The sequence below is a fragment of the Triticum urartu genome, chromosome 1A (assembly GCF_056163025.1).
Source record: "Triticum urartu cultivar PI428250 chromosome 1A, HENAU_Tu73, whole genome shotgun sequence".
NCBI lineage: Eukaryota > Viridiplantae > Streptophyta > Magnoliopsida > Poales > Poaceae > Triticum > Triticum urartu.
In genome coordinates this window covers 591,899,783-591,971,871 of record NC_141873.1, presented here as the reverse complement: position 1 = coordinate 591,971,871, position 72,089 = coordinate 591,899,783, and the positions used below count along the sequence as shown (strand labels likewise).

The window sequence follows — 72,089 nt, the reverse complement described above, 5'->3', positions numbered from 1 at the left end:
CTCGGTAGAATGCGGCAGCGTCGGATACACTGCGGGGAAGGTCTGCGAATGCCCCTGGAGAACTCCGGATTCGGGTAAGTAACAAGTAGTTTACTTTTATATTTCTGCTTTGCATAAAGAATGCCTTACCCGCTGCTATCTTTTTCACCTCCTCCAACTCTTGGAGGGCCTTTTGGGCTTCGGCCTTGGCAGACTTGGCAGTCTCAAGGGCCGCCGCGAGCTCGGACGCTTGGGTCTTTGACTCAAGCTCCAAACTCTCATGTTTTTTGATGAGAGCCTGAAGCTCTTGCTGCACCTCGCCGACCTGAGCCCCAAGTTTCTCTCGCTCGGTGCGCTCCGCGGCCGTTTTCTTTTCGGCCACGGACAGCGCCTGCTTGAGGGTCGCCACCTCAGTCGTGGCCCCTATAATAAGCAGTGCAATCCTGTTATTTTTTGCAATCACGCCTCTCTATAGGCACTTTTTATGTAAGGTATTTCTTACCTTCTTTCTCCTCGAGTTGCCGCTTGGCAAGGCCGAGCTCTTGCTCGGTCCGCTTGAGTCCCTGTTTCAGGGCACCCACCTCCGCAGTCAGTGCGGCAGTGGCTAGCAGTGAAGCCTGCATACGCATATTGACTCTTTGTTGTTACACTCCTGCGAAATTTAATAGATCCTCTATTCGGCTTTTCTTTCCGAATGCCAAACAGAGCATCAGGGGCTACTGTCTATGCGGTAATATTTTTTACATATTTTTTACTTACCTCGAAGCCTGTTAGGAGGCTAGCGCAAGCTTCACTCAGTCCGCTCTTGGCGGACTGAACCTTCTGGATCACCGCACTCATAATAGTACGGTGCTCCTCGTCGATGGAGGCGCCGTCAAGCACCTCGAGCAGATTGTCCGGCACCTCCGGTTGGACGGAGGCCGCCGGCTCAGAAGGCTTGCTCCTCTTGGAAGGAGTTCGCCTATCGCGGTCCGGAACTGTTGAAGATTCCGGCACGGTGTCCGGCACAAAGCCGGACTTGGAGCCCTGGGGGGTCTTGTCCCCTTTACTCCTGGGGTCCGGGAGGTCGCCTTGCGGCTCCTCCAGGACCACCTCCTCCTGCCCCGGAGCTCGTTGCGACGCCACTTCGGCGTCGCCCGCAGTGCGGGGGGAGACTGCAGGCGGAACTGAGTTCACGTCCGATGAATCCAGGGAGCCGCTCGACGACTCGTTGAGTTTGGCCCGGGGCGGGCTGCATAATTATGTTCGACATTAGGGAAATCTGTGCGACAAAGGAACGTCATGAGTTACTCTGATATCCGAATACTTACGATCTCGCGAAACGCTTGGCCCTATCAGGCCACTCCTCTTCGTCCTCTTTGCCATCGGGGGAGTAGTTCGGCGGAGGGGTCTTCCTCTTCCTGGACCCTTCGGCCTCCTCCGTTGGGGCGGCCTTCCTTCTCTTTCCTCCCCCCGCTGGAGGGGGAGAGTTTTCTTTTTCCTCCTCCTCCTTCTCACGGGAGGAGAGCGTCTCGGATCGTCAGATGACGAGTCTGACACCACCACATTACGGGCACTCTTTCGAGTCCCCGTGGCCTTCTTCTTCTTGGCCTTCTTCTCCGGCACCACATAAGGCGCCGGAACCAGCAGCTTCACTAGGAGAGCAGGGGCTGGGTCTTCGGGCAAGGGAGCCGGACAGTTAATCGATCCGGACTTCACCCGCCAAGCCTGTCAAAGGTAAGGGAGTTTAGATCCCGCATAGAGTCAAACTATGAAAAAACTTAACATCCTCTAAAAGGTGAAAATAGCTTACCTCGCTAGCGTGACGCTGCGAGCTGTATCCGCGGTCCTCGGAAGCGGGTGTGGGAGCCTCGGCGCCTTTGGTTAGCACCTTCCAGATGTCTTCATACGTCGTGTCGAAGAGCCTGTTAAGTGTTTGGTGCTGCGCCGGGTCGAATTCCCACAGATTAAAGTCCCGTTGTTGACACGGGAGGATCCGCGGACGAGCATAACCTGGACTACATTGACTAGCTTGATCGGCTTGCTCCCCAGGGACTGGATGCATGTTTGCAGTCCGGTCACCTCTTTTTCGTCGCCCCATGACAGGCCCGTCTCTTTCCAGGACCTAAGCCGCGTGGGGGGTCCGGATCGGAACTCGGGGGTTGCGATCCATTTTGGATTGCGCGGCTCGGTGATGTAAAACCACCATGATTGCCACCCCTTCAGGGTCTCCACGAAGGAGCCCTCGAGCCATAGGACGTTGGCCATCTTGCCCGCCATGGCGCCTCCACACTCCGCCTGGCTGCCGCGCACCACCTTGGGCTTGACGTTGAAGGTCTTGAGCCAGAGGCCGAAATGGGGGCGAATGCGGAGGAAAGCCTCGCACACGACGATAAACGCCGAGATGTTGAGGACGAAGTTCGGGGCCAGATCATGGAAATCCAGGCCATAGTAAAACATGAGCCCCCGGACAAATGGGTGGAGTGGAAAACCCAGTCCGCGGAGGAAGTAGGGAAGGAATACTACCCTCTCATGGGGCCTTGGTGTGGGGAGAAGCTGCCCCTCCTCGGGAAGCTGGTGCGCGATGTCCTTGGACAAGTATCCGGCCTTCCTGAGCTTTTTGACATGGCCCTCCGTGATGGAGGAGACCATCCACTTGCCTCCCACTCCGGACATTGCTGGAGAAGGTTGAGGTGGGAAGTGCGGGCCTGGGCGCTGGAGCTCGAGTGCGCAGGAGATGGATAGGCAAAGGAGGAAGAAGGCGTAGGTAAAAAGGTGGATCCTTATCCCCTTATATGGGCGGATGCGGTTGTGCGTCCCCACCAGCCTGGTAAAACTCACTTATCTCCCAAGCGCCATGATAAATGGCGCGGTTGGGTTACCCACGTCCGTATTTATGAGAATCCCGTAAAAGGGGTACACGATCTCTGCTTTGACAAGACATGCCAGGGAAACCGCCTCGCAAAACACGCTGAGGTGGAAAAGTAAAAACGATTCGAGTAAAGGACTTGGCCGTAGTGTGATGACACACTGCGGAATACGTCGGCAGATTTGATTTGTGTCAATATTATTCTCTCTATGGCAATATGTGGAAACTTATTTTGCAGAGCCGGACACTACTCTTGGTGTTTACAATCTTCTACGAAGGACTTGGAGGAGGAACCCGCCTTGCAATGTGAAGACAATTTGCGCGCCGGACTCGTCGTCATTGAAGCCTGGTCCAGGGGCTACTGAGGGAGTCCTGGATTAGGGGGTGTTCGGGTAGCCGGACTATACCTTCAGCCGGACTCCTGGACTATGAAGATACAAGATTCAAGACTTCGTCCCGTGTCCGGATGGGACTTTCCTTGGCGTGGAAGGCAAGCTTGGCGATGCGGATATTCAAGATCTCCTACCCTTGTAACCGACTCTGTGTAACCCTAACCCTATCCGGTGTCTATATAAACCGGAGGGTTGTAGTCCGTAGGGAATCAACTCCATACACAACAATCATACCATAGGCTAGCTTCTAGGGTTTAGCCTCCTTGATCTCGTGGTAGATATACTCTTGTACTACCCATATCTTCAATATTAATCAAGCAGGAGTAGGGTATTACCTCCATCGAGAGGGCCCGAACCTGGGTAAAAAACATCATGTCCCTTGTCTCCTGTTACCATCCGGCCTTGACGCATAGTTCAGGACCCCCTACCCGAGATCCGTCGGTTTTGACACTGACAGAAGGGGTAAAGTGGAGAGGTTGCAGCAGCGGCTAAGCATGTATGGTGGCTAACTTACATTGCAAGAGCGAGAAGAGAAGCAAAGCAAGCGGTCATCAACTAGTAATGATCAAGAAGTGATCCTGAACTCCTGCTTACGTCAAACATAACCCAAAAACCGTGTTCTCCTCTCGAACAACCCCAAAAAGAGACCATCACGGTTACGCACACTGTTGGTGTATTTTAGACGAGTTTACTTCAAGTTTACTACATGTTGCTGTAATATTTTTGGGATGATGCCTCTCAGGATACGATTCTCCTCCTCAAGCTTATTGACTTGCTGCTTGAGGTCCATTATTTCCTTACGAAGCTTCCCTGTAACTGCTAAGGCTCCTTGCACCCAAGGGTGTTTCATAGCTGCGGGAGAACAAGTGACAATCCTCTTCATATTTTCATAAGAAAGAAATCTAACATTGGAAGGGATAACCGAGTTTGGAATAGCTGAGCTCTGTAGTTCCCCCATCGTGAACCCAGCTCGGAAGCGAGAGGTGACTTCTTGATCCTCCATGGCATCCACCCTCATCAAGTCAGCCTCCATCTCTTCCCCCGTTGCTGGCCCAAAGTGGTCAGTGTTGCTGTTTGCCCTTGGTTTCGATGTCGGATTAGATACCCGGCTCTCCCCGACTGACTCTTGAGAAGACATCTTGCTCTAATCTGCAGCAGCAACAGCTCGAAACGAAAGCAGAGGATAATTGCGTGATACGGTGGTCAAAACCTTCGGTAGAATATATAATGAATTTTTACCGACCAAAATACGTATCGCGCAAGAAAATGGAGTCCGAAAAGCACACGAGGTGCTCACAAGGTAGGGGGCGCGCCCAGGGGGGGTAGGGCGCGCCCTCCACCCTAATGGGGCCCTCGTGTCCTCCCCGGACTTCTACTTATTTTTCTATTTTTCTAAATATTCCAAAACGGAGAAATATTTCCTTCAAAATTGTTTTGGTGTCGATTTACTTACCATACCACATACCTATTCCTTTTCGGAGTCTGAAACGTTCTAGAAAGTGTCTCTTATGTATTCCTCCGGGGTTAAGGTTTCAATAATATTGGTTTCAACATTTATGGGATTACCTGAGATATAATGTTTGATTCTTTGACCGTTTACCACCTTCGGATTTGTGCCTTCAAAGTTGTTGATTTTTATGGCACCAAAACGATAGACATCCTCGATAACGTAGGGGCCTTCCCATTTAGAGAGAAGTTTTCCTGCAAAAAAAACTAAACGAGAGTTGTATAGCAATACATAATCACCTACGTTAAACTCACGCTTTTGTATTCTTTTGTCATGCCATCTTTTAACTTTTTCTTTAAACAACTTGGCATTTTCATAAGCTTGATTTCTCCATTCATCGAGTGAGCTAATATCAAATAACCTCTTCTCACCGGCAAGTTTGAAATCATAGTTGAGCTCTTTAATAGCCCAATATGCCTTATGTTCTAGTTCGAGAGGTAAGTGACATGCTTTTCCATAAACCATTTTATACGGACACATACCCATCGGATTTTTATATGCAGTTCTATAGGCCCATAATGCATCATCAAGTTTCTTAGACCAATTCTTTCTATACCTATTGACAGTCTTTTGCAAAATTAATTTGAGTTCTCTATTACTCAATTTTACTTGACCACTAGACTGTGGGTGATAAGGAGATGCAATTCTATGATTAACCTCATATTTAGCAAGCATTTTACGGAAAGCAGCATGAATAAAGTGTGAACCACCATCAGTCATTAAATATAGGGACTCCAAACCTTGGAAAAATAACTTCTTAAACATTTTAATAGGAGTGTTATGATCAGCACTACTAGTTGGAATAGCTTCTACCCACTTAGTAACGTAATCAACAGCAACTAGAATATGTGTATATCCACTGGAGGCAGGAAAAAGGTTCCATATAATCAAAGCCCCAAACATCAAATGGTTCAATAACATGTGAATAATTCATAGGCATTTCTTGACGTCTACTAATATTACCAATTCTTTGGCATTCATCACAATACAAGACAAACTTACGAGCATCGTTGAAGAGAGTAGGCCAATAAAAACCGGATTCCAATACCTTATGTGCAGTTCTATCTCCAGCATGGCGTCCTCCATAAGCTTTGGAATGACATTTGCATAGGATCTGTTCCTGTTCATGCTCAGGTACACAACATCCAATAACACCATCTACTCCTTCTTTATAAAGATGTGGGTCATCCCAAAAGTAATGCCTCAAATCATAGAAGAACTTTTTCTTTTGTTGGTATGTGAAACTTTGATGTTCTTGGGACATGGCATCTTTTAAATAGCATCAACCTTGGCTTTATCAACTTCAATACCTCTTTCAGAAACTTTATGCCCCAAGACAATACCTTCATTAACCATAAAGTGGCACTTTTCCCAATTCAAGACAAGATTAGTTTCTTCAGATCTCTGCAAAACTCGATCAAGATTGCTCAAGCAATCATCAAAAGAAGACCCATAGACGGAAAAGTTGTCCATGAAAACCTCACAAATCTTTTCACAAAAGTTAGAGAATGTAGCCATCATGCATCTTTGAAAGGTAGCAGGTGCATTACATAAACCAAAAGGCATACGTCTATAAGCAAAAGTACCAAAAGGGCATGTAAAAGTAGTCTTTGATTGATCTTTAGCCGACACATGTATTTGAGAGAAACCAGAATAACCATCTAGAAAGCAATAGTGTGTATGTTTGCATAATCTTTCTAGCATTTGATCGATAAAAGGTAAGGGGTAATGATCTTTCTTAGTAGCCTTATTTAATTTGCGGAAATCAATTACCATCCTATAACCTGTAATAATTCTTTGCGGGATCAATTCATCTTTATCATTAGGAACAACAGTAGTACCTCCCTTCTTAGGGACACAATGGACAGGACTTACCCACTGACTATCAGCAACGGGATAAATTATACCTTCCTCCAAAAGCTTTAGCATTTCTTTTCTTACCACTTCTTTCATTTTAGGATTCAGACGTCTTTGAGGATCACGAACTGGTTTGGCGTCTGCTTCCAAATTTATTTTATGTTGACATAGAGTGGGACTAATGCCCTTAAGATCATCAAGAGTATATCCAATAGCAGCACGGTGCTTCTTCAGAGTTTTCAATAATCTTTCTTCTTCATGCTCTGAAAGGTTAGCACTAATAATAACAGGATATATCTTCTCTTCATCAAGATAAGCATATTTAAGATTATCAGGCAACGGTTTATGCTCAAACACGGGGTCACCCTTGGGTGGAGGAGGATCCCCTAAGATTTCAACAGGCAAATTGTGTTTCAGAATAGGTTCATGTTTAAAGAATACTTCATCTATTTCCCTTCTTTCATTCATAAACATATCATTTTCATGGTCTAGCAAATATTGTTCTAAAGGATCACTAGGAGGTACGGCAATAGAAGCAAGACCAATAATTTCATCCTTACTAGGAAATTCTTCTTCACGGTGTTGTTTACTAAATTTAGGGAAATTAAACTCATGGATCATATCATCCAAGCCAATAGTAACAACATTCTTTTCGCAGTCTATCTTAGCATTAACAGTGTTTAAGAAGGGTCTACCAAATATAATGGGTCAAAAGCTATCTTGTGGGGAACTGAGAACAAGAAAATCAACAAGATATTTAGTTTTCCCACACAAGACTTCAACATCTCTAACAATTCCCATTGCTGATATAGTATCTCTATTGGCAAGTTTAATTGTGAAATCAATATCTTCTAACTCGGCAGGTGCAATTTCATGCTTGATTTCTTTATACAAGTCATAATGTATAACACTAGCACTAGCACCCATATCACATAAGCCATGATAACAATGATCTCCTATTTTAACAGAAATAACAGGCACGCCTACCACAGGTCTATATTTATCTTTAGCACAATGTTTAGCAATTCTAGCAGTTTCACCGCAAAACTGAATAACATGCCCATCAATATTATCAGACAAGAGATCTTTAACAATAGCAATATTAGGTTCAACTTTAACTTGCTCGGGAGGTGTATAAGTTCTAATATTGCTCTTACAAACCACAGTTGAAGCTTTAGCATGATCCTTTATTCTAACAGGGAAAGGTGGTTTCTTAACATAAGAAGTAGGAAAAATAGGATCATTATAAGTGATAGTCTTTTCTTCAACTTTAATAGGTGCAGCTACTTTTACTTCTATGGGAGGATGATATTTAAACCACTTCTCCTTAGGGAGATCAACATAAGTAGCAAAAGATTCATAGAAAGAAGCTACTATCTCCGAGTCAAGTCCATATTTAGTGCTAAACTTACGGAAAATATCGGTGTCCATAAAAGATTTAACACAATCAAACTTAGGTTTCATACCTGACTCCTTACCTTCGTCGAGATCCCAATCTTGAGAGTTGCATTTAATTATATCCAATAAATCCCATTTAAATTCAATAGTCTTCATCATAAAAGAGCCAGCACAAGAAGTATCGAGCATGGTACGATTGTTTTGAGAAAGCCGAGCATAAAAGTTTTGAATAATTGTAACTCTTGGGAGCTCATGATTGGGGCATGAATATAACATTGATTTAAGCCTCCCCCAAGCTTGAGCGATGCTTTCTCCTTCGCGAGGCCAAAAATTATATATATAATTGCGATCACGATGAACAAGATGCATAGGATAATACTTTTGATGAAATTCCAATTTCAATCTTCTATAGTTCCATGATCTCGTATCAACACATAGCCTATACCATGTCAATGCGTCTCCCTTCAAAGATAAAGGGAATACTTTCTTCTTAGCAACATCATTGGGTATACCTGCAAGCTTAAATAATCCACAAAATTCATCCACATATATTAAGTGCTCATCAGGATGCTTTGTTCCATCTCCTGTAAAAGGATTAGCTAGCAGTTTTTCTATCATACCCGAAGGTAATTCAAAGGGAACATTTTAATTTTCAGTAGGTTCAGTAGGTTGAGGAGCAACTCTTTGCTCTAATGGTCGGGGTGAAGATACCCCGAACAAGCCCCTCAAAGGATTACTTTCCATAGTAACAAGTGATAGTAAATTTCGGCACACTATATAAATTTTTCCTTACCAAATTCCACCTACCAAAGGCGCTTCACTCCCCGGCAACGGCGCCAGAAAAGAGTCTTGATGACCCACAAGTATAGAGGATCTATCGTAGTCCTTTCGATAAGTAAGTGTGTCGGACTCAACGAGGAGCAGAAGGAAATGATAAGCGGTTTTCAGCAAGGTATCCTCTGCAAGTACTGAAACAAGTGGTAACAGATAGCTTTGTGATAGGATAATTTGTAACGAGAAACAAGTAACAAAAGTAAATAAAGTGCAGCAAGGTGGCCCAATCCTTTTTGTAACAAAGGACAAGCCGGAACAAACTCTTATATAAGGAAAAGCGCTCCCGAGGACACATGGGAATTATCGTCAAGCTAGTTTTCATCACGTTCATATGATTCGCGTTCGGTACTTTGATGATTTGTTATGTGGGTGGACCGGTGCTTGGATGCTGTTCTTACTTGAACAAGCATCCCACTTATGATTAACCTCTATTGCAAGCATCCGCAACTACAACAAAAGTATTAAGGTAAACCTAACCATAGCATGAAACATATGGATCCAAATCAGCCCCTTACAAAGCAACGCATAAACTAGGGTTTAAGCTTCTGTCACTCTGGCAATCCATCATCTACTTATTACTTCCCAATGCCTTCCTCTAGGCCCAAATAATGGTGAAGTGTTATGTAGTCAATGTTCACATAACACCACTAGAGGCTAGACAACATACATCTCATCAAAATATCGAACGAATACCAAATTCACATGACTACTAATAGCAAGACTTCTCCCTTGTCCTCAGGAACAAACGTAACTACTCACAAAGCATATTCCTGTTCATAATCAGAGGAGTAATAATATGCATATAGGATCTGAACATATGGTCTTCCACCAAGTAAATCAACTAGCATCAACTACAAGGAGTAATCAACACTACTAGCAACCTACTAGTACCAATCTCGGACTTGGAGACAAGAATTGGACACAAGAGATGAACTAGGGTTTGGAGATGAGATGGTGCTGGTGAAGATGTTGATGGAGATTGCCCTCTCCCGATGAGAGGAGCGTTGGTGATGACGATGGCGATGATTTCCCCCTCCCGGAGGGAAGTGTCCCAGGTAGAACAGCTCTGCCGGAGCCCTAGATTGGCTCCGCCTCGTGGCGGCGGAGTTTCATCCCGAAAGGTTGCCTCTAAATTTTTTCTCGACGAAAGACCTCATATAGCAGAAGATGGGCATCGTAGGGCCAACAGGGGGCCCACGAGGTAGGGTGGCGCGCCACCCTACCTCGTGGATAGGGTGTGGGCCCCCTGGTCTTCATCTTTGGCGAGGATTATTTATTATTTATTGTAAGATATTCCGTGGAGTTTCAGGACTTTTGGAGTTGTGCAGAATAGGTCTCTAATATTTGCTGGTTTTCCAGCCCAGAATTCCAGCTGCCGGCATTCTCCCTCCTTATGTAAAACTTGTAAAATAAGAGAGAATAGCCATAAGTATTGTGACATAATGTGAAATAACATCCCATAATGCAATAAATATCGATATAAAAGGATGATGCAAAATGGACGTATCACCCGGCCGGGCTACGGCTTCCTACTCGCTTGTGGGGTGTGTGGGAGTGTTGGATGGTGCACGAGGAGGCTGGGGGCGGCTCCCTTTATAGGCGAGCAGAGAGGAGGTTCGGGTTCCGCCGCTGGACACCTGTCCACGACACCCGACGATGAGCGGCATCAGTGAGAGGGGGAGAAGGCGACGCAACTCATGCGGCAACTGTTGGAGAACGGGGACAAGCACAGGAACGAGGGGAAGGCGACGAGCACAGTGCGCACTGCACTGTTGAGTTGGCCAGACCATGCCTGTGCTCGTTGCGATGAGCTCCGGCATCGGCGAGTGCCAGGGAGGAGTTAAGGGAGTTGAGACAAAGATGGTGGCAAAGTTTGGCGCGCTACGGCAGTCGGGGAAGCGGGCACGCGCGAAACAGAGCGCTCGGCGGCACTCAGAGCGCGTCGTCCCGCATGCCAACACCCCTGGACGAACACGGTCACCGCGTGGACTATGATATCAGGCCGAGCTAAGCCTAAACTTCAAGTTTGTCGTGTTGTTCGTGGTAGATTGAGAGATTACCACGCTTTGGTTTGGATCCAGGTGCAGTAGAGAAGTTTTTACATGCCAGGTAAGTTTCTGGTCAGTAACTTTGAGAGGTTACTGAGGTCAAATGGCTGGGAGTTAGAGATTGTGCTTTGGAGGTTAGCCAAGATTTACTAAGGTGAAAATGCACAAGAAAACCCAGGCACAATGGAGCAAGTAAAATGGTAGTTGCTGTAGAAACCACCATTTCTGTCCAAAACAGAAAATATTTTCTGTAGCAAAAATATTCCAAAAAGTGGTGACGTATTTTTGTTTAGGAAGGTGCCCTAGGTTTCAAAGAATATTTGTGAATTTTCTAAGATTTTTCTAGGCCATAAAAATTGGGGTTGCTTTGGAGCATAAAGAGCTAGCTAGGGTTTTCGGAGGGAAATGAATATTTTTCATTTAAGAAAATATTTCAAAGATTATTTTGGGGTGGATCAGAAGGGGAATGATGATTAGGGAGGGAAATGAAGCACTTGGGTGAAAGCCAAGGTTACCCAAGTGTTTAAGTCCATATGAAAAGATTCAAAAACCCAAATTTCAAAATGACTTCAAAATAAAATCAAGCAAATGAGAGAGGGCAAAAACGAGGCTGTCACAAACCTCCCCCATTTAGAATGAATCTCGTACTCGAGATTCAGTTCCATGGGAAAACCACTCTGGATAATGTGACTATAGAAATTCTTCCCGCTCCCAAGTTGATTCTGACTCGGTGTGGTGCTCCCACTGAACTTTGTAAAATTTCCTTACTTTACTGCGAGTGACCCTTTCCATCTGATCCAAAATTCTGAACGGTCTCTCTTCATAAGTTAAATCATTTGCCAACTCTACCTCAGCCATAGCAGTCCTTTTCTCAGGCGGGGATATGCATCGTCTCAATTGTGAAACATGAAACACGTTGTGCACGTCTGCCTACTCAGCTGGTAGTTCCAATTGATATGCAACAATACCCACTCGAGACATAACCGGGAAAGGACCAATAAATCTGGGGGCCAAATTTCTGAAATCTTTTGACTCCTTTCATAGGAGTAACTCAGAGGTATACGTGTTCTCCGGGTTCAAAACTGATCTGTCGGTGCTTTGCATCATGATAACTTTTCTGTCGAGATTTGGCCAATTGCAATATGTCTCTGATTTCCTTAACTTGTTTCTCAGCTTCCATCATGAGATCTATTCCGAAGATATGGCTATCTCAAGTTTGAGACAAATTTAAAGGAGTGCGTCACTTACGGCCATAAAGAGCTTCATACGGTGACATTTTTAGACTGGTCTGGAAACTGTTGTTATAGGAAAACTCGGCATATGGCAAACAATCTTCCCATTTAGGTGCTTGGGCTAAAGCACAGGCTCGCAACATATCTTCGAGTATTTGATTTACTCGTTCTGTCTGCCCATCCGTCTAAGGATGATAAGCAGTATTATATTTCAGTGGTGTCCCCAAGGCTTGATGGAGGAGTGACCAAAAAGCAGAGGTAAACAGGGAACCTCGGTCGGAAGTGATAGTTCACGGCACTCCATGCAGACTGACTATTCTAGATACATACAGCTGTGCAAGTTGATCTGCTCTGTATCTGGTGTTGATCGGAATGAAGTGAGCAACCTTGGTTAGGGTTTCCACTATGACCCAGATTGCATCATTGCCTCGCTGAGTCTTAGGCAATTCTGTAATGAAATCCATACAAATGTCATCCCATTTCCATTGGGAAACTGGCAGCAGTTGGAGGAGTCCGGCTGGCTTCTGATGCTCTGCCTTTACCTTGTTACATATGTCGCACAGGCCACAAAATAGGCAATGTCTTTCTTCATTCCATCCCACCAGAATATTTGTCTAAGGTCCTCATACATCTTCGTACATCTCGGGTGAATGGAATATGAGTATTCGCGTGCTTCTGACAGGATTTTCCTCCTTAAGTCCGGTTGATTGGGTACACAAATCCGTCCATGGAATCGGAGGGTACCGAATTTGTCCTTGGAGAAATCAGGGGCCTACTCTGCCATCTGGCCCTTGTTACGTCTTTGCAGCTCGGCATCAGGTGGCTGGGCCTTGCGTATCTCAATCTCAAGTGTGGGGGTAACTTCCAAAATATTAGCGAGGCCAACATCCACTATGACCAAGTTGAGCTGAGCGATCTCCTCTTGGAGTTCGGGAGGCAAGGATTTCGACATGACATTCAAGCTGACGGGCTTTCGACTGAGTGCATCGGCAACCACGTTGGCCTTACCCGGGTGGTAATTTATTCCAAGGTCATAATCCTTGACCAACTCTAGCCATCTTCATTGACGAATGTGTAAATCTGACTGAGTAAAGATGTATTTGAGACTTTTGTGGTCGGTAAAAATTTGGCACCTTTTTCCAATGAGGTAGTGTCTCTAAATTTTTAGCGCATGAACCACCGCAGCCAATTCCAAATCATGAGTAGGAAAATTTCCCTCGTGGGGTCGTAGCTGTCATGATGCATATGCTACTACCTTGCTGTCTTGCATAAGTACGCAACCAATGCCTTGCCTGGAGGCGTCACAGTACACATCAAAACTGCGATAAATGTCTGGAAGAGTCAATACAGGTGCGGTCGTCAGATGTATCTTCAGGTCATTAAATATTTTCTCGCAATCCTCTGTCCATTCAAACTTCTTACCCTTTTCGAGCAGCTCCGTCATGGGTTTAGTAATCTTCGAAAACTCTTCAATGAAACGACGCTAATATCCAGCTAATCCGAGAAAACTCCGGATCTGCGTTACGGTCGTGGGCGGCACCCAATTGAGCACATCCTTTACTTTGCTCGGGTCCACGGCTATACCTTCGGCGGATAGTACATGTCCGAGAAACCCAACTTGCTTGAGCCAAAATTCGCATTTACTGAATTTGGCGTATAGCTGATGGTCGCGGAGTCGTTGCAGCACGACTCGGAGGTGATCCTTATGCTCTTATTCACCCTTGGAGTAAATGAGGATCTCATCGATGAAGACTACCATGAATTTGTCGAGGAAGTCCATGAATACTTTGTTCATCATATGCATGAAGAAAGCAGGGGCATTGGTGAGACCAAAGGACATCACGGTATATTCATAGAGACCGTACCGAGTAGTGAATGCGGTCTTAGGAATATCCTCCTTTTTAATCTTGAGCTGATGATATCCGGTTCGTAAATCGATCTTAGAGAATACTTTAGCCCCACTGGGCTGATCAAACAAATCATCAATCCTTGGAAGTGGATATTTATTTTTCATGGCGACCTCATTCAGCTGGAGGTAATCTACGCACATGCGGAGACTGCCATCCTTTTTGTCCACGAAAATAGCAGGTGATCCCCATGGTGAAGAGCTGGGATGAATATATGCTTTCTGGAGCAGTTCATCAAGCTGTTTCTTTAGCTCCACTAATTCTGATGAGGGCATCCGGTAGTACCTCTTGTATAACGGTGCAGTTCCGGACACAAGCTCTATTGCAAATTCCGGTTCCCGATCTGGTGGCATGCCTCGCAGTTCTTCTGGAAATACATCAGGGTACTCACTGACCACAGGGATTAATTCCAACTCAGCCATAGCGGTGCAAACCAAGTCTTGCTTGGGTATATTCTTGCGATCATAGAATTTGGTAGTCTACCCATTCAGACTGGTCAGAGTGACTTTTGCGCAGTTTATGCAAACTTGATATTGGGTCAACCAATTCATACCCAATATAATATCCAACTTTTCAGACTCAATGATTATTAGAGAGGTTGGGAAGTAGACTTTGTTTATATTGATTTCCAGATCACGGGGTTTGTACCAGCATATTGTTTCCCAAAAGCGTACAAGGAAATTTATTTTGGGCAGTAAAACTTCGAGAAATAAAAGAATGGGAAGCCCCAGAGTAAAATAAAATTACGGCAGGTATGTCATTAACAGAAAACATACCAATGACGACTTCTGGCTTCTCTTGGGCTTCATCGGCGGAGATATGATGCACGTGCCCAATGAAGTTTTGCTGGGTCGGGCAGGACTCCATAAAGTTGACTTGTGGTCTGATTAGGGCATTCGCCTTGTTGTTCTTGGGGCACTGTCTGGCATATTGTCCGTTATGCCCACAACTAAAGCAAGAATTATTGTGCTGACGCTCCTCATGCATTGGGTTGGTCACGACATTCTTGACTTGAGTGGTGGTCTTGTTAACATTCTGTTGCCAATTTGGCTTGTATTCCACCTGAGTCTGCTGCCAGGTACGAGCCTTTTGCACTGGTTGCCCATCCTTCTTTGGCTCAAACTTACGCTTGTTGTCATTGTTAACAGGCCTATTATCTGATATAAGCTTGTGCTCCCGTTCAACAATAAAAGCCTTATTCACCAGAGTTTGGAAATCTGGGAAATCAAGCATACTGAGAGTACACCGGAGTTGCGGATTTAAGCCTCAAAGAAATCTATCAATCTTCCTTTCTTTGGTGGCCACGTCATAAAGAGAGTAACGGGCCAGATGATTGAATTTTTGCAAATATTCACCCACAGACTGATTTCCTTGGACGAGTGCGAGAAATTCACGCTGCTTAGTCTTCATAACTCCAGTAGGGATATGATATTTCCGGAACTGATCCTTAAACTTTTCCCAGGTGATTTCTTCATCAACCGGCTACATGGCTTTTGCATTTTCCCACCATATGGCAGCTGCGCCTTCAAGGTAATGAGTTGCAAATGGAACTTTATCATTTTCTTCAGTACGAGCAATCTCAAGCTTTTTCTCAATGGTGCGCAACCAATCGTCTGCATCCAATGGGTCAACAATCTGACTGAAACCGGGTGGCTTGGTCCTTTGAAAATCTGACAGCTTTGAGTGACGACCATTCTGATTTCCATTCTGTCCAACCATAGCTTGCACACTTCTTAGTATTTCAATCAGATCATTGTTCCTTCTTTTCTCAAACATACGCATAATTTGTTCGGTGGAGGGCGGATTTGGCGGTGGAGGTGGTGGCGGAACGTACGGCTCGGGAGAATGTCCTGCCTGTCGTGCGGAACGACGAACAGGAGTTCCCTCACGAACGTTGCTACTGCTGCCTCCCCGCGTCATCCTATTGTGGATTTTTCCCAAGACAACACACATCCAAGAGTAAACTTGGGGAAAAGCCATCAACAAATCCCGGAAGAAAACAAAAGAGCGAACAAAATAAACAACATGCCAGGTTCAACTACTCTCATATATGCAACGAAACATCATGACTCGTACGACTACATTACATCATCCGGACAACTGCGAATTTTCAAAGATACTACTGCTCTGCTGGTGCTGCGGTGTCCTCCCTTGAAGCAGTCTCGGATCCTGAACTGACGTGGTTAACGGAAACCTCTGTCAGGACCCCGATCCTAAGTCACACCGATCTAGCATGTAACACATCATATCACTTTGCGGCCTCACGCACGGTATTCCCACGGGTGCCACCTTACCTGGCCCGGGACCATTTGCGCCTTTTGGCTCACGTATATGATAGTGTCGCTAGCATCCATATGACAAAGAACCCAGGCCGACATGGCTAGTCGTGAACCCAAAGCAGCACTAACCCATGGGGACAGGCATAGATGAATCCACTTCGAGCATGTTGATCAACAACCTGTGAATCCGGGCTGTAGCACTAGGCTAACAGGACTCCGGTAACCCGGGTTGTAGCAGGCTAGGCAGGACTCCGGATGTCACTGCGTGACATTTCCCCGAAGGGACAGACACAGGAACAAAGTGAAACACATGCCGTCCAGTCAAGTGTCCTGAGCAGTAGTGCTGGGCTAGCAGGACTCCGGTGAACCGGGCTGTAGCGGACTACTATGGCTCATGGAGGCACTAGACTACATTTCCCCATAAGAGAGGCTGCCAAGGATAAACAACTAGATTGTCGGATCCCACACATACCAAGCATTTCAATCATCCACACAATATGCTCAATATGTGCAAATACAACATGGCATCACAACAAGATTCTACGACTTAGAGTATTTATTCATTAGGCTCCGAGGAGCGAGATATTACAAACATGGGTCTCATGACCCAACATTCAGAGCATACAAGTCAAAGCACATGCGGAAGCTTAACATGTGTCGGTACAGACATCTATAAAGGAAAAGGCTGAGAAGCCTAACTATCTACCAGATCCTGCCGAGGGCACAAGATCGTAGCTGAGGTATCAAGCTAAACGTCGAAGTCCACACGGAACTACTAGCGAGACTGACATCTCTCTGCAAAACATAAAATAGGCAAACATGAGTACAAATATACCCAGCAAGACTTACATCAGAACTAGCTACATATGCATCAGTATCAACAAAGGGGGTGGTGGAGTTTGACTGCAGCAAGCCAGCTTTGACTCAGTGGCTATCCTAAACTATGACTGCAAGTAACTCTTTTGAGGTGGCACACACGAGTCCACATATTCACCATATCAATACACCACTATGGATCCGCTCCCGTCTCCCTACGAGAAGGCCATCCATAGCACTCACGCTTATCTTGCGAGTTTTAGAGTATCCACTTTCACTTGTCTATGAACTGTATAAGGGGTCCAAGTTTCCATATCCGAGGAATCCGGCTATTCAAATAGATAATGATAACCCTGCAGGGGTGTACTTCTTCACACACGCTCTCGCCACTTACCACCATGTACACGTCATGTACCTCGGCAACCTTCAAGCGGAAGCCTGGCGAGGGAGTCGGCCACGACCTGACTAACCATACAAGTCTCTAGTCCAGGTTTATCGCCTATTCGGGTTCCATCCGCAAGGAGATCCCACCGGGGTGTCGCTCACGGCCCCAAACGATGTGTACAGGGTTCCAAGCCCACCAAATGGGCGGCGCTTGGTCTACCCGGCCACGGTGCCTAGTCTGTCCCAAGCCCACCTGTACCGGGTGCCACTTGGTAGACTACTAACACTACCTACAAACACCAGAAACTAGTTGCAACTCTCGGACAGAGATCAGGTTGATTAATAAGTCGAGAGGGGCACTTAAGCATTCCAATGCGTGGTAGTAACTGTTCATGGATCACAAACACATAACTCAGTTCCTGAGGACGGCTGCAATGAGACAACCCACCATGTACTCCTACATGGCCTCTCACCGCTACCTTTACCAAATCATGTTCACACACTTAGCTCTCAACAGTAGGACATGTTCACCACATTCCAATCCATCCCCGATGAATCAGACCTGAATCAACTCTAAGCAGTAGCAGGCATGACAAACAACCATGAATGAGTAGGCACATCAGGGCTCAAACAACTCCTACTCACGCTAGTGGGTTTCATCTATTTACTGTGGCAATGACAGGTCATGCAAAGGGAAAGGGGTTCACTACCGCAGCATGTAACAGTTTAATCGTTGTTGTCCTAATGCAGTAAAAGAGAGCAGGAGCGAGAGAGTGGGATTGTATCGGAATGAACAATGGGTTTTTGCTTGCCTGGCACTTCTGAAGATAGTATAGTTCTTCATCGGTGTCATCGAACTCATCGTCGAAACGACGTTTATCGAGAGGGGACAAATACCGGCAACAGAGAAAGAAACACAATCAATGTAATGCTCAATATGATGCATGATCATGACATGTCAATATGCTGTGTTTTGAGCTAATGCAACTAGCAACATGTTAAATGGAGTTGGTTTGAACCCTAGGTTCAAATTCAAACTCCATATGTGAAGGTTTAAATGCCAATTATGTGATTTGGCCTAAACAGCAGCCATAAGTTGTTCTAACATGCATGAAAATGGTACAGATGGATGGATTGGATTTTTCTGATCATTTTTCATATATAAATTATTTCATTCTGAGCTATAGATTATTTTCTATGATTTTTTGAAGTTTGTAGCATTTTCTGGAATTTCCTGAATAAACTTAAATCCAGAAAATGTTTTATTGCATCAGCATTTTGTCACGGTGACGTCAGCGAGTCAACAGGGCGGCCAGGGTCAAACCTGACCTGCGGGACCCATTGGTCAGTGAGCCTAGGTTAGTAAGGTCGCCGACAGGTGGGCCCGGTCAACGTTGGCTAAGTCAAAGTCAAGCTGACACATGGGGCCACATGCTTAGCAATAATCTAAATAGAAAAATTAGGCTAACCTAAATGGGTGTTGGTGCCCGTATGTCAGTGAGGTAGGGAGGTTAGTTAGCCCCGTCATTACAGCTAATGATGGTGCCACGTCAGCGGTCGCCGGGGTTAGTCGCCGGTGACCATATCCCGCAGCAGAGGCTCGCCGGAGTTGCTCGGGCTCGCGCTACAGGCGGCCGTTTCGAGCGTGGTTTGCGGCTACGGCGAGCTGGGGGTGTGGCACATCTTCTGAGGCAATTGCCAGGAGCAGGGGTGGCCTATAGAGATGGCAGCGACGACGGAGGCAGCGGCCGGAGCTCGGGCGTTGATGAGAACGACGCCACAGAGCACGGGAGGAGGAACTGTGGTAGTGTTCGTCTCCTGGGAGGGTGCGGAGCTCGTTGGCGGGCCCGGACGCGGGTTGCAGCAGCTCTAGCCGCGGCGGTACCATGGCCAGTGGTGGCGAGCTCGGGAGCTTGGGGAAACGGCAACTAGAGGACGTGCGAGGCCGGGGCGAGAGAGGGGTTTCGTTCGCGAGCTCACCATGGTTCGGGTGGAGTCGAAGAAGAGGCCGGGGAAGCGCTGTGGCCGGCAAATCGACGACGGCGATGACAAAGCAGAGGCTGCGATGGAGACGAAGGGGGCGACATTCTGTTGCTCCCTGCCTCGCGTGCGTCGACGGGAGGAAGTAGCACGGGGAGGTGGATCTCTGGAACAGGGCGGTGGCGCTTGGAACGATGGCGGCCACGCGAGCGAAGCACGGCGGCGACGGGTGGCTCTCGGGTGGCTGCGAGAACGCGAGGGGGAGGAGGGAGAACGACCACAGAGAGAGAGAGAGGAGAGCAAGAGGGGGCTCGTGCGTGTCGCCTGGCGTCTCGAGAAGGGTCGGGGAAGAGAGGAAGCAAGCAGGGAGGTGGCCACGGCGATTGCTCGCGCGTCGACACGCCTCTGCCTTCTGGCAGAGGTGGGAGATGACTGGCAGCGGTGGTGGGCTGGGTCACCAGATGGGCTGCACAGAACCTGGACCAGCCAGGTAAGGCCAGGTAACTCTCTCTCTCTTTCTATTGCTTTCAGTTTTCTATTTATTCTGTTTGTTTTGACTTTATTAGAAATGCCAGAGCATTTTCAAAAATCATGAGACTTCTTGTGGCCACTGTTTGGATTATTTCCAACAGCAAAAATTTCAGTTCATGGATATTTGGACATTTAAAATAATATATAAAATTTAAATGCCCAAATGCAAATAAGGTATGATTTAATTCAGAACCCAAATGTGTCATGGAAAAATGTGCATCACCTCTGGTACTGTTGACAGCATTTTCCATAAATGATGAGCATTTTTGAAAGCAATTTGGATTTACTGAAAATATTTTAGGTGAACCTAGTGAATTCCTTTGATGCTATGGGTTTAGGCAATCCCCATTCACTAGTAGAAAACGGAGCTTTAGCGCCGGTTCGTAAGGGCCTTTAGTGCCAGTTCCATAACCGGCACTAAAGGGTGGTCCCTAAAGGCCCCCCCCTTTAGTAACGGTTCGGCACGAACCGGCGCTAAAGTGCCACCACGTGGCGTGAGCTGGTGCCCTGGTATGGGGGACCTTTAGTACCGGTTGGTGTTGGTGTTACCAACCGGTACTAAAGGTTTTTTTTGAAAATTTTGGGGTTTTTTTTGATTTTTTTTTGATTTTTAATTTTACTGAATTATTTGATAATTTAGTCTCTAATCACCTCTCTTAACTGCTCAAGTGTGGACCACTCATTCCAAATCGCCTGACTTCCCGGCCGGTCACCCATCCTCTCACTCCCCCAGGCTGAGCACGCTTAACTTCGGAGTTCTATTCCCCCTACATTCCAAGTCTGCACTTGTTGTTTTCCTGACAAATGTAAGCTGTCAATCCTATTAACCCTCAGTAGTTTAGCTTGAGCATGAAGTCACACATTTCATCGTTTGAGTTTGAAACTATTATTCTAAAAAACAGTAATTATGTAGTAACACTAATATTTCTTGAATAAGTAGTTTGACCATAGTTTGACCACAGTTTGACCAGATTTGGCCAAAATTCAAAAAAGCTGAGATACTTATTTAGTAACACTAATAGTATTGCGTAATTATTTAGTAACACTATATTTCTTGAATCTGTTGTTTGACCGGTTTGACAAGATTTAACCAAAATTCAAAAAACCATAAATTAGAGCATATCTTTTATTCCTTTTACAATTTTGTCATTTCAAAAATTGTCCTAAACCCTAAACCCGGGACTTAAAACGTCGGAATCTCTATGCTAAACAGTAAAAACTAAGGGTTTAGACCATAAAACCTAACCCTAAACTCTGAAATCTAAACCGTAGCACTAAACGCTAAAAACGACTAAAAACGTCTAAAACGCCCAAAAACTCCATTTTCCCTTTGGAATTTTGTGATTTTAAAAAATTGTCGAAACGGAAAACTCGTTGGTTCCTCTCTTTGGCACATTGTTGACCTGTACTAGTTGGTTCCTCTGTGTGTTGCATGTGTTTGAGAAGAAGAACCAAGTACTAGTGTTGGAATATATTCTTGCTCACTAAACCATGGGAGATCCAAGTAAAGAAAAATAGGGGATTCTAGTGTTAATAAGATGTATGAAATATTTAGCAAACTGCTTGAGCACCAGCAGCAATCAAAGGCTGCTCCTGAGCCAGTTAAGAATACACTTGAGCCAAATTCAGTCCGATAATCAGGAGCTGGTGACTACATCAGTTGGGCACGCCATGCCAAATTGATTTTGAGCACCAATGACTATGATTATTTACTTGTTGGCAATGAAGAAAGATTGGAGAAAGGCAGTGCATGCAGGAAACAAATCAATGATAAAGTACTAGTATGGATGTTGGGAAGTATGGAACCAAAATTAGAGAACAAGTGGAAGGTATGGGCACTGTTTGTGAGGTCTGGTCATCTTTGAAGAAACAATTTGTAGGGAAACAAATAAAATGCAAGCCACCTATATCATGCATGAGCTACCTAATTTGAAGCAGCGCTCAAGATCTATAACAGAGTATGCAGGTGAAATAAAAAAATTATACAAAGACTTACATTATCATCACCCGTTTGAACCTGTTCACAAGGATGACTTGGCAATTCATCATGTGTGGTTTGAGTCATTTGTGAGCAAGCTATTTCTTAATGGCCTAGACCATGAACTAAACCTCTGTCGTCAATTGATATTTGCAATGCCTGAGTGGCCTAGTCTTGATGATATTATTTCTAGCATGATTGAGGAGGAGACTCGTTTGGTACAACCGAAGGAGTATGGTCAGGAGCATGCAGATGCTCGTGCTGCATTATCCATACAACATTGTTATGCTAAAAATTCTTTTGGTAAGGTGGATAAAAGCAAATTGCTTTGTGACCATTGCAAGAGAAAAGGACACACCAACGGTGAGTGTTTTGAGTTGCATGGTTATCCACCTTGGTGGGATAAAGGGAGATCTCAGCTAGGGGTAGCTCGGGGTTCAAACAAAAGACAAGCTAATTAAATGCATCTGCAGGGGAACTACCTGTGGTAGACATGCAAGCTCTTGAGGATTTCAAATCCAAGCTCAAACTCTCCGAAGGCTCATCTTCATCCCAAGGTTCCTCCAAAGTTGATTCTATCTTTAATGCCATCACCCAAGGTATGGAATCACACCAAGCCTAGTCAAAATCATGGATAATTGATACTGGAGCTACTAACCACATGACAGGAGTGTCGGTGTCAAAACCGGCCGATCTCGTGTAGGGGGTCCCGAACTGTGCGCCTGAGGATGGAAGGTAATAAGGGATACAGGAGACACAACGTTTACCCAGGTTCGGGCCCTCTTAATGGAGGTAAAACCCTACGTCCTGCTTGATTGTATTTAATGAGTATAGGGGTTACAAGAGTCGATCTACCTCGAGATCGTAATGGCTAAACCCTAGATGTCTAGCCTATATGAATTCCGATAGCCTCTACGGACTAGACCCTCCAGTTTATATAGACACCAGAGGGGCCTAGGGTTGTACATGTTGGGGAACGTAGTAATTTCAAAAAACAATCCTACGCACACGCAAGATTTATCATGGTGATGCATAGCAATGAGAGGGGAAGAGTGTTTTACACGTACCCACGTAGACCATAAGCAGAAGCATTATGACAACGCGGTTGATGTAGTCTTATGTCTTCACGATCCGACCGATCCTAGTACCGGAAGTACGGCACCTCCGCGATCTACACACGGTCGGCTCGGTGATGTCCCACGAACTCCTGATCTAGCTAAGTGTCGAGGGAGAGTTTCGTAAGCACGACCGCGTGATGACGGTGATGATGAAGCTACCGGCACAGGGCTTCGCCTAAGCACTATGACAATATGAACGAGGTGGATTATGGTGGAGAGGGCACCGCACACGGCTAAGGGATCAATGATCAACTTGTGTGTTCTAGGGTGCCCCTGCCCTCGTATATAAAGGAGCAAGGGGGAAGGCCGGCCGGCCCTTGGAGGCGTTCCAAGGGGGGAGGAGTCCTCCTCCTAGTAGGAGTAGGGCTCCCCCTTTCCTAGTCCAAATAGGAGGACGAAGGTGGAAGGAAGGAGAGGGAGAGAAGAGAAGGAAAGGGGGGTCATGGAAAAATGTATGATTTAATTCAGAACCCAAATGTGTCATGGAAAAATGTGCATCACCTCTGATACTGTTTACAGCATTTTCCATAAATGATGAGCATTTTTGAAAGCAATTTGGATTTACTGAAAATATTTTAGGTGAATCTGGTGAATTCCTTTGATGCTATGGGTTTAGGCAATCCCCATTCACTAGTAGAAAACGGAGCTTTAGCGCCGGTTCGTAAGGGCCTTTTGTGCCGGTTCCATAACCGGCACTAAAGGGTGGTCACTAAAGCCCCCCCCCCCCCCCGTTAGTACCGGTTCGGCACGAACCGGCGCTAAAGTGCCACCACGTGGCGTGAGCTCGCGCCCTGGTATGGGGGACCTTTAGTACCGGTTGGTGTTACCAACTGAAAGTGCGTTATATCGACTAGAGGGGGGGTGAATAGGCGATTTTTATGAAAGTCTTCAGAACATGGGAGTTTTAAAGACAAACGATAAAAATTAAACCTATTACCATGCAGCGGAAGGTAGGCTACACTAGGCAAACCATAGTCAAGTATTCAATGAAGTGAAAGCACAAAGATTAATAGCAGCTAGGTAGTAAGGATCAGGTAGGAAGATATTGTGAAGCCAAACAGAACACGCAGTCACTCAGTGAAGACAAATGATAAAGCAAACATACAATGACTTCACAAGGAGGAACAGTAAGTAAAGTGAAGTGAAGATGAAACCAGTGACTCGTTGAAGACAATGATTTGTTGGACCAGTTCCAGTTGTTGTGACAATTGTACGTCTGGTTGGAGCGGCTAGGTATTTAAACCTTAGGACACATAGTCCCGGACACCAGTCCTGAACACGCAGCTCAGGACACCCAGTCCTCACCGTATTCTCCTTGAGCTAAGGTCACATAGACCTCACCCAATCACTCTGGTAAGTCTTCAAGGTAGACTCCCAAACCTTCACAGACTTCGTTCACTGGCAATCCACAATGTCTCTTGGAAGCTCAGAACGAGACGCCTAACCGGCTGGAGGATGCACAGTCCTCAAGTGTAATAAGTCTTTAGATCACACAGACAAGAAGACTTAAGTGATGCCCAATTCTCTCTGGCTCTGGTGGTTAGGGATTTATCCTTGCAGGGAATTCTCTCTCAAAGGCTTCGAGGTGGGTTGCTCCCAAACGACAAAAGCCGTGCTTTCAATCTGAGCAGCCAATCGTTTATGGTTGTAGGGGGTGGGCTATTTATAGCCACTTGGCAACCCGACCTGATTTGTCCGAAATGATCCCGGGTCACTAAGGAACTGACACGTGTTCCAACGGTCAGATTTCAAACTCACACGGAAACTTTACTTGGGCTATAAGCAAAGCTTACTTGTCCGACTCTGGACAAGATTAACTCTCATAGTCTTAACTCGAAGACATGGGTTTTTGGTTTAGGCATCACTTCAGTCATTCTGACTGGTTCTCTTGGACCCCACTTAACAGTACGGTGGTTCCTATGACTCAACACAAAAGAAAAAAAACTACGAAAGATCTAAGTCTTCGAGCTCCATAGGCTTCATATCGTGTCTTCTCTTGTCATAGTCTTCAATGTGAATATCTTCATATACCACCTTTGACTTCAATGTCTTCATACATTTTTAGGGGTCATCTCTGGTAGTAAAACCGAATCAATGAGGGACTTCTACCTGTGTTATCCCGCAATTCTCACAAACACATTAGTCCCTCAACTAGGTTTGTCATCAATACTCCAAAACCAACTAGGGGTGGCACTAGATGCACTTACAATCTCCCCCTTTTTGGTGATTAATGACAAACTAGTTGAAGTTTTCAACGGGGAATATAATCTGTGAAATTGTAAAGGATAAGGAATTGTCTTCATAAGTTGCAAGAGCTCCCCCTAAAGATGTGCATATAAGTTAATTTGCTTTTGGAATGCAAATGCACATGGCAGGTTGTACTTGTGGAGATCCACTTCAGCTTATGATGACAATCCACTATGCATGTGAAAGTATATGAAGATAATGACATGCATAATGGAAAATGGACGTCTGCAGAATGAGCTAAGTGCGGAATTTATCGTCGCACATGCGGAATTTATCTTCGCAAAACAAAGTGGCAAATAAGTAGCAGACGGCCATCTAGTTCAAGTGTTACAACTCATACGAACCAAATGTAGCAAAAAAACGAGAGTTGTAAGCACGAAGCAAAATATAAGGCACCCGCCCATATGAACCCGCTTGAAGACTATCAATCTCATATGCTTCTCCCCCTTTTGTCAGTAATGACCAAAAAGGTTTGAAGACATAGAGCCTCTACTCGTTCCCATGAGGAGTAGGTGAAGTAGCAGGGTTGTTGGTGTTGTTTGGCGGTGCAGAAGAGCTTGGAGGTGCTGAAGAATATGGCGGTGAACTGGCATCGTCTTCTTCCTCAATAATTTTGGCAGTGACTGTGGCAGCAGAGGAAGAGAACTCAGAGTCTTCAAGGGATGGAGTTCCTAGCAGCACAACCCTTCGAGGAGGTGTGGAGTCAAACTTGAATATCTCAGTGAAGCCATCCTCTTGAAGATCAGCTTCAGAAAGCATCATCGTTATCCCTTTCCATGTGCGGCGACAGGTTTCATGGGCAACGAACGCATTCTTGGTGGCAAGATTTTGAGTGCGATTGACATCCACCAAGAGGCTTTTCATCTGACGCTTCAGCCACTCATGATGCCTATCTTGTTTCTGATGTAGAGCCACAAGAAGCTCTCAGTCATTGAGACCACGAGTGCGCTTCTTGGGTCTTGGAGCAGTGGCACTGTCAGTGGCTTCAGTTGATGCAGGGTGTGGTGAACGTGTAGTGCCAGCCAAAGGATACACCCGAGAAACTGCTTCAATGCCATCAACGTCTGAGTAAAACTCTGATGTTCTGCATTCTGAAGACTTAGAGGTTGCTTGGCAAGCTCAGAATATATGGCTTCAGTAGACATGTCCACGTCAGGCAAAAAGATCCGATGGTTGCGGGCTGATGGCTGATTAGAGATGGTGGAGTGTAGCTTGATCAGCCGCATGACCCAAGGGGCGTAGAACTTCAAACCAAACAGATCCATGCCTGATGCAGCATGTTGGTGTGTGAAGAAGTCCTGTGCATTGAAGCATTTGCCATGAAGTATATAGAAGACCAAAGTCTTCATTGCACCCTGAAGCTTGGCATTTGGAGAGTGCCCTTTGATAGGCCAGAGAGTCTTCCTGATGATGTGATAGATGGTTCTGGGCAGGTACTCAAGGTCTTCAACGAAGAACTCTGTGGGATACGCAGCATCTTGGGGCAATGGCTTCATCATGCTGAGCATTTGACTCATATTAGGTTCTGGTCGTTGAAAGATGCTCTCAATAGCTTCAGCATGCAGCTGACAGCCTTGCTCGAAGAGATCGCTAGGCGTGGGCAAGCCAGTGAGCTCAATGATGTCAAATGCATTGGCTTCGTGATGAACGTTGCCAGTCATCCACTCCAAGACCCAAGTCTTCGGATCTCTGCTGTACCCTTTGATGTGAAGTGTGGCATAGAATTGTAGCAGCGGCTCTTCATTCCAATGCTCTTCATCTGTAACAAACTGCAGCAGACCCACTTGCTTGAAGCAATCCAACGCTTCTTCTAGACAGGGCACACCAGCTATAGCTTCAACGTCAAGGCGCTTGTGTGGGAAGATGCGACCTTGGTTGTAAAGAATGCAGGAGTAATAGATTCGCTGAGGATAGCTCCAGAACCGATTAGATGATATCCGTTCCCTTGAGTAGGGGTTCCTGGAGCTATTGAAGAACGTGTTGTCTGCCCTGAAGCCATTGATGTTGAAGGAGCCAGGTGCTAATGCAGGACCTGGAAACCTTGGCAGTCTTGGGATTGGCTTCTGGACCTGAGGCCTGTGCTCAACATGATAGTTGAATTGGGGAGCGGCAGGAGACTCAGGAACAGAAGTGGCGGGATCAGTGGCTTCGCTGTCTTCTGAAGCTTTTGCTGGGGAGGGCTCCACATTAGCTTCGTTGTTGGTTGTGGCAGCCTCAAGATTTTCATCCTCCACTTGACTAGCTGGAGGGTCGGTCACAGGCACGTTCTCCTGGAGAACTGCTTCTTGGTGTAGTAGGGGAGTGGGATCTTGTGGTACTTCTTCTTTTGCGGCTAATGCAGCCGGAATGTCTTCAGCATAGACTTGAGGCCTTGGACCTTTGCAAATCCTGCGGAACGCAGACGACGCCTGTGGAGTTGGAGTGGGCTGGGCCTCATAGTCTTCTTCCTCTCGTGGGCGATTCGCCCATGAAGCATCCTGTGCAATTGGCGTCAGCGGACGACCAATGCTGATGAGTTCGCTGTTTTCAAACTGAGGAAGGACTGCATCATCTTCTACATTGTCATGATGACCAATGTCTTCAGCAGCGATGGGATCAGCTGCTGGAATGTCATCAGCTTCAGGAGCCTCTGTGGAAGCAGGCTCATGAACTGTCAGTTGACGTTCTGCGTCAGGATGAACCGTAGAAATGGGCTCAACTATCAAGGGCTCTGTGGGAGCAGCCCGAGCTTTCTTGGTCTTTCTCTTTTTCTTGGTGGGGGCAGTAGGAGAGGCTTCAGAGTGTTTCCTCTTTCTGGCTTCAGCCTCTGCAGTTCTTGTCTTCTTGAGCTCTGAAGCTGTTGACCGGCTCTTTGGCTTCGAGCCAGTCATTCTTGTTGGCAAGACAATCAGAATTGCTTCTTGCCTTGGTGCATCAGATTCAGCCGTAGTAGGCTTCTTCTTCTTCTTTGCGGCCATTCTGGGGTCGATGCCAGGACGCCCAAGTGCTTTGCGCTTCTCAGCCTCATTATAGGCTTGTACACATCTGTCAGCCAGAGTCTTCATGCGCTCACGCGAACCCTGAGCTTCTGCACGCTTCTTCACAAAGGCTTCGTTGAGCTCGTGCATCATTGTCTTGAAGTTCTTCACTTCTTGCACGCTGAGCTTGGCCATATGCTTCTTGAACCGAGCCTTTTCATAGTCAATCTTCTGCTTCAGTTCAACGATGCGCTGGGCAATAGCAAGTTCTGAAGCAATGGCGCCTTGGAAGGCGACACTGAGGCCAATGGGTAGCTGCAGATCTTCAAAGCTGATGTTTGGCGTGTCAAACCATTCGTCAATGAAGTTGTGGATGATGGTGACATCAAAGAGAGGCAGATCATTGAAGATTTCTGCTTCTTCTTTGCTCTTGATGAGTTGCTCAAGAGCGTCATCTGCAAGATCTTCATCACTTTACAGATCAATGTCGTCATTGCGCAGAATGGCAGCAGCTGTTAGCTCTTTTCCAGTGTGAGACAGAGGCATCTTGTCCTTCTGGTGCTTGGAGACGCGTGATAAATCTTCAGACTGCACACTGTCTTCAGGAGGTGAAGTTGCCAATGGCTTCGCCCTTGAGATTTTTGGTGAGGGGGCTGGCTTTGAAGCTTTTGGCTTCTTCAACTGCTTTGGCTTCGGAACTGCAGGCGTGTCATCAGACTCAGTGTCACCTGCAGGCTCATTCACTGCAGTCCCTTGAACCAAGATGTGGGAGATGAGGCCGAGCAGCTCACTCGTCCGTGCCCTAACTTGGCGACGGAGGACACCTACGGCGACGGCGGAGAGGACGATGTCCGCGGTCGGCGTGAAGACGACGTCGGAGAGGTTGCGACAGCAAAGCGCTTTGTCGCCGGCGTCGTCGAGAGCTAGCGGTGGCGCTAGGGTTCGTGCGAGGGTGGAAGAAGAGATAATTACCGCTGTGAGTGTGTATTTATAGGCACAGGGGTGGCACTGTGCTATTACACAGGTGCCCCTGGTGATTTGCATATGAGGAACACGTGGCCAGTATGCGGAATTTTGGGGTTTGTTCCACGTCCCACGCACGCCTGGGTTGTTAGGTGGTCGTTCCTACTTCTCCGGATTTCATGTGGAGGAATGAGAATTGAAAACGGACTTAATGGTTGTCTCTGTATCTTCTGCTGACAAGGACGCAGAGAAGACATTCGACAGTTTCAATAGAATGCATATGACTTGGAGAGATAGAGTTGGAGATAGAAAGCATAGAGAAGTTGGGGTCCGATCACATTCACTTAGTTCAAAAGATTCAACACGAAGACATAGCTATAAGTGAATGCTGTAGAGGACAGAACACTAGCATATATATATATATATCTATAATCAACATAGTGAAGATAATCATGAAAATATGTTGAGTTCGAAGCCAAACCAAATGTTAAGACATTGCAAGGTAATGCCATGAGTGAAACACTTCAAAATAGAACGTTTGGTGGTGGCGTTACCCACCGTATAGGAAGTATTAGACCCAGACACGGCGCACAATCATCGTGGCACTCCGAAGTCAAATTCCACATTAATGTATTCACACTTAGAATGTATGTCTTCATTTATTGAAGATATACTTCACTTCGTGTGTTGCACATCTAAGTCATCAATATGCATATGGGTTAGGATGTGTGCCCAATCACAGGACATTTGAGGATTCCAGGATATTTAGCTCACACCGTAACTTGCAAAACCTCTTCTCATCCAAGGGCTTGGTGAAGATATCTGCCAATTGCTCTTTAGTGTTGACGTGTATGATATCAATGTCTTCCTTCACAACATGATCTCTGAGAAAGTGATGACAAATTTCAATGTGCTTTGTCTTCGAGTGCTGAACTGGGTTGTTGGCAATCTTGATGGCGCTTTCGTTGTCGCAGTAAAGTGGCACTTGCTTTAGATGAATGCCATAGTCCTTGAGTGTTTGCTTCATCCACAGAAGCTGAGCGCAGCAAGATCCAGCAGCAATGTATTCAGATTCAGCAGTGGAGAGAGATACACAGTTCTGCTTCTTTGAAGACCAACATACAAGTGATCGTCCCAGAAAGTGACATGTGCCTGATGTAGACTCGCGATCAACTTTGTCACCAGGATAATCAGCATCCGAGAATCCAACCAGATCAAACTCTGAGCCCTTTGGATACCATAATCCTAGAGTTGGGGTGTGAGCCAAATATCGAAGAATTCGCTTCACAGCTAAGTGATGCGACTCCTTTGGTGCCACTTGAAATCGAGCACACATGCAAACACTAAGCATAATATCTGGCCTAGATGCACATAGATAAGGTAAAGAACCAATCATGGAGCGGTATACCTTTTGATCGAACTCTTTACCATTGTCGTCAGGACCCAGATGATGTTTGGCTGGCATTGGTGTTGTGAAGCCTTTGCAGTCTTGCGTACCGAACTTCTTCAGGCAATCTTTGAGATACTTCTCTTGAGATATGAAGATGCCATTGCGTTGTTGTCGTATTTGAAGACCAAGGAAGAACTTCAGCTCCCCCATCATGGATATCTGATATTGCTCTTGCATCATATATCCAAACTCTTCACTGTACTTCTGATTGGTGCAGCCGAAGATAATGTCATCCACATATATTTGGCACACAAATAGTTCACCATCATATGTCTTCGTGAAAAGAGTGGGATCTAGGGAACCAGGTATGAAGCCTTTGCTCTTCAGGAAGTATTTGAGTGTGTCATACCAGGCCCTAGGGGCTTGTTTGAGGCCATACAGTGCCTTGTTGAGCTTGTATACCATGTCAGGATGTTTTGGATTTTCAAAGCCAGGCGGTTGTGCAACATACACTTCTTCTTCAATCTTGCCATTGAGAAAGGCACTCTTCACATCCATTTGATATAGAAGTATGTTATGATGATTTTCATAGGCCAGCAGTATGCGTATGGCTTCAAGTCTAGCCACAGGAGCAAATGTTTCATCGAAGTCAATGCCTTCCACTTGAGTATATCATTGAGCAACGAGACGAGCTTTGTTTCTGACAACTTGACCATGCTCATCTTGCTTGTTGCGGTATATCCATTTGGTGCCTATTATATTGTGCTTCCGTGGATCAGGACGCTTAACCAGTTCCCATACATTATTCAGCTCAAACTGTTGAAGCTCTTCTTGCATAGCTTAAATCGATTCAGGTTCCATGAAGGCTTCTTCAACTTTCTTGGGTTCTGATATTGAGACGAATGCGAAGTGCCCACAAAAATTTGTTAGCTGAGTTTCCTTTGAACGAGTGAGTGGACCAGGTTCATTGATGCTATCAATTATTCTTTCAATCTGCACTTCATTGGCAACGCAAGAATGTACAGGGCGAAGACTTTGCTCTTGCTGTTCATTGTCGTTGTTGGAAGGAATGTCTTCAGGCTGAGCATTGTCTTCATGTTGATCAGGTGCTGAAATGATAAGTTCTTCTTCAGGATGAGCTTCAGAAGGTATAATTTCTCCAGTTCCCATTAGATTGATTGATTCACTGGATGGAACTTCATCTAGCACACTTGGTAGCTGCTCTCTTTGTGAACCGTTGGTCTCATCGAACCGCACATCCACTGTTTCAACCACTTTGTAATGAAAGAGATTGAAGACTCTGTAGGAGTGCGAATCCTTTCCATATCCAAGCATAAAACCCTCATGTGCTTTTGGTGCAAATTTTGAGGTGTGATGTGGGTCCTTGATCCAGCACCTTGCGCCAAATACTCTGAAGTAACTGACATTTGGCTTTTTGCTAGTAAGGAGCTCATAAGATGTCTTGTTCAGTAGCTTGTGAAGATAAACACGATTGATTGTGTGGCATGCAGTATCAATGGCTTCGGGCCAGAATTTTCTTGGGGTCTTGTATTCATCTAGCATTGTTCTGGCCATCTCAATTAGTGTTCTGTTCTTGCGTTCGACGATGCCATTCTGCTGTGGCGTGTACGGGGCTGAGAATTCATGTGTGATGCCCAAGGTATCAAGATATGTATCAAGGCCAGTGTTCTTGAATTCAGTGCCATTGTCACTTCTGATGCTTTATCTTGGCGCCAAAATTGTTCATAGCTCGATTGGCGAAGCGTCTGAAGACATCCTGCACTTCAGTCTTGTAAAGGATTACGTGCACCCAAGTATATCTAGAATAATCATCAACAATAACGAAGCCATAGAGGCAAGCAGTAGTAGTCAGAGTTGAGTAATGAGTGGGACCGAAAAGATCCATGTGAAGCAGTTCGAAGGGTTGAGTAGTAGTCATGATTGTCTTCGAGGGATCTTTGGCCCTCGTCATCTTCCCTGCTTCACAGGCACCGCATAAGTGGTCTTTCTTGAACTTGACGCCCTCGATGCCTATGACATGCTTCTTCTTCGCAAGGGTGTGGAGGTTCCTCATGCCAGCATGTCCAAGCCTCCGATGCCAGAGCCAGCATTCTGAAGCCTTTGCTAGAAGACATACTGCAAGCTGTGGTCCTGCTGAGAAATCTACCACGTATAGATCATCTTTTCGATACCCTTCAAACACTAGAGACTAGCCAGATTCCATTAGTACAAGGCAACGATATTTTCCAAACATTACGATCATGTTCAAATCGCAAAGCATTGAGACAGACATTAAGTTGTAGCCAAGGGATTCAACAAGCATGACTTTATCCATGTGTTGATCCCTTGAGATTGCAACTTTACCTAGACCCAATACCTTACTTTTACCAGTGTCAGCAAATGTGATGTGGCTCTTGTCGGATGGACGTAAGGTTGAGTCCATAAGAAGACTTCTTTTGCCAGTCATGTGATTTGTACACCCACTTTCAATAATCCATTCTGAAGACGCTGGTGTCGTACCCTACAGTGCAGTTAGGGGGATAGGCTTCGCCAAGAGCATTGTGAAGCAAAAACATTTGACGAACCAGTGGGTTATGAAAGCTTAGATCCAGGTTAGGACTAATAGGGAGAGTAGCAAGCGATTCAGGTATGAAGTACATAGTAAGACCATTTGGGCATTTGATCTTGCGCCCTACAAGATGTTTAAGGTCCCCAGCAATAGCGTCAGATGATTTTGGTTTTCTGCTGGAGACCTTTCCCTGCAAAAGAGAGTTAAGCCTTCTTAACCACCCACATCTTCAAGGGTGGCTTAGAAGCAATAAGTCTAAGTGCAGCATCTGAGAATTTTGGCTTTGAAGCCTTAGCAAAGAGTCTTGCAGGCGGACAATAGTACTCATAAGAATAAGCAGAATAGTTCTTGGTCTTATGAACACGGCGGTTTGATGAACCGCTCTCATATTCATATGCCTGAGTATGATTTTCCTGCAAAACATTTGCGTTAGTGCGACTCAGGTGAGTCCTCTGTCTGTATGAAGCCTTTGGACCGTATGAAACCTTTGGTCTGAGGTTTGTCTTCTTCACGTGAGGTGTCATGATGAGGAAGACTCTCTAGACACCTTTTCGGAACCCAGATCTTCTTCATAGGCGGTCCATTCCTGCAGTTAGTACCAATGTACCTGGCAAACACTTCACCATTCTGATTCTTAAACAGTATATAGTTTGCATCAAAGGATTCATCAATGATAATGGGGTTAGCACAAGTGAAGCCAGATAGATTGGATGGATCTGGTGAAGGTTCCTTTGCAACAACCCACATGGTTTTGGGGTACTGCTCAGGTTTCCAGTAAGAGCCATCTGCATTCATTTTCCTTACGAACCCTACACCCTCTTTCCTAGGGTTTCGGTTCAGAATCTCCTTTTTCAGGACATCACGTAGCGTCTGATGCCCTTTAAGACTTTTGTACATCCCTGTTTCAAGCAATGTCTTCAACCTAGCATTCTCATCAGCAATAGCGGTGGTATCCTCAGCAGAGGGGTTAGTTACCGCATCAACAGTTGAAGATATTGCAACAGCAGTAGCAGTAGAACATTCAGCTACAGAAGTAGCATTATCACGCTCAATGCATCTAAGACATGGTGGTTCAAATCCTTCCTGAGCGGGACTGATTTGTTTGGCGCGAAGTGACTCGTTTTCCGTTTGAAGATCTTCATGAACCGCTCTCAATTTCTCAAGATCTTGCTTCCTTTGAAGATAATCATAGGAAAGCTTTTCATGAGTTGTTGAGAGAGTTTCATGATGACTTTCAAGTTCCTGATACTTAACGTGAAGATTTTTTATGTCTTCAATTAAGGATTCAGATCGAGTCATTTCAGCACCTAACAGATCATCGCTTCTGTCTAACAGTTTTTGAATATGTTCCATAGCTTTCTGTTGTTCAGTTGCAATTTTAGCAAGTGTTTTGTAGCTAGGTTTTGAACCACAATCAGAGTCATCGTCACTAGATGTTTGATAGTGAGTAGTGCGTGTGTTTACCTTGGCACCGCGTGCCATGAAGCAGTAGGTAGAAGCGGAGTAGTCCTTGTCATTTGCATCGGTGTCGGTGATGAAGTCATTGTCTTCAGTGTTGAAGATGGACTTGGCAACGTATGTTGTAGCCAGACTTGCGACGCCTGAGTCGGATTCCTCCTCAGACTCCACCTCCGCCTCCTCAGAAGCAGACTCCTCCTCTGAATCCATTTCCTTGCCAACAAACGCACATGCCTTGCCAGATGAGCTCTTTTTGTGTGATGAAGACTTTGAGGAAGACTTGGAAGAAGACTTTGAGTATTTCTTCTTCTTCTTATTGTCGTCAGAGTCATATTCCTTGCTCTTCTTCTTCTTTTTGTTCTCATTGTCCCACTGTGGACACTCAGAGATGAAGTGGCCAAATTTCTTGCACTTGTGACATGTTTTCTTCTTGTAGCCATCAGCAGGAGCTTCATCATTCCTTGAACTTGATCGGGAAGACTTTCGAAAGCCTTTCTTCTTGGTGAATTTTTGGAACTTCTTGACAAGCATAGCAAGTTCCCTTCCAATGTCTTCAGGATCATCAGAACTACTATCAGATTCTTCTTCAGATGAGGAGACAGCTTTTGCCTTCAAGGCACGAGTTCGCCCATAGTTTGGACCGTAGATATCTCTTTTCTCCGAAAGCTGAAACTCATGTGTGTTGAGCCTCTCAAGTATGTCAGACGGATCGAGTGTCTTGAAATCAGGACTTTCTTGAATCATCATGGCCAGGATGTCAAACGAAATATCAAGTGATCTCAGCAGCGTCTTGATGACTTTGTGTTTGGTAATCTCAGTGGCACCGAGGGCTTGAAGCTCATTTGTGATGTCAGTGAGTCGGTCAAATGTGTGCTGGACATTCTCATTGTCATTTCGCTTGAAGCGGTTGAAGAGGTTGCGAAGGACACTGATTCTTTGATCTCTCTGGGTTGAGATGCCTTCATTGACCTTCGAGAGCCACTCCCAGACCAGCTTGGATGTCTTCAAAGCACTCACACGGCCATACTGTCCTTTGGTCAGATGACCACAGATGATGTTCTTGGCAGTAGAGTCCAGTTGAACGAATTTCTTGACATCTGCAGCAGTGACACCTTCTCCAGCCTTGGGAACGCCATTCTCGACGACATACCATAGGTCGACGTCAATGGCTTCAAGATGCATGTGCATCTTATTCTTCTAGTAGGGATATTCAGTTCCATTGAAGACGGGGCACGCAGCGGAGACTTTAATTATCCATGCAGTCGACATAGCTAAAACTCCAGGTGGTTAAACCGAATCACATAGAACAAGGGAGCACCTTTCTCTGATACCAATTGAAAGTGCGTTATATCGACTAGAGGGGGGCGAATAGGCGATTTTTATGAAAGTCTTCAGACATGGGAGTTTTGAAGACAAACGATAAAAATTAAACCTATTACCATGCAGCGGAAGGTAGGCTACACTAGGCAAACAATAGTCAAGTATTCAATGAAGTGAAAGCACAAAGACTAATAGCAGCTAGGTAGTAAGGATCAGGTAGGAAGATATTGTGAAGCCAAACAGAACACGCAGTCACTCAGTGAAGACAAATGATAAAGCAAACATACAATGACTTCACAAGGAGGAACAATAAGTAAAGTGAAGTGAAGATGAAACCAGTGACTCGTTGAAGACAATGATTTGTTGGACCAGTTCCACTTGCTGTGACAACTGTACGTCTGGTTGGAGCGGCTAGGTATTTATACCTTAGGACACACAGTCCCGGACACCCAGTCCTGAACACGCAGCTCAGGACACCCAGTCCTCACCGTATTCTCCTTGAGCTAATGTCACATAGACCTCACCCAATCACTCTGGTAAGTCTTCAAGGTAGACTCGCAAACCTTCACAGACTTCGTTCACTAGCAATCCACAATGTCTCTTGGAAGCTCAAAACGCGACGCCTAACCGGCTGGAGGATGCATAGTCCTCAAGTGTAATAAGTCTTCAGATCACACAGACAAGAAGACTTAAGTGATGCCCAATTCTCTCTGGCTCTGGTGGTTAGGGCTTTATCCTTGCAAGGAATTTTCTCTCAAAGGCTTCGAGGTAGGTTGCTCTCAAACGACAAAAGCCGTGATTTCAATCTGAGCAGCCAATCGTTTATGGTTGTAGGGGGTGGGCTATTTATAGCCACTTGGCAACCCGACCTGATTTGTCTGAAATGACCCTGGGTCACTAAGGAACTGACACGTGTTCCAACGGTCAGATTTCAAACTCACATGGCAACTTTACTTGGGCTACAAGCAAAGCTGACTTGTTCGACTCTGGACAAGATTCGCTCTCATAGTCTTCACTCAAAGACATAGGTTTTTGGTTTAGGCATCACTTCAGTCATTCTGACTGGTTCTCTTGGACCCCACTTAACAGTACGGTGGTTCCTATGACTCAACACAAAAGAAAAAGAACTACAAAAGATCTAAGTCTTCGAGCTCCATAGGCTTCATATCGTGTCTTCTCTTGTCATAGTCTTCAATGTGAATATCTTCATATACCACCTTTGAATTCACTCTCTTCATACATTTTTAGGGGTCATCTCTGGTAGTAAAACCGAATCAATGAGGGACTTCTACCTGTGTTATCCTGCAATTCTCACAAACACATTAGTCCCTCAACTAGGTTTGTCGTCAATACTCCAAAACCAACTAGGGGTGGCACTAGATGCACTTACACCAACCGGTACTAAAGGTTTTTTTTTGAATTTTAATTTTCCTGAATTATTTGATAATTTAGTCTCTAATCACCTCTCTTAACTGCTCAAGTGTGGATCACTCATTCCAAATCGCCTGACTTCCCGGCCGGTCACCCATCCTCTCACTCCCCCAGCCCGAGCACGCTTAACTTCGGAGTTCTATTGCCCCTACATTCCAAGTCTGCACTTGTTGTTTTCCTGAGAAATGTAAGCTGCCAATCCTATTAACCCTCAGTAGTTTAGCTTGAGCATCAAGTCACACATTTCATCGTTTGAGTTTAAAACTATTATTCTAAAAAACAGTAATTATGTAGTAACACTAATATTTCTTGAATAAGTATTTTGACCATAGTTTGACCACAGTTTGACCGGATTTGGCCAAAATTCAAATAAACTGAGATACTTATTTAGTAACACTAATAGTATTGCGTAATTATTTAGTAACACTCTATATTTCTTGAATCAGTTGTTTGACCGGTTTGACAAGATTTAACCAAAATTCAAAAAAACATAAATTAGAGCATATCTTTTTTCCTTTTACAATTTAGTCATTTCAAAAATTGTCCTAAACCCTAAACCCGGGACTTAAAACGTCGGAAACTCTATGCTAAATAGTAAAACTAAGGGTTTAAACCATAAAACCTAACCCTAAACTCTGAAATCTAAACCCTAGCACTAAACGCTAAAAACGTCTAAAAAACATCTAAAACGCCCAAAAACTCCATTTTCCCTTTGGAATTTTGTGATTCTAAAAAATTGTCGAAACGGAAAACTGGTTGGTTCCTCTGTTTGGCACATTGTTGACCTGTACTAGTTGGTTCCTCTGTGTGTTGCATGTGTTTGAGAAGAAGAACCAAGTACTAGTGTTGGAATATATTCTTTCTCACTGAACCATGGGAGATCCAAGTAAAGAAAAAACACGGGATTCTAGTGTTAATAAGATGTATGAAATATTTAGCAAACTGCTTGAGCACCAGCAGCAATCAAAGGTTGCTCCTGAGCCAGTTAAGAATACACTTGAGCCAAATTCAGTCCGACTATCAGGACCTGGTGACTACATCAGTTGGGCACGCCATGCCAAATTGATTTTGAGCACCAATGACTATGATTATTTACTTTTTGGCAATGAAAAAAGTTTGGAGAAAGGCGGTGCATGCAGGAAACAAATCAATGATAAAGTACTAGTATGGATGTTGGGAAGTATGGAACCAAAATTAGAGAACAAGTGGAAGGCATGGGCACTGTTTGTGAGGTCTGGTCATCTTTGAAGAAACAATTTGTAGGGAAACAAATAAAATGCAAGCCACCCATATCATGCATGAGATAACTAATTTGAAGCAGCGCACAAGATCTATAACAGAGTATGCAGGTGAAGTAAAAAATTATACAGAGACTTACATTATCATCACCCTTTTGAACCTGGTCACAAGGATGACTTGGCAATTCATCATGTGTGGTTTGAGTCATTTGTGAGCAAGCTATTTCTTGATGGCCTAGACCATGAACTAAACCTCTGTCGTCAATTGATATTTGCAATGCCTGAGTGGCCTAGTCTTGATGATATTATTTCTAGCATGATTGAGGAGGAGACTCGTTTGGCACAACCGAAGGAGGATGGTCAGGAGCATGCAGATGCTCGTGCTGCATTATCCATACAACCTTGTCATGCTACAAATTCTTTTGGTAAGGTGGATAAAAGCAAATTGCTTTGTGACCATTGCAAGAGAAAAGGACACACCAAGGGTGAGTGTTTTGAGTTGCATGGTTATCCACCTTGGTGGGATAAAGGGAGATCTCAGCTAGGGGGAGCTCGGGGTTCAAACAAAAGACAAGCTAATTACAATGCATCTGCAGGGGAACTACCTGTGCTAGACATGCAAGCTCTTGAGGATTTCAAATCCAAGCTCAAACTCTCCGAAGGCTCATCTTCATCCCAAGGTTCCTCCAAAGTTGATTCTATCTTTAATGCCATCACCCAAGGTATGGAATCACACCAAGCCTAGTCAAAATCATGGATAATTGATACTGGAGCTACTAACCACATGATAGGAGTGTCGGTGTCAAAACCGGCCGATCTCGTGTAGGGGGTCCCGAACTGTGCGTCTGAGGATCGAAGGTAACAAGGGATACAGGAGACACAACGTTTACCCAGGTTCGGGCCCTCTTAATGGAGGTAAAACCCTACGTCCTGCTTGATTGTATTTAATGAGTATAGGGGTTACAAGAGTCGATCTACCTCGAGATCGTAATGGCTAAACCCTAGATGTCTAGCCTATATAAATTCTGATAGCCTCTACGGACTAGACCCTCCAGTTTATATAGACACCAGAGGGGCCTAGGGTTGTACATGTTGGGGAACGTAGTAATTTCAAAAAACAATCCTACGCACACGCAAGATCTATCATGGTGATGCATAGCAATGAGAGGGGAAGAGTGTTGTACACGTACCCACGTAGACCATAAGCAGAAGCATTATGACAACGCGTTTGATGTAGTCATACATCTTCACGATCCTAGTACCGGAAGTACGGCACCTCCGCAATCTGCACGCGTTCGGCTCGGTGATGTCCCACGAACTCCTGATCTAGCTAAGTGTCGAGGGAGAGTTTCGTAAGCACGGCGGCGTGATGACGATGATGATGAAGCTACCGGCGCAGGGCTTCGCCTAAGCACTATGACGATATGACCGAGGTGGATTATGGTGGAGAGGGCACCGCACACGGCTAAGGGATCAATGATCAACTTGTGTGTTCTAGGGTGCCCCTTCCCTCGTATATAAAGAGCAAGGGGGGAGGCCGGCCGGCCCTTGGAGGCGTGCCAAGGAGGGGAGGAGTCCTCCTCCTAGTAGGAATAGGACTCCCCCTTTCCTAGTCCAACTAGGAGGAGGAAGGGGGAAGGAAGGAGAGGGAGAGAAGAGAAGGAAAGGGGGGTCATGGCAAAATGTATGATTTAATTAAGAACCCAAATGTGTCATGGAAAAATGTGCATCACCTCTGGTACTGTTTACAGCATTTTCCATAAATGATGAGCATTTTTGAAAGCAATTTGGATTTACTGAAAATATTTTAGGTGAACCTAGTGAATTCCTTTGATGCTATGGGTTTAGGCAAGCCCCATTCACTAGTAGAAAACGGAGCTTTAGCGCCGGTTCGTAAGGGCCTTTAGTGCCGGTTCCATAACCGGCACTAAAGGGTGGTCACTAAAGGCCCAGCCCCTTTAGTACCGGTTCGGCACGAACCGGCGCTAAAGTGCCACCACGTGGCGTGAGCTCGCGCCCTGGTATGGGGAACCACATGGCGTGATTTTTTTTTCTATTTTTAATTTTCCTGAATTATTTGATAATTTAGTCTCTAATCACCTCTCTTAAGTGCTCAAGTGTGGATCACTCATTCCAAATCGCATGACTTCCCGGCCGGTCACCCATCCTCTCACTCCCCCAGCCTGAGCACGCTTAACTTCGGAGTTCTATTCCCCCTACATTCCAAGTTTGCACTTGTTGTTTTCCTGACAAATGTAAGCTGTCAATCCTAGTAACCCTCAGTAGTTTAGCTTGAGCATGAAGTCACACATTTCATCGTTTGAGTTTGAAACTATTATTCTAAAAAACAGTAATTATGTAGTAACACTAATGTTTCTTGAATAAGTAGTTTGACCATAGTTTGACCAGATTTGGCCACAATTCAAAAAAACTGAGATACTTATTTAGTAACACTAATAGTATTGCGTAATTATTTAGTAACACTCTATATTTCTTGAATCAGTTGTTTGACCGGTTTGACAAGATTTAACCAAAATTCAAAAAAACATAAATTAGAGCATATCTTTTTTTCCTTTTACAATTTTGTCATTTCAAAAATTTTCCTAAACCCTAAACCCGGGACTTAAAACGTCGGAAACTCTATGCTAAACAGTAAAAACTAAGGGTTTAAACCATAAAACCTAACCCTAAACTCTGAAATCTAAACCCTAGCACTAAACGCTAAAAACGTCTAAAAAACATCTAAAACGCCCAAAAACTCCATTTTCCCTTTGGAATTTTGTGATTTTAAAAAATTGTCAAAACGGAAAACTGGTTGGTTCCTCTCTTTGGCACATTGTTGACCTATACTAGTTGGTTCCTCTGTGTGTTGCATGTGTTTGAGAAGAAGAACCAAGTACTAGTGTTGGAATATATTCTTGCTCACTGAACCATGGGAGATCCAAGTAAAGAAAAAACAGGGGATTCTAGTGTTAATAAGATGTATGAAATATTTAGCAAACTGCTTGAGCACCAGCAGCAATCAAAGGCTTCTCCTGAGCCAGTTAAGAATACACTTGAGCCAAATTCAGTCCGACTATCAGGACCTGGTGACTACATCAGTTCGGCACGCCATGCCAAATTGATTTTGAGCACCAATGACTATGATTATTTACTTGTTGGCAATGAAGAAAGTTTGGAGAAAGGCGGTGCATGCAGGAAACAAATCAATGATAAAGTACTAGTATGGATGTTGGGAAGTATGGAACCAAAATTAGAGAACAAGTGGAAGACATGGGCACTGTTTGTGAGGTCTCGTCATCTTTGAAGAAACAATTTATAGGGAAACAAATAAAATGCAAGCCACCCATATCATGCATGACTTAACTAATTTGAAGCAGCGCTCAAGATCTATAACAGAGTATGCAGGTGAAGTAAAAAAATTATACAGAGACTTACATTATCATCACCCTTTTGAACCTGTTCACAAGGATGACTTGGCAATTCATCATGTGTGGTTTGAGTCATTTGTGAGCAAGCTATTTCTTGATGGCCTAGACTATGAACTAAACCTCTATCGTCAATTGATATTTGCAATGCCTGAGTGGCCTAGTCTTGATGATATTATTTCTAGCATGATTGAGGAGGAGACTCGTTTGGCACAACCGAAGGAGGATGGTCAGGAGCATGCAGATGCTCGTGCTGCGTTATCCATACAACCTTGTCATGCTACAAATTCTTTTGGTAAGGTGGATAAAAGCAAATTGCTTTGTGACCATTGCAAGAGAAAAGGACACACCAAGGGTGAGTGTTTTGAGTTGCATGGTTATCCACCTTGGTGGGATAAAGGGAGATCTTAGCTAGGGGGACCTCGGGGTTCAAACAAAAGACAAGCTAATTACAATGCATCTGTATGGGAACTACCTGTGGTAGACATGCAAGCTCTTGAGGATTTCAAATCCAAGCTCAAACTCTCCGAAGGCTCATCTTCATCCCAAGGTTCCTCCAAAGTTGATTCTATCTTTAATGCCATCACCCAAGGTATGGAATCACACCAAGCGTAGTCAAAATCATGGATAACTGATACTGGAGGTACTAACCACATGACAGGAGTTTCGGTGTCAAAACCGGCCGATCTCGTGTAGGGGGTCCCGAACTATGCGTCTGAGGATCGAAGGTAACAAGGGATACAGGGGACACAACGTTTACCCAGGTTCGGGCCCTCTTAATGGAGGTAAAACCCTACGTCCCGCTTGATTGTATTTAATGAGTATAGGGGTTACAAGAGTCGATCTACCTCGAGATCGTAATGGCTAAACCCTAGATGTCTAGCCTATATGAAGTCTGATAGCCTCTACGGACTAGACCCTCCAGTTTATATAGACACCAGAGGGGCCTAGGGTTGTACATGTTGGGGAACGTAGTAATTTCAAAAAACAATCCTACGCACACGCAAGATCTATCATGGTGATGCATAGCAATGAGAGGGGAAGAGTGTTGTACACGTACCCACGTAGACCATAAGCAGAAGCATTATGACAACGCGTTTGATGTAGTCATACATCTTCACGATCCTAGTACCGGAAGTACGGCACCTCCGCAATCTGCACACGTTCGGCTCGGTGATGTCCCACGAACTCCTGATCTAGCTAAGTGTCGAGGGAGAGTTTCGTAAGCACGACGGCGTGATGACGATGATGATGAAGCTACCGGCGCAGGGCTTCGCCTAAGCACTATGACGATATGACCGAGGTGGATTATGGTGGAGAGGGCACCGCACACGGCTAAGGGATCAATGATCAACTTATGTGTTCTAGGGTGCCCCTTCCCTCGTATATAAAGGAGCAAGGGGGGAGGCCGGCCGGCCCTTGGAGGCGTGCCAAGGAGGGGAGGAGTCCTCCTCCTAGTAGGAATAGGACTCCCCCTTTCCTAGTCCAACTAGGAGGAGGAAGGGGGAAGGAAGGAGAGGGAGAGAAGAGAAGGAAAGGGGGGTCATGGCAAAATGTATGATTTAATTAAGAACCCAAATGTGTCATGGAAAAATGTGCATCACCTCTGGTACTGTTTACAGCATTTTCCATAAATGATGAGCATTTTTGAAAGCAATTTGGATTTACTGAAAATATTTTAGGTGAACCTAGTGAATTCCTTTGATGCTATGGGTTTAGGCAATCCCCATTCACTAGTAGAAAACGGAGCTTTAGCGCCGGTTCGTAAGGGCCTTTAGTGCCGGTTCCATAACCGGCACTAAAGGGTGGTCACTAAAGGCCCAGCCCCTTTAGTACCGGTTCGGCACGAACCGGCGCTAAAGTGCCACCACGTGGCGTGAGCTCGCGCCCTGGTATGGGGAACCACATGGCGTGATTTTTTTTTCTATTTTTAATTTTCCTGAATTATTTGATAATTTAGTCTCTAATCACCTCTCTTAAGTGCTCAAGTGTGGATCACTCATTCCAAATCGCATGACTTCCCGGCCGGTCACCCATCCTCTCACTCCCCCAGCCTGAGCACGCTTAACTTCGGAGTTCTATTCCCCCTACATTCCAAGTTTGCACTTGTTGTTTTCCTGACAAATGTAAGCTGTCAATCCTAGTAACCCTCAGTAGTTTAGCTTGAGCATGAAGTCACACATTTCATCGTTTGAGTTTGAAACTATTATTCTAAAAAACAGTAATTATGTAGTAACACTAATGTTTCTTGAATAAGTAGTTTGACCATAGTTTGACCAGATTTGGCCACAATTCAAAAAAACTGAGATACTTATTTAGTAACACTAATAGTATTGCGTAATTATTTAGTAACACTCTATATTTCTTGAATCAGTTGTTTGACCGGTTTGACAAGATTTAACCAAAATTCAAAAAAACATAAATTAGAGCATATCTTTTTTTCCTTTTACAATTTTGTCATTTCAAAAATTTTCCTAAACCCTAAACCCGGGACTTAAAACGTCGGAAACTCTATGCTAAACAGTAAAAACTAAGGGTTTAAACCATAAAACCTAACCCTAAACTCTGAAATCTAAACCCTAGCACTAAACGCTAAAAACGTCTAAAAAACATCTAAAACGCCCAAAAACTCCATTTTCCCTTTGGAATTTTGTGATTTTAAAAAATTGTCAAAACGGAAAACTGGTTGGTTCCTCTCTTTGGCACATTGTTGACCTATACTAGTTGGTTCCTCTGTGTGTTGCATGTGTTTGAGAAGAAGAACCAAGTACTAGTGTTGGAATATATTCTTGCTCACTGAACCATGGGAGATCCAAGTAAAGAAAAAACAGGGGATTCTAGTGTTAATAAGATGTATGAAATATTTAGCAAACTGCTTGAGCACCAGCAGCAATCAAAGGCTTCTCCTGAGCCAGTTAAGAATACACTTGAGCCAAATTCAGTCCGACTATCAGGACCTGGTGACTACATCAGTTCGGCACGCCATGCCAAATTGATTTTGAGCACCAATGACTATGATTATTTACTTGTTGGCAATGAAGAAAGTTTGGAGAAAGGCGGTGCATGCAGGAAACAAATCAATGATAAAGTACTAGTATGGATGTTGGGAAGTATGGAACCAAAATTAGAGAACAAGTGGAAGACATGGGCACTGGTATGGGGGACCTTTAGTACCGGTTGGTGTTACCAACCGGTACTAAAGGTGATTTTGTTTTGATTTTTAGTTTTCCTGAATTATTTGATAATTTAGTCTCTAATAACCTCTCTTAAGTGCTCAAGTGTGGATCACACATTCCAAATCGCATGACTTCCCGGCCGGTCACCCATCCTCTCACTCCCCCAGCCTGAGCATGCTTAACTTCGGAGTTCTATTCCCCCTACATTCCAAGTTTGCACTTGTTTTCCTGACAAATGTAAGCTGTCAATCCTATTAACCCTCAGTAGTTTAGCTTGAGCATGAAGTCGCACATTTCATCGTTTGAGTTTGAAACTATTATTCGAAAAAACAGTAATTATGTAGTAACACTAATATTTCTTGAATAAGTAGTTTGACCATAGTTTGACCAGATTTGGCCAAAATTCAAAAAAACTGATATACTTATTTAGTAACACTAATAGTATTGCGTAATTATTTAGTAACACTCTATATTTCTTGAATCAGTTGTTTGACCGGTTTGACAAGATTTAACCAAAAGTCAAAAAAACATAAATTAGAGCATATCTTTTTTTCCTTTTATAATTTTGTCATTTCAAAAATTGTCCCAAACCCTAAACCCGGGACTTAAAACATCGGAAACTCTATGCTAAACAGTAAAAACTAAGGGTTTAAACCATAAAACCTAACCCTAAACTCTGAAATCTAAACCCTAGCACTAAACGCTAAAAACGTCTAAACGACATCTAAAACGCCCAAAAACTCCATTTTCCCTTTGGAATTTTGTGATTTTAAAAAAATGTCGAAACGGAAAACTGGTTGGTTCCTCTCTTTGGCACATTGTTGACCTGTACTAGTTGGTTGCTCTGTGTGTTGCATGTGTTTGAGAAGAAGAACCAAGTACTAGTGTTGGAATATATTCTTGCTCACTGAACCATGGGAGATCCAAGTAAAGAAAAAACAGGGGATTCTAGTGTTAATAAGATGTATGAAATATTTAGCAAACTGCTTGAGCACCAGCAGCAATAAAAGGCTGCTCCTGAGCCAGTTAAGAATACACTTGAGCCAAATTCAGTCCGACTATCAGGACCTGGTGACTACATCAGTTGGGCACGCCATGCCAAATTGATTTTGAGCACGAATGACTATGATTATTTACTTGTTGGCAATGAAGAAAGTTTGGAGAAAGGCGGTGCATGTAGGAAACAAATCAATGATAAAGTACTAGTATGGATGTTGGGAAGTATGGAACCAAAATTAGAGAAAAAGTGGAAGGCATGGGCACTGTTTGTGAGGTCTGGTCATCTTTGAAGAAACAATTTGTAGGGAAACAAATAAAATGCAAGCCACCCATATCATGCACGAGTTAACTAATTTGAAGCAGCGCTCAAGATCTATGACAGAGTATGCAGGTGAAGTAAAAAAATTATACAGAGACTTACATTATCATCACCCTTTTGAACCTGTTCACAAGGATGACTTGGCAATTCATCATGTGTGGTTTGAGTCATTTGTGAGCAAGCTATTTCTTGATGGCCTAGACTATGAACTAAACCTCTGTCGTCAATTGATATTTGCAATGCCTGAGTGGCCTAGTCTTGATGATATTATTTCTAGCATGATTGAGGAGGAGACTCGTTTGGCACAACCGAAGGAGGATGGTCAGGAGCATGCAGATGCTCGTGCTGCGTTATCCATAAAACCTTGTCATGCTACAAATTCTTTTGGTAAGGTGGATAAAAGCAAATTGCTTTGTGAGCATTGCAAGAGAAAAGGACACACCAAGGGTGAGTGTTTTGAGTTGCATGGTTATCCACCTTGGTGGGATAAAGGGAGATCTCAGCTAGGGGGACCTCGGGGTTCAAACAAAAGACAAGCTAATTACAATGCATCTGTATGGGAACTACCTGTGGTAGACATGCAAGCTCTTGAGGATTTCAAATCCAAGCTCAAACTCTCCGAAGGCTCATCTTCATCCCAAGGTTCCTCCAAAGTTGATTCTATCTTTAATGCCATCACCCAAGGTATGGAATCACACCAAGCGTAGTCAAAATCATGGATAATTGATACTGGAGCTACTAACCACATGACAGGAGTGTCGGTGTCAAAACCGGCCGATCTCGTGTAGGGGGTCCCGAACTATGCGTCTGAGGATCGAAGGTAACAAGGGATACAGGAGACACAACGTTTACCCAGGTTCGGGCCATCTTAATGGAGGTAAAACCCTACGTCCTGCTTGATTGTATTTAATGAGTATAGGGGTTACAAGAGTCGATCTACCTCGAGATCGTAATGGCTAAACCCTAGATGTCTAGCCTATATGAATTCTGATAGCCTCTACGGACTAGACCCTCTAGTTTATATAGACACCGAGGGGCCTAGGGTTGTACATGTTGGGGAACGTAGTAATTTCAAAAAACAATCCTACGCACACGCAAGATCTATCATGGTGATGCATAGCAATGAGAGGGGAAGAGTGTTGTACACGTACCCACGTAGACCATAAGCAGAAGCATTATGACAACGCGGTTGATGTAGTCGTACGTCCTCACGATCCGACCGATCCTAGTACCGGTAGTACGGCACCTCCGCGATCTGCACATGTTCGGCTCTGTGATGTCCCACAAACTCCTGATCTAGCTAAGTGTTGAGGGAGAGTTTCGTAAGCACGACAGCGTGATGACGGTGATGATGAAGCTACCGGCGCAGGGCTTCGCCTAAGCACTATGACGATATGACCGAGGTGGATTATGGTGGAGAGGGCACCGCACACGGCTAAGGGATCAATGATCAACTTGTGTGTTCTAGGGTGCCCCTGCCCTCGTATATAAAGGAGCAAGGGGGGAGGCCAGCCGGCCCTTGGAGGCATGCCAAGGAGGGGAGGAGTCCTCCTCCTAGTAGGAGTAGGACTCCCCCTTTCCTAGTCCAACTAGGAGGAGGAAGGGGGAAGGAAGGAGAGGGAGAGAAGAGAAGGAAAGGGGGGTCATGGAAAAATGTATGATTTAATTCAGAACCCAAATGTGTCATGGAAAAATGTGCATCACCTCTGGTAATGTTTATAGCATTTTCCATAAATGATGAGAATTTTTGAAAGCAATTTGGATTTACTGAAAATATTTTAGGTGAACCTAGTGAATTCCTTTGATGCTATGGGTTTAGGCAATCCCCATTCACTAGTAAAAAACAGAGCTTTAGCGCCGGTTCGTAAGGGCCTTTAGTGCCGGTTCCATAACCGGCACTAAAGGGTGGTCTCTAAAGGCCCCCCCCACTTTAGTACCAGTTCGACACGAACCGGCGCTAAAGTGCCACCACGTGGCGTGAGCTCGCGCCCTGGTATGGGGGACCTTTAGTACCGGTTGGTGTTACCAACTGGTACTAAAGGTGATTTTGTTTTGATTTTTAGTTTTCCTGAATTATTTGATAATTTAGTCTCTAATCACCTCTCTTAAGTGCTCAAGTGTGGATCACACATTCCAAATCGCATGACTTCCCGGCCGGTCACCCATCCTCTCACTCCCCCAGCCTGAGCACGCTTAACTTCGGAGTTCTATTCCCCCTACATTCCAAGTCTGCACTTGTTGTTTTCCTGACAAATGTAAGCTGTCAATCCTATTAACCCTCAGTAGTTTAGCTTGAGCATGAAGTCACACATTTGATCGTTTGATTTTGAAACTATTATTCTAAAAAACAGTAATTATGTAGTAACACTAATATTTCTTGAATAAGTAGTTTGACCATAGTTTGACCAGATTTGGCCAAAATTCAAAAAAACTGAGATACTTATTTAGTAACACTAATAGTATTGCGTAATCATTTAGTAACACTCTATATTTCTTGAATCAGTTGTTTGACCGGTTTGACAAGATTTAACCAAAATTCAAAAAAAACATAAATTAGAGCATATCTTTTTTTCCTTTTACAATTTTGTCATTTCAAAAATTGTCCTAAACCCTAAACCCCGGACTTAAAACGTCGGAAACTCTATGCTAAACAGTAAAAACTAAGGGTTTAATCCATAAAACCTAACCCAAAACTCTGAAATCTAAACCCTAGCACTAAATGCTAAAAACATCTAAAGAACATCTAAAACGCCCAAAAACTCCATTTTCCCTTTGGAATTTTGTGATTTTAAAAAATTGTCGTAACGGAAAACTGGTTGGTTCCTCTCTTTGGCACATTGTTGACCTGTACTAGTTGGTTCCTCTGTGTGTTGCATATGTTTGAGAAGAAGAACCAAGTACTAGTGTTGGAATATATTCTTGCTCACTGAACCATGGGAGATCCAAGTAAAGAAAAAACAGGGGATTCTAGTGTTAATAAGATGTATGAAATATTTAGCAAACTGCTTGAGCACCAGCAGCAATCAAAAGCTGCTCCTGAGCCAGTTAAGAATACACTTGAGCCAAATTCAGTCTGACTATCAGGACCTGGTGACTACATCAGTTGGGCATGCCATGCCATATTGATTTTGAGCACCAATGACTATGATTATTTACTTGTTGGCAACGAAGAAAGTTTGGAGAAAGGCGGTGCATGCAGGAAACAAACAATGATAAAGTACTAGTATGGATGTTGGGAAGTATGGAACCAAAATTAGAGAACAAGTGGAAGTCATGGGAACTATTTGTGAGGTCTGGTCATCTTTAAAGAAACAATTTGTAGGGAAACAAATAAAATGCAAGCCACCCATATCATGCATGAGTTAACTAATTTGAAGCAGCGCTCAAGATCTATAAAAGAGTATGCAGGTGAAGTAAAAAAATTATACAGAGACTTACATTATCATCACCCTTTTGAACCTGTTCACAAGGATGACTTGGCAATTCATCATGTGTGGGTTCAGTCATTTGTGAGCAAGCTATTTCTTGATGGCCTAGACCATGAACTAAACCTCTGTCGTCAATTGATATTTGGAATGCCTGAGTGGCCTAGTCTTGATGATATTATTTCTAGCATGATTGAGGAGGAGACTCGTTTGGCACAACCGAAGGAGGATGGTCAGGAGCATGCAGATGCTCGTGCTGCATTATCCATACAACCTTGTCATGCTACAAATTCTTTTGGTAAGGTGGATAAAAGCAAATTGCTTTGTGACCATTGCAAGAGAAAAGGACACACCAAGGGTGAGTGTTTTGAGTTGCATGGTTATCCACCTTGGTGGGATAAAGGGAGATGTCAGCTAGCGGGAGCTCGGGGTTCAAAAAAAGACAAGCTAATTACAATGCATCTGTATGGGAACTACCTGTGGTAGACATGCAAGCTCTTGAGGATTTCAAATCCAAGCTCAAACTCTCCGAAGGCTCATCTTCATCCCAAGGTTCCTCCAAAGTTGATTCTATCTTTAATGCCATCACCCAAGGTATGGAATCACACCAAGCCTAGTCAAAATCATGGATAATTGATACTGGAGCTACTAACCACATGACAGGAGTGTCGGTGTCAAAACCGGCCGATCTCGTGTCGGGGGTCCGAACTGTGCGTCTGAGGATCGAAGGTAACAAGGGATACAGGAGACACACCGTTTACCCAGGTTCGGGCCCTCTTAATGGAGGTAAACCCTACGTCCTGCTTGATTGTATTTAATGAGTACAGGGGTTACTAGAGTCGATCTACCTCGAGATCGTAATGGCTAAACCCTAGATGTCTAGCCTATATGAATTCTGATAGCCTCTACGGACTAGACCCTCCCGTTTATATAGACAACAGAGGGGCCTAGGGTTGTACATGTTGGGGAACGTAGTAATTTCAAAGAACAATCCTACGCACATGCAAGATCTATCATGGTGATGCATAGCAATGAGAGGGGAAGAGTGTTGTACACGTACCCACGTAGACCATAAGCAGAAGCATTATGACAACGCGGTTGATGTAGTCGTACGTCTTCACGATCCAACCGATCCTAGTACCGGAAGTACGGCACCTCCGCGATCTGCACACGTTCGGCTCGGTGATTTCCCACGAACTCCTGATCTAGCTAAGTGTCGAGGGAGAGTTTTGTAAGCACGACGTCATGATGATGGTGATGATGAAGCTACCGGCGCAGGGCTTCGCCTATGCACTATGACGATATGACCGAGGTGGATTATGGTTGAGAGGGCACCGCACACGGCTAAGGGATCAATGATTAACTTGTGTGTTCTAGGGTGCCCCTGCCCTTGTATATAAAGGAGTAAGGGGGGAGGCCGGCCGGCCCTTGGAGGCGTGCCAAGGAGGGGAGGAGTCCTCCTCCAAGTAGGAGTAGGACTCCCCCTTTCCTAGTCCAACTAGGAGGAGGAAGGGGGAAGGAAGGAGAGGGAGAGAAGAGAAGGAAAGGGGGGTCATGGAAAAATGTATGATTTAATTTAGAACCCAAATGTGTCATGGAAAAATGTGCATCACCTCTGGTACTGTTTACAGCATTTTCCATAAATGATGAGCATTTTGGAAAGCAATTTGGATTTACTGAAAATATTTTAGGTGAAACTAGTGAATTCCTTTGATGCTATGGGTTTAGGCAATCCCCATTCACTAGTAGAAAACGGAGCTTTAGTGCCGGTTCGTAAGGGCCTTTAGTGCCGGTTCCATAACCGGCACTAAAGGGTGGTCACTAAAGGCCCCCCCCCTTTAGTACCGGTCGGCACGGACCGACGCTAAAGTGCCACCACGTGGCGTGAGCTCGCACCCTGGTATGGGGGACCTTTAGTACCGGTTGGTGTTACCAACCGGTACTAAAGGTTTTTTTTGAGTTTTTTTTTTTAATTTTGGAAATTTTTTTTGATTTTTTTTCGATTTTTAATTTTCCTGAATTATTTGATAATTTAGTCTCTAATCACCTCTCTTAAGTGCTCAAGTGTGGATCACTCATTCCAAATCGCCTGACTTCCCAGCCGGTCACCCATCCTCTCACTCCCCCAGCCTGAGCACGCTTAACTTCGGAGTTCTATTCCCCCTACATTCCAAGTCTGCACTTGTTGTTTTCCTGACAAATGTAAGCTGTCAATCCTATTAACCCTCAGTAGTTTAGCTTGAGCATGAAGTCACACATTTCATCGTTTGAGTTTGAAACTATTATTCTAAAAAACAGTAATTATGTAGTAACACTAATATTTCTTGAATAAGTAGTTTGACCATAGTTTAACCAGATTTGGCCAAAATTCAAAAAAACTGATATACATATTTAGTAACACTAATAGTATTGCGTAATTATTTAGTAACACTCTATATTTCTTGAATCAGTTGTTTGACCGGTTTGACAAGATTTAACCAAAATTCAAAAAAACATAAATTAGAGCATATCTTTTTTTCCTTTTACAATTTTGTCATTTCAAAAATTGTCCTAAACCCTAAACCCGGGACTTAAAACATCGGAAACTCTATGCTAAACAGTAAAAACTAAGGATTTAAACCATAAAACCTAACCCTTAACTCTGAAATCTAAACCCTAGCACTAAACGCTAAAAACGTCTAAAAACGTCTAAAACGCCCAAAAACTCCACTGTGTGTTGCATGTGTTTGAGAAGAAGAACAAAGTACTAGTGTTGGAATATATTCTTGCTCACTGAACCATGGGAGATCCAAGTAAAGAAAAAACAGGGGATTCTAGTGTTAATAAGATGTATGAAATATTTAGCAAACTGCTTGAGCACCAGCAGCAATCAAAGGCTGCTCCTGAGCCAGTTAAGCATACACTTGAGCCAAATTCATTCCGACTATCAGGACCTTGTGACTACATCAGTTGGGCACGCCATGCCAAATTGATTTTGAGCACCAATGACTATGATTATATACTTGTTGGCAATGAAGAAAGTTTGGAGAAAGGCGGTGCATGCAGGAAACAAATCAATGATAAAGTAGTAGTATGGATGTTGGGAAGTATGGAACCAAAATTAGAGAACAAGTGGAAGGCATGGGCACTGATTGTGAGGTATGGTCATCTTTGAAGAAACAATTTGTAGGGAAACAAATAAAATGCAAGCCACCCATATCATGCATGAGTTAACTAATTTGAAGCAGCGCTCAAGATCTATAACAGAGTATGCAGGTGAAGTAAAAAAATTATACAGAGACTTACATTATCATCACCCTTTTGAACCTGTTCACAAGGATGACTTGGCAATTCATCATGTTGGTTTGAGTCATTTGTGAGCAAACTATTTCTTGATGGCCTAGACCATGAACTAAACCTCTGTCGTCAATTGATATTTGCAATGCCTGAGTGGCCTGGTCTTGATGATATTATTTCTAGCATGATTGAGGAGGAGACTCGTTTGGCACAACCGAAGGAGGATGGTCAGGAGCATGCAGATGCTCGTGCTGCATTATCCATACAGCCTTGTCATGCTACAAATTCTTTTGGTAAGGTGGATAAAAGCAAATTGCTTTGTGACCATTGCAAGAGAAAAGGACACACCAAGGGTGAGTGTTTTGAGTTGCATGGTTATCCACCTTGGTGGGATAAAGGGAGATCTCAGCTAGGGGGAGCTCGGGGTTCAAACAAAAGACAAGCTAATTACAATGCATCTACAGGGGAACTACCTGTGGTAGACATGCATGCTCTTGAGGATTTCAAATCCAAGCTCAAACTCTCCGAAGGCTCATCTTCATCCCAAGGTTCCTCCAAAGTTGATTCTATCTTTAATGCCATCACCCAAGGTATGGAATCACACCAAGCCTAGTCAAAATCATGGATAATTGATACAAGAGCTACTAACCACATGACAGGAGTGTCGGTGTCAAAACCGGTCGATCTCGTGTAGGGGGTCCCGAACAGTGCGTCTGAGGATCGAAGGTAACAAGGGATACAGGAGACACAACGTTTACCCAGGTTCGGGCCCTCTTAATGGAGGTAAAACCCTACATCCTGCTTGATTCTATTTAATGAGTATAGGGGTTACAAGAGTCGATCTACCTCGAGATCGTAATGGCTAAACCCTAGATGTCTAGCGTATATGAATTCTGATAGCCTCTACGGACTAGACCCTCTAGTTTATATAGACACCAGAGGGGCCTAGAGTTGTACATGTTGGGGAACGTAGTAATTTCAAAAACCAATCCTACGCACATGCAAGATCTATCATGGTGATGCATAGCAATGAGAGGGGAAGAGTGTTGTACACTTACCCACGTAGACCATAAGCAGAAGCATTATGACAACACGGTTGATGTAGTCGTACGTCCTCACGATCCGACCGTTCCTAGTACTGGAAGTACGGCACCTCCGCGATCTGCACACGTTCGGCTCGGTGATGTCCCATGAACTCCTGATCTAGCTATGTGTCGAGGGAGAGTTTCGTAAGCACGACAGCGTGATGACGGTGATGATGAAGCTACCGGCCCAGGTCTTCGCCTAAGCACTATGATGATATGACCGAGGTGGATTATGGTGGAGAGGGCACCGCACACGGCTAAGGGATCAATGATCAACTTGTGTGTTCTAGGGTGCCCCTGCCCTCATATATAAAGGAGCAAGGGGGGAGGCCGGCCGACCCTTGGAGGCGTGCCAAGGAGGGGAGGAGTCCTCCTCCTAGTAGGAGTAGGACTCCCCCTTTCCTAGTCCAACTAGGAGGAGGAAGGGGGAAGGAAGGAGAGGGAGAGAAGAGAAGGAAAGGGGGGTCATGGAAAAATGTATGATTTAATTCATAACCCAAATGTGTCATGGAAAAATGTGCATCACCTCTGGTACTGTTTACAGCATTTTCCATAAATGATGAGCATTTTTTAAAGCAATTTGGATTTACTGAAAATATTTTAGGTGAACCTAGTGAATTCCTTTGATGCTATGGGTTTAGGCAATCCCCATTCACTAGTAGAAAATGGAGCTTTAGCGCCGGTTCGTAAGGGCCTTTAGTGCCGGTGCCATAACCGGCACTAAAGGGTGGTTACTAAAGGCCCCCCCCCCTTTTAGTACCAGTTTGGCACGAACCGGCGCTAAAGTGCCACCACGTGGCATGAGCTCGCGCCCTGGTATGGGGGACCTTTAGTACCGGTTGGTGTTACCAACCTGTACTAAAGGTTCTTTTTTTTTGAAAATTTTGGAATTTTTTTTGGAATTTTTTTCGATTTTTAATTTTCCTGAATTATTTGATAATTTAGTCTCTCATCACCTCTCTTAACTGCTCAAGTGTGGATCACTCATTCCAAATCGCCTGACTTCCCGGCCGGTCACCCATCCTCTACTCCCCCAGCCTGAGCACGCTTAACTTCGGAGTTCTATTCCCCCTACATTCCAAGTCTGCACTTGTTGTTTTCCTGATAAATGTAAGCTGTCAATCCTATTAACCCTCAGTACTTTAGCTTGAGCATGAAGTCACACATTTCATCGTTTGAGTTTGAAACTATTATTCTAAAAAAGTAATTATGTAGTAACACTAATATTTCTTGAATAAGTAGTTTGACCATAGTTTGACCACAGTTTGACCAGATTTGGCCAAAATACAAAAAAACTGAGATACTTATTTAGTAACACTTATAGTATTGCGGAATTATTTAGTAACACTCTATATTTATTGAATCAGTTGTTTGACCGGTTTGACAAGATTTAACCAAAATTCAAAAAAACATAAATTAGAGCATATCTTTTTTTCCTTTTACAATTTTGTCATTTCAAAAATTGTCCTAAACCCTAAACCGGGACTTAAAACGTCGGAAACTCTATGCTAAACAGTAAAAACTAAGGGTTTAAACCATAAAACCTAACCCTAAACTCTGAAATCTAAACCCTAGCACTAAACGCTAAAAACGTCTAAAAAACGTCTAAAACGCCCAAAAACTCCATTTTCCCTTTGGAATTTTGTGATTTTAGAAAATTATCAAAACGGAAAACTGGTTGGTTCCTCTCTTTGGCACATTGTTGACCTGTACTAGTTGGTTCCTCTGTGTGTTCCATGTGTTTGAGAAGAAGAACCAAGTACTAGTGTTGGAATATATTCTTGCTCACTGAACCATGGGAGATCCAAGTAAAGAAAAAACAGGGGATTCTAGTGTTAATAAGATGCATGAAATATTTAGCAAACTGCTTGAGCACCAGCAGCAATCAAAGGCTGCTCCTGAGCCAGTTAAGAATACACTTGAGCCAAATTCAGTCCGACTATCAGGACCTGGTGACTACATCAGTTGGGCACGCCATGCCAAATTTATTTTGAGCCCCAATGACTATGATTATTTACTTGTTGGCAATGAAGAAAGTTTGGAGAAAGGCGGTGCATGCAGGAAACAAATCAATGATAAAGTACTAGTATGGATGTTGGGAAGTATGGAACCAAAATTAGAGAACAAGTGGAAGGCATGGGCACTGTTTGTGAGGTGTGGTCATCTTTGAAGAAACAATTTGTAGGGAAACAAATAAAATGCAAGCCACCCATATCATGCATGAGTAAACTAATTTGAAGCAGCGCTCAAGATCTATATAAGAGTATGGAGGTGAAGTAAAAAAATTATACAGAGACTTACATTATCATCACCCTTTTAAACCTGTTCTCAAGGATGACTTGGCAATTCATCATGTGTGGTTTGAGTCATTTGTGAGCAAGCTATTTCTTGATGGCCTAGACCATGAACTAAACCTCTGTCGTCAATTGATATTTGCAATGCCTGAGTGGCCTAGTCTTGATGATATTATTTCTAGCATGATTGAGGAGGAGACTCGTTTGGCACAACCGAAGGAGGATGGTGAGGAGCATGCAGATGCTCGTGCTGCATTATCCATACAACCTTGTCATGCTACAAATTCTTTGGGTAAGGTGGATAAAACCAAATTGCTTTGTGACCATTGCCACAGAAAAGGACACACCAAGGGTGAGTGTTTTGAGTTGCATGGTTATCCACCTTGGTGGGACAAAGGGAGATATCAGCTAGGGGGAGCTCGGGGTTCAAACAAAAGACAAGCTAATTACAATGCATCTGTAGGGGAACTACCTATGGTAGACATGCAAGCTCTTGAGGATTTCAAATCCAAGCTCAAACTCTCCGAAGGCTGATCTTCATCCCAAGGTTCCTCCAAAGTTGATTCTATCTTTAATGCCATCACCCAATGTATGGAATCACACCAAGCCTAGTCAAAATCATGGATAATTGATACTGGAGCGACTAACCACATGACAGGAGTGTCGGTGTCAAAACCGGCCGATCTCTTGTAGGGGGTCCCGAACTGTGCGTTTGAGGATCGAAGGTAACAAGGGATACAGGAGACACAACGTTTACCCAGGTTCGGGCCCTCTTAATGGAGGTAAAACCCTACGTCCTGCTTGATTGTATTTAATGAGTATAGTGGTTACAAGAGTCGATCTACCTCAAGATCGTAATGGCGAAACCCTTGATGTCTAGCCTATATGAATTCTGATAGCCTCTACAGACTAGACCCTCCAGTTTATATAGACACCAGAGGGGCCTAGGGTTGTACATGTTGGGGAACGTAGTAATTACAAAAAACAATCCTACGCACACGCAAGATCTATCATGGTGATGCATAGCAATGAGAGGGGAAGAGTGTTGTACACGTACCCACGTAGACCATAAGCAGAAGCATTATGACAACGCGGTTGATGTACTCGTACGTCTTCACAATTCGACCGATCCTAGTACCGGAAGTACGGCACCTCCGCGATCTGCACACGTTCGGCTCGGTGATGTCCCACAAACTCCTGATCTAGCTAAGTGTCGAGGGAGAGTTTCATAAGCACGATGGCGTGATGATGGTGATGATGAAGCTACCGGTGCAGGGCTTCGCCTAAGCACTATGACGATGTGACCGAGGTGGATTATGGTGGAGAGAGCACCACACATGGCTAAGGGATCAATGATCAACTTGTGTTTTCTAGGCTGCCCCTGCCCTCGTATATAAAGGAGCAAGGGGGGAGGCCGGCCGGCCCTTGGAGGCGTGCCAAGGAGGGAACGAGTCCTCCTCCTAGTAGGAGTAGGACTCCCCCTTTCCTAGTCCAACTAGGAGGACGAAGGGGGAAGGAAGGAGAGGGAGAGAAGAGAAGGAAAGGGGGGTCATGGAAAAATGTATGATTTAATTCAGAACCCAAATGTGTCATGGAACAATGTGCATCACCTCTGGTACTGTTTACAGCATTTTCCATAAATGATGAGCATTTTTTAAAGCAATTTGGATTTACTGAAAATATTTTAGGTGATCCTAGTGAATTCCTTTGATGCTATGGGTTTAGGCAATCCCCATTCACTAGTAGAAAACGGAGCTTTAGCGCCGGTTCGTAAGGGCCTTTAGTGCCGGTTCCATAACCGGCACTAAAGGGTGGTTACTAAAGGCCCCCCCCTTTAGTACCAGTTCGGCACGAACCGGCGCTAAAGTGCCACCACGTGGCATGAGCTCGCGCCCTGGTATGGGGGACCTTTAGTACCGGTTGGTGTTACCAACCTGTACTAAAGGTTCTTTTTTTTTGAAAATTTTGGAATTTTTTTTTGAAATTTTTTTCGATTTTTAATTTTCCTGAATTATTTGATAATTTAGTCTCTGATCACCTCTCTTAACTGCTCAAGTGTGGATCACTCATTCCAAATCGCCTGACTTCCCGGCCGGTCACCCATCCTCTCACTCCCCCAGCCTGAGCACGCTTAACTTCGAAGTTCTATTCCGCCCACATTCCAAGTCTGCACTTGTTGTTTTCCTGATAAATGTAAGCTGTCAATCCTATTAACCCTCAGTAGTTTAGCTTGAGCATGAAGTCACACATTTCATCGTTTGAGTTTGAAACTATTATTCTAAAAAAAGTAATTATGTAGTAACACTAATATTTCTTGAATAAGTAGTTTGACCATAGTTTGACCACAGTTTGACCAGATTTGGCCAAAATACAAAAAAACTGAGATACTTATTTAGTAACACTTATAGTTTTGCGGAATTATTTAGTAACACTCTATATTTATTGAATCAGTTGTTTGACCGGTTTGACAAGATTTAACCAAAATTCAAAAAAACGTAAATTAGAGCATATCTTTTTTTCCTTTTACAATTTTGTCATTTCAAAAATTGTCCTAAACCCTAAACCGGGACTTAAAACGTCAGAAACTCTATGCTAAATAGTAAAAACTAAGGGTTTAAACCATAAAACCTAACCCTAAACTCTGAAATCTAAACCCTAGCACTAAACGCTAAAAACGTCTAAAAAACGTCTAAAACGCCCAAAAACTCCATTTTCCCTTTGCAATTTTGTGACTTTAGAAAATTGTCGAAACGGAAAACTGGTTGGTTCCTCTCTTTGGCACATTGTTGACCTGTACTAGTTGGTTCCTCTGTGTGTTCCATGTGTTTGAGAAGAAGAACCAAGTACTAGTGTTGGAATATATTCTTGCTCACTGAACCATGGGAGATCGAAGTAAAGAAAAAACAGGGGATTCTAGTGTTAATAAGATGTATGAAATATTTAGCAAACTGCTTGAGCACCAGCAGCAATCAAAGGCTGCTCCTGAGCCAGTTAAGAATACACTTGAGCCAAATTCAGTCCGACTATCAGGACCTGGTGACTACATCAGTTGGGCACACCATGCCAAATTGATTTTGAGCACCAATGACTATGATTATTTACTTGTTGGCAATGAAGAAAGTTTGGAGAAAGGCGGTGCATGCAGGAAACAAATCAATGATAAAGTACTAGTATGGATATTGGGAAGTATGGAACCAAAATTAGAGAACAAGTGGAAGGCATGGGCACTGTTTGTGAGGTCTAGTCATCTTTGAAGAAACAATTTGTAGGGAAACAAATAAAATGCAAGCCACCCATATCATGCATGAGTTAACTAATTTGAAGCACCGCTCAAGATCTATAAAAGAGTATGCAGGTGAAGTAAAAAAATTATACAGAGACTTACATCATCATCACCCTTTTGAACCTGTTTACAAGGATGACTTGGCAATTCATCATGTGTGGTTTGAGTCATTTGTGAGCAAGCTATTTCTTGATGGCCTAGACCATGAACTAAACCTCTGTCGTCAATTGATATTTGCAATGCCTGAGTGGCCTAATCTTGATGATATTATTTCTAGCATGATTGAGGAGGAGACTCGTTTGGCACAACCGAAGGAGGATGGTCAGGAGCATGCAGATGCTCGTGCTGCATTATCCATACAACCTTGTCATGCTACAAATTCTTTTGGTAAGGTGCATAAAAGAAAATTGCTTTGTGACCATTGCAAGAGAAAAGGACACACCAAGGGTGAGTGTTTTGAGTTGCATGGTTATCCACCTTGGTGGGATAAAGGGAGATCTCAGCTAGGGGGAGCTCGGGGTTCAAACAAAGGACAAGCTAATTACAATGCATCTGCAGGGGAACTACCTGTGGTAGACATGCAAGCTCTTGAGGATTTCAAATACAAGCTCAAACTCTCCGAAGGCTCATCTTCATCCCAAGGTTCCTCCAAAGTTGATTCTATCTTTTATGCCATCACCCAAGGTATGGAATCACACCAAGCCTAGTCAAAATCATGGATAATTGATACTAGAGCTACTAACCACATGACAGGAGTGTCGGTGTCAAAACCGGCCGATCTCGTGTAGGGGGTCCCAAACTGTGCGTCTGAGGATCGAAGGTAACAAGGGATAGAGGAGACACAACGTTTACACAGGTTCGGGCCCTCTTAATGGACGTAAAACCATACGTCCTGCTTGATTGTATTTAATGAGTATAGGGGTTACAAGAGTCGATCTACCTCGAGATCGTAATGGCTAAACCCTAGATGTCTAGCCTATATGAATTCTGATAGCCTCTACGGACTAGACCCTCCCGTTTATATAGACACCAGAGGAGCCTAGGGTTGTACATGTTGGGGAACGTAGTAATTTCAAAAAACAATCCTACGCACACGCAAGATCTATCATGGTGATGCATAGCAATGAGAGGGGATGAGTGTTGTACACGTACCCACGTAGACCATAAGTAGAAGCATTATGACAACGCGGTTGATGTAGTCGTACGTCTTCACGATCCGACCGATCCTAGTACCGGAAGTACGGCACCTCCGCGATCTGCACACGTTCGGCTCGGTGATGTCCCACGAACTCCTGATCTAGCTAAGTGTCGAGGGAGAGTTTCGTAAGCACGACGGCGTGATGACGGTGATGATGAAGCTACCGGCCCAGGGCTTCGCCTAAGCACTATGACGATATGACCGAGGTGGATTATGGTGGAGAGGGCACCGCACACGGCTAAGGGATCAATGATCAACTTGTGTGTTCTAGGGTGCCCCTGCCCTCGTATATAAAGGAGCAAGGGGGGAGGCCGACCGGCCCTTGGAGGCGTGCCAAGGAGGGGAGGAGTCCTCCTCCTAGTAGGAGTAGGACTCCCCCTTTCCTAGTCCAACTAGGAGGAGGAAGGGGGAAGCAAGGAGAGGGAGAGAAGAGAAGGAAAGGGGGTCATGGAAAAATATATGATTTAATTCAAAACCCAAATGTGTCATGGAAAAATGTGCATCACCTCTGGTACTGTTTACAGCATTTTCCATAAATGATGAGCATTTTTGAAAGCAATTTGGATTTACTGAAAATATTTTAGGTGAACCTAGTGAATTCCTTTCATGCTATGGGTTTAGGCAATCCCCATTCACTAGTAGAAAACGGAGCTTCAGCGCCGGTTCATAAGGGCCTTTAGTGTCGGTTCCATAACCGGCACTAATGTGTGGTCACTAAAGGCCCCCCCCTTTAGTACCGGTTCGGCACGAACCGGCGCTAAAGTGCCACCACGTGGCGTGAGCTCGCGCTAAAGGTTTTTTTGAATTTTTTTGAAAATTTCGGAAATTTTTTTGATTTTTTTTTCGATTTTTAGTTTTCCTGAATTATTTGATAATTACTCTCTGATCACCTCTCTTAACTGCTCAAGTGTGGATCACTCATTCCAAATTGCCTGACTTCCTGGCCGGTCACCCATCCTCTCACTCCCCCAGCCTGAGCACGCTTAACTTCAGAGTTCTATTTCCCATACATTCCAAGTCTGCACTTGTTGTTTTCCTGACAAATATAAGCTGTCAATCCTATTAACCCTCAGTAGTTTAGCTTGAGCACGAAGTCACACATTTCATCGTTTGAGTTTGAAACTATTATTCTAAAAAACAGTAATTATGTAGTAACACTAATATTTCTTGAATAAGTAGTTTGAACATAGTTTGACCACAGTTTGACCAGATTAGGCCAAAATTCAAAAAAACTGAGATACTTATTTAATAACACTAATAGTATTGCGTAATTATTTAGTAACACTCTATATTTCTTGAATCAGTTGTTTGACCAGTTTGACAAGATTTAACCAAAATTCAAAAAAACATAAATAAGAGCATATCTTTTTTTCCTTTTACAATTTTGTCATTTCAAAAATTGTCCTAAACCCTAAACCCGGGACTTAAAACGTCGGAAACTCTATGCTAAACGGTAAAAACTAAGGGTTTAAACCATAGAACCTAACCCTAAACTCTGAAATCTAAACCTAGCACTAAACGCTAAAATCGTCTAAAAAACGTCTAAAACGCCCAAAAACTCCATTTTCCCTTTGGAATTTTGTGATTTTAAAAAATTGTCGAAACGGAAAACTGGTTGGTTCCTCTCTTTGGCACATTGTTGACCTGTACTAGTTGGTTCCACTGTGTGTTGCATGTGTTTGAGAAGAAGAACCAAGTACTAGTGTTGTAATATATTCTTGCTCACTGAACCATGGGAGATCCAAGTAAAGAAAAAACAGGGGATTCTAGTGTTAATAAGATGTATGAAATATTTAGCAAACTGCTTGAGCACCAGCAGCAATCAAAGGCTGCTCCTGAGCCAGTTAACAATACACTTGAGCCAAATTCAGTCTGACTATCAGGACCTGGTGACTACATCAGTTGGGCACGCCATGCCAAATTGATTTTGAGCACCAATGACTATGATTATTTACTTGTTGGCAATGAAGAAAGTTTGGAGAAAGGCGGTGCATGCAGGAAACAAATCAATGATAAAGTACTAGTATGGATGTTGGGAAGTATGGAACCAAAGTTAGAGAACAAGTGGAAGGCATGGGCACTGTTTGTGAGGTCTGGTCATCTTTGAAGAAACAATTTGTAGGGAAACAAATAAAAGGCAAGCCACCCATATCATGCATGAGTTAACTAATTTGAAGCAGCGCTCAATATCTATAACAGAGTATGCAGGTGAAGTAAAAAAATTATACAGAGACTTACATTATCATCACCCTTTTGAACCTGTTCACAAGGATGACTTGGCAATTCATCATGTGTGGTTTGAGTCATTTGTGAGCAAGCTATTTCTTGATGGCCTAGACCATGAACTAAACCTCTGTCGTCAATTGATATTTGGAATGCCTGAGTGGCCTAGTCTTGATGATATTATTTCTAGCATGATTGAGGAGGAGACTCGTTTGGCACAACCGAAGGAGGATGGTCAGGAGCATGCAGATGCTCATGCTGCATTATCCATACAACCTTGTCATGCTACAAATTCTTTTGGTAAGGTGGATAAAAGCAAATTGCTTTGTGACCATTGCAAGATAAAAGGACACACCAAGGGTGAGTGTTTTGAGTTGCATGGTTATCCACCTTGGTGGGATAAAGGGAGATCTCAGCTAGGGGGAGCTCGGGGTTCAAACAAAAGACAAGCTAATTACAATGCATCTGCAGGGGAACTACCTGTGGTAGAGATGCAAGCTCTTGAGGATTTCAAATCCAAGCTCAAACTCTCCGAAGGCTCATCTTCTTCCCAAGGTTCCTCGAAAGTTGATTCTATCTTTAATGCCATCACCCAAGGTATGGAATCTCACCAAGCCTAGTCAAAATCATGGATAATTGATACTGGAGCTACTAACCACATGACAGGAGTGTCGGTGTCAAAACCGGCCGATCTCGTGTAGGGGGTCCCGAACTGTGCGTCTGAGGATCGAAGGTAACAAGGGATACATGAGACACAACGTTTACCCAGGTTCGGGCCCTCTTAATGGAGGTAAAACGCTACGTCCTGCTTGATTGTATTTAATGAGTATAGGGGTTACAAGAGTCGATCTACCTCGAGATCGTAATGGCTAAACCCTAGATGTCTAGTGCCGGTGTACTGATCCACGGGCACCTATGGGACCGGCGGGCCGAGTCCCTTTCGGTTCGGCGGGGGCGGAGGTCATGCAAAGAGCGGATCGAGGCGAAGCACACGAGCAGTTTACCCAGGTTCGGGCCGCACAGATGCGTAAAACCCTACTCCTGCTTTGTAGTTTGTATTGAGTTCTTGCTCGGGAGCGCTGAGTGCTACAGTACACACCAGCAGCTAACGAGACCGAGCGTGAGTGTTCGAACCAGCTAACCCCCCTCTATGTTGCGCATGGGCCTCCTTTTATATGCTCAAGGGGTCACCGACAGGTGGCAACGTAGACAAGGGCAAAAAGGGAAAGGTGCTGCAGTTGGTACAGCTACCTGCTACAGTGTATCATACCTAACCCTGACGGCAGGGGACAAGGGCCTTAAATGTCTGTCTGCGTCGCCTAAACAGTGTAAAAGGGACCGTCAGGGACGCCACCGCTCGCCACGGCGGCAATCTTGTTAGCGCCGCTTGCCACCGCTCACCGCTGGCTGCACAACCTCCCGCCACGTACGCTGGGAAGTGTCCCAGAGCGACACGTTGGTGGATGTGCTGGAGCGCGGGCACGGTGTGGTGGCTTGCCGCGGCAAGCGCCTTGCCGCGGTCGTTGTCTTGTCGCGTCCGGGATCTTGTCGCTCACCGGGCCTTGCCGGGACGCGTGGCGCGCCGCGGCAAGTTCCTTGAGATGCCTTGGGTGGCCTTCCCGGCAAGCTCCTCTTGCCGGGGTCTTGACTTGGATACTTTGTTCTTGAACGGCTCCAAAGGAACCACGGAGGACCTTGGCGGTCACCCGGCAAGCCTTGCCGCGGGACGCTGCGACTGCCCGTGCACATGTTCGGGATACCAAGGATACCCCTACTCTAGAACACCGACAGGAGCCCCCGGGCCTGGGCCATACACGGTGCCGAGCGCTGTTGGGCCTGGCCCAAAACAGGGCACGGGCACGCGCGGCCTAGGTTACGCCGTATCTTTCTCCGTATCCACCGCGCCCTCCCCGAACGGCACGCGTTGAATGCGGCGTCGTGGGAGAGATCGTGGGTGGTTATTTTATTCGGAAATGCGGAACATCCGCCCCCTCCCTCTTTATAAGCAGGGGAATCAGGGGCAGTTCGCACATTCGCCCGTTGCTGCTTCCAATCTCAGAAATCTCCGCCGCTCCCTCGTCTTCCCAAAGCCGAAAGAGAGCAGCGCTCCGCCCCCCATTGCCACCATCGCCACCAACGCCATCAATCTCCTCGACCACTTCCGCCATGGCTCCAAAAGCCAACAAGGGGAAGGTCGTGAAGTCGACCGAGGCGCAGCGGCTTGCGGCGCTGCGGAAGGAGCGCGCAATTCCCCCCCCCCCCCCAAGCTTGCCGCGAAGGAGCTGAGGGAGAACTACTACCTCTTCTGGTCGGCAGAGACGCGAGCGCATCCGCGCACAAAGGTACTCCCCGCCGCCGCTTGGAAGAACGCCCCAAATGGATACCCCTTCTTCGCTCTGTTCTTCTACTGCGGGCTCTGCCTGCCTTTCTCTGAATTCTTCTGCGACATCATGAATACCTATGGATTCCACCTCCTTGACTTCACCCCCAATGCCGTTCTGACCATGGCAGTTTTCGCACATCTCTGCGAAAACTTTGTCGGAGTCCATCCCAACGTAGCCCTCTTTCGCCACTTCTTCATACCCCGAGTAGAGAGAGGAGAGCCTCTATCCGGCGGAATCGCCTGGATCTCAAGGGCCGACAAGAAGGAAACCTATCTGGAGGGAGAATTCCGTGGCAAGTGGGAGGAGTGGAGGGCAGACTAGTGTTGGATTGACGAGGAGAACCCGCAGCCATTCACCGCCCGGCGCCAAACCCTAGTAGCACGCGGCAGCGACTGGAGTGACGTGGCCCCGGAAGACGACAGGCTGAAGATTGCTGTCACCCGGATCCTCCGCCTCAGGCTTGCCGGGCTTACTGTAGGCGCCGTTGGCGCAGATTTTCTTCGCCGCCGCATCGCCCCCCTGCAGGAATGGGGGAGACCCACTTGGGAGTTCAAGAATGCGGCGGACATCATGAGGCTGCGGCCGGGCCTCAACTACAACTTCACAGTTCTGGAGCTCAACGCGATGCTCCAGGAGCTCTTCAAGTATGACCCCCAACATCCCGAAGTTTTTAGGTTGCCGGGGGGCGTCATTCCGTTGTGCAACAATTCCTCGCTCGACCGGATCCATGCAATGATGCCGGAGTGCGACTCGCATGGAATTGTGCCAACTTGACAGGAGCCTGCAGACGACGTCGTGCAGCAATTCTTCGATGACTTGGTAGAAGTGGTGATCCGCGCCGACAAGAAAGACGGCCTCACCCGCGACACCACCGATGCAGAGATGGCACTGATCGCCACCAGGCTGGAAGAGGCAGCGGCAGCCGCGGCCGCGGGCGAGTTTGGATTCACCGTGGAGGAGGCAGATGCAGCAGAGGCGGGAAGCCGTGCCGAGCGACAGGAGCCTGCCGGTGAGAAAGAGCTTGCCGGGCAGAACGTTGAGTCGAGCGAGCCCACCAAGGATACGAGTGGCTCGCTGGAGATCAAATCGTCTACCACTTCGTCTTCAGACAGCTCGCCGCAAGCAGAGCCTCCATCCCCACCAAGAAGGCGTCTCCGCAAGGCCGGTGACGTAGCGGAGCAGCAAGCGGGTCAACAGTCATCACGCCGCGTGACATGCTCCACTGCGGCAAACACCGTTGCCGCGGGAGCGCCTCATGCTGCGACGACAACTGGAGCGGGGCCCTCCCGGACCACCGCTTCTGCTCCTGCCGCTTCTCATGCCGCGACGACAGCTGGAGCGGGTTCATCTCTGACCACCTCCACTGCTCCCGCCAAGCGGCCAAGGGAAGCTTCTCCTCCGCCTCCTCGCGCCGGGCGCGCGCTGGACTTTGACTTCTCCGTGTTCAGCTCCGACGAGGAAGAAGAATAAGAGTAAGCTTCTCTTGCTGTACTTGCTGTTCTTCAATTCTTGCTGTTTTGTCTTGTGTCTCACTTGCTTTACTCTGAACTTGTTCCTTTTCAGTTCTCTGGCCCAGAGAGCAGCGAAGAGAGCCAAGGCCCCGGTGATTATCATCGAGGATGAACCCACGGCGACAGCAGGGGGGTGCACCCGAGACAACCTTGCCGGACCCGGCAACTTTTCTCCAGAGCAGCCCCCAGCGTAAGTATATGGTTTGCTTCCCGCTTGTGAGGTGCACATGGATACTCTATTTTTGCTGATATTTGATTGCTGATTTGTGTAGGAGCAGAGCAGCCCCACCAGGAGCCAAGGGAGAATCCCCAGACAAGGGAGAACTCTCCGGCAAGGGAGGGCTTCCCGGTAAGGGAGAAGTCTCCGGCAAGGGATAGCACCAGCGGCCCCCCGACGGCGGAGACCACGACTGCAGAACCCGGTACAGGTAATCCTTTCGCTGCAAGGCTTCCCTTGGGTTCTTCTTCTTTTGATCTTCTGTTTGTTGGATTTTCCGGCTGCCAGACCCATCTGCTGCAGAGCCGATGGAGGCCGAGGTTGCCGCCGAAGAAGCGGCTGGTGCTGGCGATCCCGCCAGCGCAGAGGCCGCCAAGGCTGCCGCCGCAGCAACTGGCGAGGGGTCCGGCGATCGCACTGACGGCCCTGAGGCCGCAGGAGTGCCAGGCGCTACACCGACCGCCGACCCGTCCGCCGCTGCCGCAGCGCTAGGCTCCGAAGAGCCCCAGCCAGGCGTCTACTTGAAGGCCGGCGAAGGCGTCTTCATCAACCTCCCCTGGGCGTCAAGCTCCAGGGCGCTGGTCGAGGGAGAGATCTTCGACGAGGAAGTGCTTGCCTCCGCGGGGCTGACGCTGGTTGACGCGCCGAGCAGCAGCAGCAACGAGCCTGAGGAAGAGCGGCTGCTGCGGATGTTGCTGTCGCTCTACCGCGCGCGGCAAGCCAAGCTGGACTCCTGCGAGGCGCTTGTCGCGAAGGCGGGAGTAGACATCGAGAAGCGCGTGGACGAGCTCCGGGGCTTCCACCAGGAAGCTCGTCGGTCCTTGGCAGAGGAGCGGGAGCAACTCAACGAAGCGCAGAAGGCCTTCCTCCTCGAGAAGGCCGAAGTCGAAGAGCAGAAGCGGCTTGCCGCTGTGAAGCTATCCGCGGAGGAGGGCGAGTTGGCGCAGCGGAAGGTCAATCTTGACGCCCACGAGGAGGAGCTTGCCGCGCGCGAGTTAAAACTCGGCGGAGCCCTCAAGCAAGCAGAGGACGCTGCCGCCGCCGCCGACGCTGCCAAGAAGGAGTTGGAGACGAAGGTGGCGCAGCTGGAGGTCGATCTTGCAGAGAAGGGCAAAGAGCTCAGCGCCGCCAAGGATTCCAATGCAAATCTTGAGTCGAAGTTGACTGCTTTGACCAAGACGCTGGACGGCGCCAAGAAGCAGGAGGCGGCCTTGAAGGAGGAGATCAAGGCCGACAAGGCGCTGCTGGAAAGTGTCGCCGCCACCCAAAACGCTTTTCGGGAGACTGTGGAGCACTGGACGGAGAGTCTTGTGAATGCTGCCACAGACATTGACAAGGAGTTGGCGCAGCTGGGGATGGAGGATCTCGGGTATCCCTCCGACGAGAACCTCCAACCCAGCGCCAAGCTCGTCTTGTTCTTCAAGGGCGTGGCGACGGCCCTCCAGCGACTCCGGGAGAGGGTCCCAAAGCAGCTGGCCGACGAGTTGCGCAAGATCTGCGTGGGAGCTCTTCAGAAAGTGTTGGTGAAGGTGGCCTTCCGCAATCCGGGCCTCAACCTCACCAACGTCCTCAAGACCCTGCCGCCGGATGCTGATCTAGAGGCGCTCAAGGCCCTTGTCGCACCCATTGTGGACAAGGTGAGCGGGATCAAGAGGATCGAGGGCGATCGTGTAGATTAGGCCGCCCAAAGCTTGACAGTTCCAGTGCCCACTCAACAATCCTGCCTGTCGCTTCTGGATTCTGTAGTATCCTCTTCAGCGGAAAGCGAGTGACAACTGTGATCTCATGTGCTTGGAAGTAATGGCGCAGCTTTCTCGAGGCCATGAGAAGGCCGAAAAGCAATTTCTGCACGCCAGAGTACCTTGACCTAGCCCCCTGCAGAAGGGAACTGACAAAGTAAACTGGGCGCTGCACCATTTTCTTCTGTGTCTCCTCGTGCATCTGCGCAGATCCATCTTTGTCGGGACCAGAGCTTGCCGGGGAAGCCCCCTGCTTGTCGCTGGATGCGCTTGCCGTGGTTGCTGGCTCGTCATCTGCCTCCCTCTCTGCCACTAACGCAGCACTAACCACTTGATTGGTTGCCGCTATGTACAGCAGCAACTTCTCTTGTGGATTAGGTGCGACAAGTATTGGAGGGGAGGACTGGTATCTCTTCATGTCTTGCAGCGCAGCCTCCGCTTCCGGAGTCCATTTCATTGGACCTGCCTTTTTCAATAATTTGAAAAATGGCAGGGCGCGCTCAGCAAACCTAGAGATAAACCTGCTGAGAGAAGCCACGCAACTGGCAAGTCTTTGTACATCCTTGACGCGCTTTGGTGCTTCAATCTGCTCAATGGCCTTGATCTTGTCGGGATTGGCTTCAATTCCCCGCTGAGGCACGAAGAACCCGAGAAGCTTGCCGGAGGGGACTCCAAACACACACTTCTCTGGGTTGAGCTTGAGGCTGATCTTGCGCAGATTTGCAAAGGTCTCGTCTAAATCTTGATTCAGAGTTGCCTTGTCCTTGCTCTTGACCACTATATCATCCATGTAGGCTTCCACATTTCTGTGTACTTGTGGCTCCAGAGCGACATGGACTACTCTTGCAAATGTTGAACCAGCATTTTTTAATCCGAAAGGCATCCGTATGAAACAGTACGTGCCACATGGAGTAATAAATGCGGTCTTCTCCTCATCCTCTTCTGCCATGAAGATCTGATGGTATCCTGAGTATGCGTCAAGAAATGAAAGCATATCACATCCGGCTGTGGAGTCAACAATCTGGTCAATGCGCGGCAAAGGAAATGGGTCTTTGGGACAAGCTTTGTTAACATTGGTAAAATCGATACAAAGTCTCCATTTTCCATTCGCCTTGCGCACGACTACAGGATTGGCCAACCACATAGGATGGAGCACTCCTCTGACAAGGCCTGCTGCTTCCAACTTCTTGATCTCTTCTGCAATAAATTCTTGGCGCTCCTCTGCTTGCTTCCTGACCTTCTGCTTGACGGACCGTGCATGAGGACAAACGGCGAGGTGGTGCTCAATTACTTTCCTGGGAACACCGGGGATGTCAGACGGTTGCCACGCAAACACGTCGACATTCGCCTGCAGGAAAGCAATGAGCGCGCTTTCCTATTTAGGGTCGAGAGTGGCACTGATGGTGAAGGTACCACCAGTGCCGTCCTCCTTGGCGGACACCTTCTTCGTCTCTGGCGGAGCTGCCATTGTCTTCTTACAGTTGCCGGTGGAGCTCGATGGTGCGTCCTCGACCGCAGCGCAGCACTCCGAAGAGGTGCGCTTGCCGGAGTGGGCATCAGAACTCTTGCTAGACTTGGTCTTCTTCTTCCCCCCGGGAGCTTCAGCGGCAAGTGACTTGCGATCTGTTGCGGCTGTGGCTTCCCGGTAGATCTTGTCGGCGCAGATAAGAGCATCCTTCTTGTCGCCAGGGACAGAGATGACGCTTATCGGGCCTGGCATCTTCGGCATATTGTACGCATAGTGAGAGGCTGCCATGAACATGGCGAGTGCTGGACGGCCAAGTATCCCATTGTAAGGCAATGGAATATCGGCAACGTCAAAAGTGACCCTCTCAGTCCTGAAGTTGAGCTTGCTGCCAAATGTTACTGGCAACGTGATCTTTCCCTTCGGCTTGCTCCTTCCTGGGTTAATTCCTTGGAATGTGCCGGTCTATTCAAGCTCGCTGTCAGGGATCTAGAGCTTCTGGAGTACAGTGGAGGAGATCAGGTTCAAGCCGGCCCCGCCGTCAACTAACATCTTAGTGACCTTGAGGTTGCGGATAGTTGGTGAAACCAACATCGGCAAGCACCCGACTGCAGTTGTGCGGTCAGGGTGGTCCTCAATATCAAAGATGATAGGCGTGCTGGACCATTTTCAGAAGCTTACGTGACTTGACAGGTGGTTCTGCTGCATTGACTTCCCGCACCCACTGCTTGAGTTGGCGGTGCGAAGTATGCAGAGAAGCACCGCCGTTAACACAGAGGACCTCTATGGCTTTCTGGAACTCCTGTTCGCTGGTCTCAACATCATCCATGTCTTCGTCGTCGTCGTCGTCTTCATCCTTGTCGCGTCCGCGGGGAGGTCTGTCTCCTTGCTGCTGTTTGGCCTTGCCGCGACGTCCTCCCCGGCCGGCGCGCTTCTTGCCAGATTCTCCAACGCCTCCTTGGGCCCTCTCCTTGTCTCGTCGCTCGTACTCAGCCTTTTGTTGCTGGACAAGCTGCTCGACCTTCTTGCAGCTCTGGAGGTCATGGCCCTTGGTGCGGTGAATCTTGGAGTACTGCTTGTCGGTGCCTTCAGCCTGGCAGTTGGTGCATGCGGCAATCTCCTTGCTGGAGCTACCAACTTTGGCTTTCTGGGCGCCACCTTCTTTGCCGGACTGCTCAACGACTAGCACATCTTTACCTTTCTTCTTCCTGTTCCGCCGCCGGTTTTTCTTTGCCGGGGCTGCATCCTCACTGTCAGATCCTCCTGCTCCTATATTCTCTCCGGGGAGTTTCCTCCCTTCTTCAGCACGTGCACACTTGTCGGCCAGGGCATACAGCTCACTGACGTCTCTGATCTTGCACATCGCCATCTCCTCCCGCATCCTGCGGTTACGCACGTTCTGATGG

The 72,089-nt window shown here is 45.7% G+C and overlaps 6 pseudogenes; all 6 read left to right on the top strand.

The window, feature by feature from the left end:
- Positions 1–38,637: 38,637 nt before the first annotated feature.
- LOC147993237 (uncharacterized) lies at positions 38,638–39,487 on the top strand (annotated as a pseudogene).
- A 2,106-nt stretch (positions 39,488–41,593) lies between these two features.
- Positions 41,594–42,785, top strand: LOC147993236 (uncharacterized; annotated as a pseudogene).
- Positions 42,786–46,179: 3,394 nt separating this feature from the next.
- On the top strand, positions 46,180–47,371 carry LOC147993235 (uncharacterized; annotated as a pseudogene).
- Positions 47,372–49,856: 2,485 nt separating this feature from the next.
- On the top strand, positions 49,857–50,625 carry LOC147993234 (uncharacterized; annotated as a pseudogene).
- Positions 50,626–52,787: 2,162 nt separating this feature from the next.
- On the top strand, positions 52,788–53,978 carry LOC147993233 (uncharacterized; annotated as a pseudogene).
- Positions 53,979–62,876: 8,898 nt separating this feature from the next.
- On the top strand, positions 62,877–64,068 carry LOC147993232 (uncharacterized; annotated as a pseudogene).
- The last annotated feature ends 8,021 nt before the right edge of the window (positions 64,069–72,089 follow it).